Source organism: Nicotiana tomentosiformis, chromosome 2 (assembly GCF_000390325.3).
Source record: "Nicotiana tomentosiformis chromosome 2, ASM39032v3, whole genome shotgun sequence".
In the NCBI taxonomy this organism is placed as follows: domain Eukaryota; kingdom Viridiplantae; phylum Streptophyta; class Magnoliopsida; order Solanales; family Solanaceae; genus Nicotiana; species Nicotiana tomentosiformis.
This window is the reverse complement of record NC_090813.1, coordinates 88,818,330-88,883,873: the sequence shown is the minus strand read 5'-3', so window position 1 is coordinate 88,883,873 and position 65,544 is coordinate 88,818,330. Positions and strand designations below refer to the sequence as shown.

The window sequence follows — 65,544 nt, the reverse complement described above, 5'->3', positions numbered from 1 at the left end:
TTCCGGCTACTCCCAGACCTCAGGTTCCATATTATGCATCACCAGTGTCTACTGTACCTCCTGCACGGGGTGCTTTCAGCGGTTAGTCTAATCAATCAGGACCGAGCCAGTTCCAGCAGCCACGTTCTCTGAGGGTTTATTTTGAGTGTGGTGACACTCGTCATATAATGAGGGATTGCACCAGAGTTGGGAGGGGTGCACTTCCACAGATTTCTCAAGCCCCACCTATTCCACATGGCCCTCAGGCTTCTCAGGCCATGATTACTGCACCAGTTGCTACTCCACCTGCACCGCCAGCTAGAGGTGGAGGTCAGACAAGTAGAGGTCGCCCTAGAGGGGGAGGCCATGCCAGATATTATGCCCTTCCTGCTAGGACGGAGGCAGTTGCATCCGATTCTGTTATCATAGGTATTGTTCCGGTCTGTCATAGAGATGCATCAGTCTTATTTGATCCAGGCTCCACTTATTCTTATGTGTCATCTTATTTTGTCCCATATTTGGGCATAGCCCATAATTCTTTGAGTTCTTTTGTTTATGTATCTACACCCGTGGGTGATTCTATTATTGTTGACCGCGTGTATCGATCGTGTTTGATTGTTATCAGTGGTTTTGATACTAGAACTGATTTATTATTGCTCATTATGGTGGATTTTGATATTATTTTGGGCATGGACTGGTTTTTGCTCTATCACGTTATCCTTGATTAATACGCCAAGACGGTGACGTTGGTTATGCCAAGTCTACCACGGCTAGAGTAGAGAGGTACCTTAGATTATGTTCCTAGAGGGTTATTTCATTTCTTAAGGCTCAACGAATGATTGAGAAGGGGTGTGATGCGTATCTGGCCTATGTGAGAGATGCTAGTGTTGATACTCCTATCGTCGAGTCAGTTCCGGTAGTAAGGGATTTTCCAGATGTATTTCCAGCGGATCTTCTGGGTATGCCACCCGACATGGATATTAACTTTGGCATTGATTTGTTACCGGGCACTCAGCCCATTTCTATTCCACCATATCGTATGGCCCCAGTAGAATTGAAGAAATTAAAAGAGCAGTTACAGGAGCTGCTTGATAAGGGTTTTGTTCAGCCCGGTGTATCGCCTTGGGGTGCTCCTGTCTTATTTGTGAAGAAGAAGGATGGTTCTATGCGGATGTGTATTGATTACCGCCAGTTGAACAAGGTTACAGTGAAGAACAAGTATCTATTGCCATGTATTGATGACCTATTTGATCAACTTCAGGGTGCCAAGGTATTCTCTAAGATTGACTTGGGTTCAGGCTATCACCGGCTGAAAATTCGGGAGCTAGATATCCCGAAGACTGCTTTCAGGACTCGGTATGGTCATTACGAGTTCCTTGTGATGTCATTTGGGCTGACCAATGCCCCAACAACAGTCATGCACTTAATGAACAGTGTATTTCAACTCTATCTTGACTCTTTCGTCATTGTGTTTATTGAAGACATTCTGGTGTACTCACAGAGCTGGGAGAATTATGAGCAACACCTGAGGAATGTGCTTCAGACTTTGAGAGAAAAGAAGTTATATGCAAAATTTTCAAAGTGTGAATTTTGGCTAGATTCAGTGGCATTCTTGGGTCATATATTTTTGTGCGAAGGGATCAAGGTAGATCGGAAGAAGATTGAGGCAGTGCAGAGTTGGTCCAGACCGTCCTCAGCTACGGAGATCCGGAGTTTTCTTGGTTTGGCGGGGTATTATCGCCGATTTGTAGAGGGTTTCTCTTCTATTGCTGCGCCTATGACCAAATTGACCTAGAAGGGTACTCCGTTTAGGTGGACCGAGGAATGTGAGGAGAGCTTTCAAAAGCTCAAAACAGCTTTGACTACAGCCCCAGTATTGGTGTTGCCTACAGGTTCAGGGTCTTATACTGTGTATTGTGATGCGTCGCATATTGGTCTAGGCGCAGTGTTGATGTAAGACGGTTGGGTGATTTCCTACGCGCCCAGACAGTTAAAGGTACATGAGAATAATTATCCGGCCCATGACCTTGAGTTAGCAGCTATTGTTCATGCCTTGAAGATTTGGTGGCATTATTTGTACGGTGTCCATTGTGAGGTTTATACTGATCACCGGAGTGTACAACATCTGTTTAAACAGAAGGATCTTAATTTGCGGCAGCAGAGGTGGTTAGAGTTGCTTAAGGATTATTATATCACCATTCTCTATCATCCCGGGAAGGCCAATGTAGTGGCCGATGCCTTGAGTCGCAAGTCGGAGAGTTTGGGCAGCTTAGCATATCTACCGGTAGCAGAGAGGCCTTTAGCGTTGGATGTTTAGGCCTTGGCCAACCAGTTTGTTAGATTGGATATTTCCGATCCAAGCCGAGTTTTGGCTTGTGTGATTTCTCGGTCTTCTCTGTATGATTGTATCAGGGAGCGTCATGATGATGACCCCCATCTGCTTATCCTTAAGGACACGGTTCAACACGGTGATGCCAAGGAGGTCACTATTAGAGATGATGGTGCATTACGGATACAGGGCAGGCTATGTGTGCCCAATGTAGATGGATTACGTGAGTTGATTCTCCAGGAGGCTCACAGTTCACGGTACTCCATTCATCTAGGTGCTGCAAAGATGTATCAGGACTTGAGACAGTACTATTGGTGGAGGTGGATGAATAAAGACATAGTGGAGTATGTCGCCTGGTGCCTAAATTGTCAACAGGTGAAGTAAGAGCATCAACGACCGGGTGGATTGCTTCAAAAGTTAGCGATTCCAGAATGGAAATGGGAGTGGATCACTATGGATTGTGTTGTTGGGCTCCCACGGACTCAGAGGAAGTTCGATGCAGTTTGGGTGATTGTGGATAGATTGACCAAGTCAACTCATTTCATTCATGTGGTTACTACTTACTCTTCGGAGCAGCTGGCTCAGGTGTACATTTGCGAAATTTTCAGGCTTCATAGTGTACCGGTATCTATCATCTCTGACTGGGGTACGCAGTTTATATCACGGTTCTGGAGAGCCGTACAGTGAGAGTTGGGCACTCGGGTGGAGTTGAGTACATCATTTCACCCTCAGACGGACGGACAGTCCGAGCGCACTATTCAAATATAGGAAGATATGCTTCGTGCGTGTGTGATGGATTTTGGGGGTGCTTGGGATAAGTTCTTGCCACTTGCGGAGTTTGCTTACAACAATAGCTACCAGTCGAGCATTCAGATGGCTCCGTATGAGGCCTTGTATGGTAGGCGGTGCCGGTCTCTAATGGGTTGGTTCGAACCGGGCGAGGCTAGGCTATTGGATACAGACTTGGTTCAGGATGCTTTAAATAAGGTTAAATTAATTCAGGATCGACTTCGTACAGCCCAATTTAGACAGAAGAGTTATGTGGATCGGAAGGTTCGTGATGTTACATTCATGGTTGGTGAGCGGGTCTTGCTCCGGATTTCGCCTATGAAGGGTGTTATTAGATTCAGGAAGAAGGGTAAGTTGAGGCCTAGGTATATTGGGGGCCTTTTGAAATTCTTGAGAGGGTTGGAGAGGTGGCTTACATACTTGCACTACAACCTAGTCTCACTGCAGTTCATTCAATATTCCATGTTTCCATGCTCTGGAAGTATCACGACAATCCATCTCATGTGTTAGACTTCAGCTCAATCCAGTTGGACAGAGATCTATCTTATGTTGAGTAACCAGTGGCCATTTTGGACAGACAAGTTAGAAAGTTGAGATCGAAGAGCATTGCTTCAGTAAAAGTACAGTGGAGGGGTCATCCAGTTGAGGAGGCGACTTGGGAGACCGAGCATGATATGCGTAGCTTTTATCCTCATCTTTTCACCACTCAAAGTATAATTTTAAACTCGTTTGAGAACGAACATTTGTTTAAGAGGGGGAGGATGTAACGACCCGGTCAGTCGTTTTGAGAGTTGTAGCCTCGTTCCCCCATTTACTACTCATTTTGTACTTTATAGCTATTATAAGACTTGTCGGGGTAGTCAGTCCATGTCCGGTGAGGTTTCGGAATGAATTGAGATAATTAGTTTCAAGGAGGAAAAACTTAAGTTGAAAAGGTTGACCGGATATTGACTTATGTGTAAACGATCCCGAAATTGAATTCTGATAATTTCAATAGCTTTGTATGGTAATTTTGCATTTAGAAGAGTATACGAAAAATTATTCGGAGGTCCGTAGTTAAATTAGGCTTGAAATGGCTAAAATAGAAATTTAAACTTGGAAGTTTGACCAGGGAGTTGATTTTGTGATATCGGGGTCGTAATCCAATTCTGGAAATTTGAGTAGGTCCGTTATGTCATTTATGACTTGTGTGCAAAATTTGAGGTCAATCAGACTTGATTTGATAGGTTTCGGCATCGAATGTAAAAGTTAGAATTTTTTAGTTTCATTAGGCTTGAATTGGGGTATGATTCATGGTTTTAGCGTTGTTTGATGTGATTTGAGGTTTCTACTAAGTTCGTATGATGTTTTAGGACTTGTTGGTATGTTTGGTTGAGGTCCCGGGAGCCTCGGGTGAGTTTCGGATGGTTAACAGATTGAATTTTGGACTTTGAACTCTACTGGAATTTTTCTGATGCACTGTCTGATTTCCTTCTACACGATCACGTGAGAAGGTTCGCGATCGCGTAGGCTTAGCTGGGCAGAGGAGAATTTTGTTCTACGCGATCGTGAGAATGGGGCTGCGATTGCGTAGCTTTGGACGCCAGTACATCGCGTGAGGCGTGTCGCGCTCGTGAAGAGGAAAGGAGGAAGAAGTTGGGCCACGCGTTTTGTTCTTCGCGATCGCGTAGGTTTGCTTAGACTGTGCTTCGCGATCGCATAGGATTTTCCGCGATCGCGTAGGGTTATTTTTGGGCAGTGAAATATTTGTGCTTCGCGATCGCGTGAGTTGGTCCGCGATCGCGTAGAATAAATGTCTGGACAGAGAGTTTAAGTTTTGAAAATTGGACGAAGTATTTTCTATTTTTTGAAAAATTGGAGCTCGGGAAGCGATTTTCGGGAGATTTTCAAAAAAACATCAGGTGTTCTTAACTCAATTTTGATCAAATTACCCGAATCCATGGTTATTTTTAACATTTAATTGGTGATTTAAGTTGGAAAATTTAGAAAACCCTCTTGGTTTAAATTTGAAGATTTGAGGGCCGAATTGTTATTGGAATTTAGTAATTTTGGTATGGTTGGACTCGTGGTTGAATGTACGTTCATATTTTGTAACTTTTGTCGGGTTCCGAGACGTGCGAATTTTGAGTTAAATTTCGGATTTTGTTGGAAAATTAGTATTTTTCATATAGAATTAATTTTTAATAAATTGTATTGATTAAATCGAATTAATTGTGACTAAATAAGAGACTTTCGGAGGCTAATTCATGAGACAAAGGCATAGCGAAGTAAAGAATTACCCGGTTCGAGGTAAGTGACTTGTCTAACCTTGTGTGGGGAAAATTCCCCTTAGGATTTGTATTGATATGATAATCGTGATGTGTTGAAAGTCGTGTACGCGATGTGACGAGTGTGTATACGGGCTAAATATGAAAACTCTGATTTTACATTGTCTAGATCTTTGTTATACACTAATTAAATTATTTTATCCGGTTATATTCATCATCATTGATCTATTTTTATATTTTAAATTTGCCTGACTTTTTTCCTGCTAATTGTTTTACCTGTTTAGTTGAAACTTTGTTCCTTTTATTCTGTGCTCATTATTTGAAAGTTGAATTTTTTAATTGAATTATTAAAAATATGAAGTATCTGACATTGAAATTTGGTATTGAGGCAAGTGTTAAATTGTGAAATATTATTTCTGTTAAGTTATTCACTCCCGAATATTTTGTTGAGATTTTTTTGTATACATTGTGATTGAGCTGTGAGCTCCTTATTGTGGAAAATAATATTGTTGTTGATTTATTTTGGTAAGTTAAAATATTTGGGCACTTGAGGTGCAAATTGTGATATATTGTGATATTGATACGCATGCGGTGGTATAAGGTCTGGGTGTTGAAACGCATGCGGTGAGATAAGGGTGGCCTGATATGCGTGGCTAGTAGGGGAACTACTAGAAGTCATGTGGTGTGATAAGGGTGGCTAAAACGCGGGATGCTATTTTAAAAAAAAATATTTTCTTTAAAATTAAATATGAAGGCTCCCGCGGTGATATAAGAAAATGAGATATTGTGAATTTATTTATGATTTGGGACTACGATACAGTACCTTGGGAGTGCCCTTGTTGATATTTCTTTATGACTGCATTTGCCTTTGGTTATTTTTTTTGTGTTTTCCTTAAAGTTGTAAATTTCTGTTTTCCTTCCGCGAGGTATTATTTGCACTTATTCTGTGTAGTTAAATTGTGACATACTACTTACTTGATTCATTTCCATTGTCATTATTATTATGATATTGTTAAACTTTTCGCCCTGTCTTTTATTATTTTCAGTAGGGCTCTGACCTGACCTCGTCACTACTCTACCGAGGTTAGGCTTGGCATTTATTGGGTACCGCTGTGTTATACTCATACTACGCTTCTGTACATCTTTTTGTATAGATCCAGGTACTTCCTACCAGACCAGGTATCAGTGAGCTAGACTATACGCGGAGACTTCAAGGTATATCTGTTATCGTCCGCAGACCTCGGAGTCCCCCTCTATCCCTATTATGTTGTTTTTCCTTATTCTCTTTAGTCTCTGATGTATAGAGATACTTAGAATAAATTCTTAGAAAATTGTGACTTATTTCTATCGGGTTTTGGGAGTTGTAATTATTTGAATCGCGATTTCATTTTTTTTTATATGTTGAGATTTGAGTTTCAGTTTTGTATTTCGCATAATTGAGAGGCTTACCTAGTCTTAGAGACTAGGTGCCATCACGATATCATACGGAAGAAAATTGAAATCGTGACAATGTCAGTCGTGTGGTGGAAGATCTACTTATGAAAAATCATCGAAAGGACCACGACCCTGCATGCAATGGATTCACAACAAATTAATTTGTCTTCTCTACATCTGCTTGCAAGTTATTACGAGCTGTCCTAAACATCTTGGATGGCCGAACCCTCTCTTTTAATGAGTCCATTTTTGAGATTATTCTTGCAAAAGTTGTGGACGTGAAACATGGACTTCGAAGGGTTCTAAACAGTAGCGAACTGCTTTTCCTGTTTACCCTATATTGCTACCAACAGTTTTATTTTTAATGACCTTTCTTTCCCGTATGAACTAATAATAGTACCTCCATTAATTTTACTTTTCTCTACGTATAAGGTCATTAATCCGAAACAAACATAATATTAATTCCAACAGATACTTTTAAAGTTTAAACAACATCGTAACATACAAATATACAATTTCATCTATTACCTTTGAACTAACAATTCATATAGAAGTGCGCTTGTACAAACCAGCTATTAATCAACCCATCTCTTAGCCCTAAGATTCGAAAATGTATATTCTCACGCAATCTATTAAGAATGGTTGCTGCTATAATAGTTTTATAAAATAATAAGTCACATGCGGTTATTAATATTTTGGTTTGAGGTTTAATAAATTGGTTATAATACACATATAAAATTAAAAAATTACAAGATACAAATATTCAAAAATTTCCCATGATTAATTACGCAAGTAAAGCAATAATTAATCAGACGTCAAACTTAATGATTCATTCACTAAATTAAAAATAATTAAGGGACGAGCTTGTTATGTAAACTAGTTGATAAAAATAAATTTCGATGACTGATATTGACAGATGATAGATGATGCTAGTCCAGCAAAATGGCAACTTACTTCTAAGCACAACCTAAGGGTCTTGGGTTCTAATTTGGCATGCGTGTCACCACACCTTTTTTTATTCGTTACTTAGGTTTACTAGGTTTATATGCATTGTTAGCTTGTGTAACAAAAAATTAATCAAATTAACCCTTTGTAGCATTTTGTTTATATTATTATTTCAAATAATAAGTCACAAGCGCTTATTAACATTTTGGTTTGAGGTCTAATAAATTGGTTATAATAATACACATACAATATTAAAAAATTAAAAGATACAAATATTTTAATAATTTCCCACAAGTAATTACGCAAGTACTGCAATAATTAATCAGACATCAAACCTTATGGTTCATTCACTAAATTGAAAATAAATAAATAAAAAGAGGCAAGTTTGTTATGTAAACTTGTGGATAAAACAAATTTTGATGAATATTGTTCGCAGATGATGTTATTCCAGCAAAACTGCAACTTACCACTAAGCACAACCAAAAGTTCTTGGGTTTGAAATTGGTATGCGCGCCATCCAGGCCTTTTTTTTCGTTACTTAAGCTTAATAGGTTTATATGCACTTTTTGCTTGTGTAACACCAAATTAATTAAATTAAACCCTTTTTCTTATTATTCTAACCTCTCACATAGTGTTTCCCTCTTCGGCCATTAATTTTCTAACTTTCAAGACAATTTCATATTTTGTTTTATTATAATTTAATATTACAGACACAAACATCAAGAATAGCACATACTCAAAATGTAACTCTTCATTATCTACTGCAAAAAAATAAATATTAAAGGACGTTATTCTCACTAATTACCCGACAATTTCATCCCCATTATTACACCAGCCAAGAATACTGCTTCCAGAACAACTTCTCCTTTTTTCAGACCTTGTTTTTCTTCATTTTCTCTGCTAGAGTATGCTGGTTCTTCCTTAATTACACATTCGCCTTTAAAATCTATACAAGTTTTTCTTAAATCCCACAACTTGCTTTGCACATTCATGCCCTGTAAAATATATCTCAGGAATTCAACCACTAAAAATAACATTAGAACTTTATTTTACCACTTTGCTTGCAGTTGATTGAAAAATCAGAGAAGAATAGAAATGATGCTGCAAATTAAAATAGGAAGGGAGTGTTTGCTTTCAGTGAAGAAGAGAAAGAGAGAAAAAATATACTAAAGGTGAGACGAAGAGAAAGTGCAAACTAATTAGTAGTAGTACCTTTTGTCTACTTTTTGGGTTAAAGTAAATATAAAAAATGGAGTTACGCGACATGAGAGTTGATCAGTGAGCATGTGCTATTTACACGCCCACTCGCACCTCCATTAGTAGGAAGAGAAATCCCGGGATACCCGGGACTGATCGTCCGGTCGGTACGGTACGATACGATACGGTATTTAAATATTTCGGTTTGGTATTTTTAGTATTCAATTTCTTAAAATGCTATACTAATACCGTACCTAATTAAATTCAGTATGGTTCGGTTTTTCTCCTTTCGGTTTCGATTTATTCGGTTCGGTAACTTCGATTGATTCGGTCTGAATACTAACTAGTGCATATGGTCATAGACTGTAATATTTTTAATTAAAGTATTCAAAAATACAAAACTAAAAATATTTATTGATAAAAGTTTTGTCCAAAACCAGCAAATATCAACCTAGAGAGAAAACTACACATAAAGGAATAAATTTGATCATTAGAAATGTCTTGTTACTTGCTTAGATATATTGATAAACTTAGAGAATAAAGGAAAGTAAAATTTTATATTTTTTATATTTATGTTATAATTAATAATATGTGTATTGTGTAATATAATATATATTTCGGTACGGTATCGGTATTTCATTTTAAAATACCAAACATCATACCTGATACTATTTTTTTTTTTAAACTTAAACCAAATACCATACCGAATACCAAAATAACATATATCAAATACCAAAATTTTTGATTTCGGTACGGTAATTCGGTACTTACCAAATTATGCACAGCCCTAGGGATACCTATGTTTTAATACACTTGTTCTTGACATTCTTAACAATAAAATTCTTGTTTGATATTTTAAAAAATTATTTTTTGTTTGATATATTATATATGACCATAACAAAAGAAGAAAAGTCTTATATAGTATGATCCAATCCAAGTGAAATTCAAAAATAGCTAGATTTACAAGTGATAATTGAAAAATAGCCACAGTTTCAAAAGTAATCGAAATTTAGCAACTTTTCATGTAAAGAAAAATCTGAACGAAAACACTCCGGAAAATATTCCAGCATAATATACTGGAGTTCGAATTTTTTACATATGAGCTTCTAGCATAATATACTGGAGTTCTATCATAATATAATGAAGTTCCAGCATAATATACTAGAGTTTCAGCATAATATACTGGTCCAACATAATATGTTGGAAGTTCATACAGAGGTGTTCCAATCTCCAGTATATTATGCTGGAACTTTCCGTGTGCTGGAGTTCCAGCATAATATGCTGGAAGTTCATACACAGGTGCACCAATCTCCAGTATATTATGCTGGAACTTTTCGTGTTGCAGCAAAATAGTGGTTAATTTTCAATGACTTTGCAAACACTGGCTATTTTTCAATTATCAGTCCCAAAACTGGCTAGCCCGTGCTATTTTTATAATTTTTAGTTCATCTTGATCCAGCCCACCTCAGTCTAAGTAACTTTTGGACTGGGCGTGTCATTATTGGTGGAAATGACACCGGGTAGCCACTTTTAAGCATGATGTTTAAAATATATCTACAGTTTACAATATATTTAAAGATTAGTCAATTTCGCTCAAATTTCAGGACACGGCGTCCTAGAGTTTAAACCTCAAAGTTCAAACTTCACGACATCGTATCCTAAAGTTCGAAAATTGTGTCCAGAAGTTCGAATCTTATGTCCTGAAATTTAAATTAGTAGTTCAAAAATTCAGGACCCTTAGTCCTGAATATCAAATTAGCAGCTCAAAAATTCAAGACACTAAGTCCTGAATTTTCAAATTCAGGATACTTAGTCCTGAAATTTTGGTGAATTGGCTAATCTTTAAATACATTGTAAATTATTGATATATTTTAAATAGCGGTCTTAAAAGTGATTCAGTCCATTTTGACCCGCCCAAAATAAGCCCGACCTGCCCATTTGACACTCATACACGTGAGTAATATGGTTAGTAAGAATTATCCAAACTTATTTGAGAGTGTGGCATAATGATTTTTCTTTATGCATATTTTATACATATTTCTCACTGCAAACTATGGTTTGAGGAAATATTAATTTCTTACCTTTCACATACTTCATGATTATATGATCTATACCTCACAATTTTCTCAAGCGAGATTAAATCCAACTTAGAAAATTCTATTATTTCTTTGGACGAAGAGACAGTAATAAAGGGGAAAGTGCACAAATACCTGACTTTAGGCAACTGCTCTTCTGTACCCAAGTTATTTTATTTTTTTTCAATTTTACCCACTTAAGGACAACTTCAAATAATCCTCGTCTGGAATTATAAATGGTCAAGATAACTTGCTTCCTAGCCACTGTGCTAGGTGGGCATGTAGTCGTAATAGTCGGCCCAGAATGACAGCTATTTAGTGCATACATACATCAGACGCGTATGCTTAAGTACATCTTAAGTGCACTTAACATATTTTAGGCTGAGGGGCAGCCAATATTTTGCATGTACTTAACGTTTTAGTCTGAAGCGCAAAATGCCCAAAATCAAAAACATGTTCTTTGAATTTTAACAATTCAATACACGATCCAACGCTCAAATCTACTCTAAATGAGCTCAAATTTGAATCATAAGTTTGAAATATCATAAAGAACAAACTCCAAAAATCAATTTATCAAAACAACAAATCTAACAAACTCAGTTTGTCTGAATTTGGCAATTGAGAACTTTTCACATATGGAGATCCAAAGAAATTCAACGTCATAATGCCCAAAGCACAGAGGCAGTAGAAGAATGTTTCTTTGCTGACAAATCCATAGCATCCTCTTATCCAAAAGTGATTCGGAGAACATAGAAAAAAACCTAGCCGTCCTAATTTTACTTAATAACTCTCTATCTAGCCATCCTAATGCAACAAAATGCTTGGAGAACATCCAATTGCAATCCAACACAATGAAACTGCCAAAAAATTTTACAGTTCCAAGAAGTGTTTCCCAAAAGTCAATCAGGGGCAAAGCTGCTCACTACTTTATCTGCCACTCAACTAGCTGCAAATATCACCAAAAATATTACGGAAATAATAGCACTATTTTCTTCGAGTAAAACGATCAAATAAATCAGCACAATGTAATAAACTCAATCACCTCGAAAGTTAGCACAACTTGCTAAATTGCATGGAACAGTCCAATATAAGCTCCTCCCACCCCCCACCCCCACCCAAAAAAAAAAAAACACTTTCCCCCACACCAAACAAAAGGTACTTCAACACATAAATGCCATATAGACTGACAAATTAACCCCTGTTAAAAGTGTAACTTGCTCTTTGTTGTCCAAGAACAAAGTTGTCTCTCTATTCATTATCAGATGGTGTGTGTGCATGTGTGAAATGGCTACGATAGTTTCTTTTATTTGTATTACAGCTGCTCTAGGAAGATTATTTCCTCCTTTTATATGGAGTGCCAACAATTTACTTACTCTCTCTAGGCATATAACTTCTAAATCATGGAAAATTACTTGCATCTTCATAACATACTGATAGTATGACATTGAAGGACAACAACTGGACTAAAGGCAGGGAGGCTACAAAGTTTACGAAAAAGTCTGAGCAAAAACAAGACTTGTTGTATGCTGCCACTAGATGTAACAAGGTACTTAATGGGATGGGAAAATGGTAAAAGTCAATCCCACGGACATCTAACGCCTTTGAAATTTATATAAAATAAATCACCCTTCTTTGTCTAGTATGAGTATTGAGAATCAGGTTTAACAACAAACAAATTGTGATAATGATAGCAGAAGAGAAACATAAAAGTCAGCACAAATCAGCTTAACCCGCGATGCATGTTATGAAGTCCAAGCACCATTATATTATATTCCCATTACCTGCAACCCTTAGATGTTACTCTTCTCGAACGTCATCATACCTCCCAAAGTGGCCAGCTGAAAAAGTGAACGTTTAAGACATTGAGAATGAAGGTAAATCATCACGAAAAAGGGGAAAAAATGAAATGAGACGCATAGCAGCTCCATGAATAAAATGATGTTCCCGGTTTACATAAATAAACATCAGCATGTTAGAAGAAATGAGTAGAAGATGATACCTGTATAATTTATCTGATGTGGCCTCATCCACCACCATGGTAAGATGCAAAGGAACATCAGCACTCGCTCTTATCACAACTAACTCCACTGATTCTCCCACATGCTTCCACATGTCATGAAATAGCTAATGACAATTTGAATAAGAAAAGAAAAAGCTATTAATACCAATAGGATATTGCATTCTTTATTTTACGCATGCTTTCTTCTTGTTAGTGTTGATAGTATTTGTGTGTATGCATGTATATATCTCAGTACGTTTACTTGAATGGTAAGTTGTATTGATCAACTAGAAGAAAAGGAGGGTTCTCGGCAGAGTAGCACATAGGCTACCAATAAGGTCCAAAACGAAAACCCAAAAAACATCTAGTAATAGCATCAATTAGACCTGATCAAAAAGCCAGGCCAGGCAAGGCTGATCTCGGGTCTGACTTCCCTTAAGCCATAGCCTGGACTACCAATTAGGATACATTTTACATGTATATTTTCTCATAACCTTGAGGAAAATGTCTACCCAATCTGATCCAAATAATAAGAGGGATTGAGTGGGTGAACCTAGGCAGTCTCGTAGAAAAAAGAAAACCCAGTATTTTGCAGTTCCATCAAACTATGACTAAGACTGGCACCAATATAGTTATCAAAGCGGTCAAAAATTACCCTTTAACATGACCAAATGGCAACTATCTTAATGACCAAATTGCTAATGCAAGTGTAATGAAGTGACGTTTATGTCCTAGGGGCTCATATAAAAAAGACAAACGAAAACACATATTAGAACAAGTGTCTTCCAGAATTTATACATTTTCTATGTTCCTAAGATATATAGCTTACCTAGTAACGATGAGACACGGGCATATAAAAACACAGAATAGCTTGACCTGGTTTACCAACCAACTGGTAGAGCGGCCAGATGTCTAGTAGTTGAAAATTTTCAGCATATAGAAACTACTATAAGCGATTTTTAAAATTTTCGCCTAACTCTTTGCCTTTCTGACATTAGAGGCAAGAACTACTGCAAATGAAAAGAAGGGAAAAACGGTATACCTCTAAGAAACTTCGAACTTTTCTGCCACCGAATTGAATTATGACATCGTTGTGTTTTAGCCCAGCAAACTCAGCAGAACCACCAGGTATGACCTATTAGACAGTTCACCAAATTATCCAGCAATTAATAAAAATAATTTAGTTAATTCAAAACTAACCACATACATGGTTTTGAATAGTAACTAAACAGAAATTCATAACCTGTGCGAAAAAGTTGAACTATGTTGTTTACTTTAATTGGTAAATCAACCACTTGAAACGAATGAATTACATTAAGGCCACCAAACATATTAAAAAGCAAACAAGAGAAAAAAATAGATGCAATGCAGATGCTCATGAAATGTTTTTGCCTCAATGAACTTCAAATCCGGCCACTCATGGATTAAATCAAAGACAAATGACTTGTATCCCCATTTTCTCCAAGAACATCAAAATTATAGAATTAAAATATCCTAGTAATTAATGCATGTCTGCATCGACAAATTTTTGAATGTGGTAAACTAACTCTGAGATACATTAAGTCCACCAACGACAGGACAAACATGAATTTACCATGAAAGCAAAGTAAATGATGAACAGGCATATGCATTTAGCGGATGAAGATAAGTAGCAACCAAATAATGATAAAGTTACAATTTAATTCTGCCTTCAAATATCCTCAAGGAAATTCAGTTTTCACATTAAGTTTCTAATGAAACACTATTCGAATGAATGCAACTTGAAACAACACTCTGGGCACAGAACCTTAAAAGTCCGGTTCTCTTTCAACTGTTAGGTATCAGTGAACGACTAAAGAAAGTAGGTATATGTGAATAATTTTATTAAGTCTTAATGCCAATGTGGCAATGTCGGCCAATATGCTTAAAAACAAAACGAAAATTGAAATGAGGTTGACTTGGAAGTTGTCCAGTTAGAGGAGGACGCCGGAGCCAATGGTGACCGAAGAGCACCTTTAGATAATATTAAAATACAACACCGAAAAAAGAGGCTACAAGTAATTCTGTTTCTTTCATCGGATCTCTAAGAGAGATAATGACTCCTCAAGTTTGATGACTAACACTAAAAGTCTAAAACTACAGGCTCGATCATAACCAACCAAAAACTTCATAACCACTAATCCTGAGCTCATGGATTTAACAACTTGTTTTTTTTTTATAAGTAAAAGAACCAGATTCATGAGAATGTTGCCAAGGTCTAAGTGGCTGGTATCATACCACAAGTATTCATCAACCAAAAATTGATCCAAGCTTGTCACATTTTAGTATAGGCAACAGGGAAAAGAGGGCATCAACAATAACAATCACCTCGGCAAAGTTGCCCAAAACAACTTGTCAATTCACCATTTTTTCCAGTAGCCATCAGCCAAGGATAAGCGGTTGTGTCCCTATTAGTGTTAAACAACAACAACATACCCCGTGTAATCCCACAAGTGGGGTCTGGGGAAGGTAGTGTGTACGCAGACCTTACCCCTACTTTGTGCATGTAGAGAGGTGGTTTCTGATAGACCCTCGGCAAGCAAAAAATACGAATGCGTCTGCCGGGAGTTGACTACCATATATATTTTCACATTAATCTGGAGTTAAGCAATCAGATATCTTAACTGTGCATGCATTCAAATACAACTAAATCCTTTGTGTACTAACATGAGAACATCAAAAAGATAGTTCACAAAGGTGTACCTTTAGTTTACAAAGGTGTACCTTGGTCAGAAGGCACGGCAAGGCCCAATCATCTATGCTCAATCAGCTTAATGCTAGACACATCCTATTGACTGTTTGCCTAGGCTCTTAGAAAAAAACGTTAGGTAAGTCTTTAAGGCACTCTTCTTAAAGACCTCATGGATGTTTTTCAACATTATTATAAATAGTTAGTGGGTCGTTGGAAGTGCAGACATAAATGACATTTTCCCTGTGTTTGAACATCAAAACGAGATGCCATGAGAGATGGATAATTCAATAAACAGCACTTAATCAAGTTGACGAAGGAAATTTTGATGATAAATGCCTTAAAACACCCTGCTTTTCCCCCTCCCTTCACAAGAAGTATCATGCTTCTCCATTATAGTCGCTTGTCATAGGCCCAGCAAATAGCTTACTCTTTTCTCTTATCCTATTTTCTTCAACTCCGTTGTTAATTCCCTTTTTTCTTCATCATCATGTATTTCATTGCCTTAGTAATTAAAATACATAATTTTGTTTTTGTTGCTTTTTCATAATTAAAAATTCATTTTCAAACAGATCCTAACATGAGTTTAAGAATATACTAATTTATTCTGCATAACTACTCGTTTCATTGTTCCCTGCTTCACATCCATTTCATTTTGTAACTCCTGTTTGACTGTCAATAACTTGGAGGGTTCTGTGAGTCATGATGTTAATTAACAGTATTGCAAATAACATCACTTGATGTAGTCAATCTTGAAATATCAGACTTCAACGACCAACATTACTACGGTATTCCTAAAAAGTTTAGCAGAACAACTGAAATTCATAATTTAGAACATATTCAAATATGTAATACGCCAGTATGCTCAAAGTCTAGAATAACTTTTGACCAAGAAGTAATAATGCCACAAATGCAGTACTACGTTTATATGACACAGAAATTATTGTTTCATATGAGAGGTAGAATTGTTTCCCAACAAAAGGATGGCCTAAAAAGAGACAAGCTCCCGATCCAAATGCCACAAATCGAAATGTTTTGATATATTAATTGTAGCACTTCATATAAATTTGGCCGCCCATGAAAACACTAAATGCTACTTTATTGCTCTTCCCTAATATATACATGATATATGTGAAACTTTTCGAATGATCTTCTAGTAACGCTAAAGTAACTTCGTAAAATAGAAGCTGGAGATTGGTAAATGAATTGTAACTACTTACTATAGTTGATGGTGTTTGCCATTCTTTTACACGCCTCTTATATCCTATATGAAAATCGTGTTGATACTAATCTTTTTGCAAGCATTATGCCCTATCTTGCATTTGTTGCATCTTTAAAATTTCAGCAGTTACAAATTAAAATAAAGTGTTTTTCTTTATGTACATGCGTAACATGGTAGGATTCATATAATCGACTGCAACTTGCTTGGGACTGAGGCGTGCCGTTGTTGTTTTTCTTAATGCACATCTTATACGAACGGGCACCTCACATCCATCAGAATGCCTTGCACCCATGCCTGGCCTACTATTCTACCCTGGTGCTATAATGTGCCTACTTTCTTTGACAACTATGAAATAGTGGGACACAATACCATTCAAAGAACAACAGTTTTCCACAAACAAGAAAAACAAAACTGCAATAGAGAGCATACCTCTTCAACAACGATGCCTTCCATGACTTCAGGGAACTTTGAAATAATTCTTTCCAGAATTTCTAAGTCAGCTGCATAGAGATTAGTTACCTCCATCCCGAGCCACGGCCGACGTGGTTGCCTATGATAGAGCAAAAATTTAAGATTAGTACCAGGTATTTGGGTGATTAGATTTTTTATAAGCCTAAACTCCCTCAATAATTTTTCTTCATTATAGTTGACATGTACAAGCAGATTATCAAGTAGCAAGAATTCTTTGTTTAAGAGTGTACAACATTCAAAAGATAAATTTTAAGTGGAACAACTTAAAATTTTAGTAGAAAGACAAACACACCAAGAAACAGAGATCCACTATGGATATGAGAAAGGCACAACAAATCTCGAAAAAAATTACATAAATAAAGGTAATAATTAATTGCTTTTGCAAAATTTTCTAGTCACTTGCAGGTTTATTCTAGAAAATAAAAGCTAGGCTACAAAACATGTTTCTTTCTTTAATAAGGTAAATATTTTATTTTTTTATAAAGGATAAAATAAATAACTTTATTAATGTGAAAAAAATATCCGTGTATAAGCCGTATACAAAAAGTAGAGAACATACATAACTACAGAATACGTTCAATGTAAGATATCTCATAGAAATATTCGATATGTCAACTGGTCCATTATACAATTTGTGACATTGTGCATCCTTTAAAAAATATTGAAGAGATGAAATTCAAGCATAATACATGCAATTGCAGAAAGAAAATGGTACCACCACATATCAAGCATCGTGCAAAGGCAAAAACAAGGCAAAGATTCGGAGCTTACCTATATTTCTTATAATGTTCCCACCATATGGAAGCTATATTGATCGGCAAGAATGCAATAGAGGAGACATCATGAAAGCATATACCGATGATTTCTCCATAGCGATTGATAAGTGGGCCGCCAATACCACACTATAACAAAGAATGAAAACAAAAAGCCCTAAATTTGCAATCTTTCTACAAAAAATCTAACATACACTACAAGAAAGAATGAAAAGAAAAAGCCCTAAATTGGTGGTCTTTCTACAAAAAATCTGACATACAATAGATAGATAAAATATGCATATATTTGTCATTGATTAAGAATATATTTAGAAGCAAAAAGAACAAAGTGACAAAACCACCAAAGTAAGAGATAAGTGTGAAAGAGAGTTTTTCTAAAACAGAAAGTGTGAAGGAGTTACTCTTGTAATTCTGCAAGTTGCCATGAAAAGCTCTTTACACTCGAAGTAGTCGTAGTCGCAGCGATCAATGCTACAAGAATCAACCAGAAAAAGAATTGAGGTGGAAAGTCACAATAACCAACATGGTATTCATGTACGAAATAAGCAATGTGTATTTGTGAGTGCTTGCGTGTTCTAAAAATCAACACATTATGTTAACAAAACAGCTTGCTTAGGTATATGAGAAAAACATGTTCTTACCACCCATAATCCACCATACCCCCTTTGAATTTTAACTATAAGAAAATAAAGCAAGGCTTCAGGGACACCCTCTCAATAACCAGCTTAAACTTGTTTATCTACGAAAAAATTTCAAATTGCAGACTGGATGTATTGGGGATCCTCGGCTAAAATATACACCAGTAGAAAAACTGACCAAAATATTAATGCGTTGCATATTGAACCACGATGGCATAGTCCACAGTCAGGAACAGATCCCTTTCTCTAAGTTACTAAGTACATGCAATTGCAGAACCAAGACTCAAAAAGAACAGGTGCATAGCACATAAATCATTTACTGATGAACAAAATGCAAATATTGAATTTCTAGACACATAGGGAAGCAAGAATTACAATTTGAGAAACTCAACAGTATCAACTTAAGCCCTCCAAATGCATGATACTAGTTGATAGCAAGGCATATTCAAAGGCAAAAGAAATCGTTTAAGAACCAACAACCTACAAAACCTACAAAAATAGTTTAAGTCATAATTATTTTTAAGATAGTGAATACAATGAAAAATCAACATTCACGAGTATTTTGTGCTGAACAATTTTCATTAAAAGTTAAAAATCTCATAATGCATGTACCTACAATCAGAAGAACGCACTCAAAAAAGAAAACAATGGACAAGAAGTAGAATAAGGAATAATATCAAGGACAACTCCAAAGATAATTAAATTTCAAGTGCTAAAGCTAAAACAGAAATTCTAAAGAGCAAAAAAAAAAAAAAAGGGTCCAACTTGAAAAGAGGATAGAATGATCTAATAGTTAACTAAGTCTTGGTACAACTCACAGACTCCAATGAAAGCTAAACAAATCCTCCAGCAAGAAACAACTATCTTATCCAATTCATAGACAGGATCACAATGTTACGCCCATTCTGCAAATAATTGACCAAAAAGTGACAAAGTCATCTTAAACCCCTGATTTTCAGTCTAACCCATCTTAACAAACACATAAACCACTTATTATCCCAAAATATTTGTACTCAAAAAGAAAAGATATTTTGCCATTATCTAGTCGATTATTTACTAGCACGTGCATCAATCAGAAGCATTGTCAACATTGAAGTTGTTGACTTAATTTCTTAAATTGATCGCATTCATGTGAATAAAATTTTAATACAAAATTTGATACTAGACCTCACACTTAAAGATAAAAATCTATTACATCTCAAGGATTCATTAAGCAATTAAATATATGAGAACGTTTTCTTTTTCTTTTTTTATTATTGGTATTTTGTATATGGTTGGAGTTATTTCTAGATACACACTTCTTTCTTTGCCTAGGAAGAAAGGTGTATTAACCCAAAAACTAATACAATAAATGGATAAAGATAAGTTCTGCAAAGTGGTTGTTAGACCGACTAAATTGTATGGGAACGGAGTATTGGCAAGTCAAGACTTCTCATCTTCAAAAAATGAAAGTAGCATAAATGAGTATGCAGAGATGGATGTGTGGCATACTAGGAAATATATGATTAGGAATGAAATATTCGGGAAAAGGTTGGAGTGGCCTCCGTGGTGGACAAGATGCGGGAAGCAAGGCCGAGATAGTTCGGGCATGTGAAGAGGAGATGCACACATGCCTCAGTGAGGAGGTGTAAGAGGCTGGCTATGGTGGGGCCAAAGAGATGTAGAGGTAGGCGGAAGAATTATTGGGGAAAGGTGATTAGGCAGGACATGGCACATCTTCAGCTTGCCGAGGCATGACCCTTTTAATAAAAGGGTATGGAGGTCAAAGATTATGGTAATAGGCTAGTAAATAGTTGAGCGCAATTCTTTTTCGTACATGTATTGTTTTTCTATATCTATAGTACTAGTGTATTCTCGTATTTCCTATTCTTAGGTTTCCAATGCTACCTGTTATTTCTTTTGCTTCGGTTATCTTATTTTCCATATGTTGTATTGCTTCTCTTTACATGGATTCTTCTCTGTCGTATTTCCTTATTTAAACTGTTGTGATTATGCTTGTTTTGAGCCGAGGGTCTAACTTCACAAGGTAGGGGTAAGGTCTGCGTATACACTATCCTCCCCAGACCCCACTTGTGGGACTACAATGGGTATATTGTTTTTGTTGTTGAATAAATTAGAGGTAAAATTAAACCTATTTTATTACAATTTTAGGCTTCATTAACTTCCCCTCCTCCCATTCCTGTATTTTGAAGGAAGTGATTGTAGCAAATTAAAAGTCAAATAAAACACTGACCTGAATTCACCAGGGGCAGCCATGATATCATACGGCTTCTTATTGAAACGACCAAGTGCAATAACTGAATCTCCAGGAATAAGATCAAATGAGTTTGAATGCGGACGAAGTTGAAATGACTTCTCTTCCGTAACTCTGAGCTGACTCGGACGAATCATGATAGAATCATTTAAATGAGCTAGGGAAGCAATTGGAAGTGGGAATTCTGATTGAATCCTTATAGCAGCAACATTGTAGTGAAAGTCATACGCCTCAATATGACCATCAAATGCTCTTCCATCAAATAGGTGCACAATAACCTGAATAAATAGTTATAACTATCAACTAATTTGACATAAGTTGGCAATAGCTTTCAAAGGAGACTAAGATATCAAGGGATTAACAACATGAATTTGGTTAGGAAGTAGTGAGAAAAATCTGAGAACGTGATAAAAATAAGCTAACCTTAATGTCATCTGCTATAGAATTTCTAACTTTAGAGCACCTAAGGAGACTCGCAGTGGTCAATATTATACTAGAAGTGTCAACACTTTCTATAATGGTTCCAGAACATTGAAATATCTCCTCTTTTCCTAATAATGAACATAAAAGTAACAACAATACGTAAAATGATTACAAAAGAAGGTAGAACAACAAAAATAAAATTGAAACAACTAAATCTCCAAGCAATAAAACAAACAAACATCAAAGCAAGCAACAAATATGAGAAAACAAATAAAACTAATATGAACAAGTACCCGAATATGATTCAAGACTGACGATAGATGTGGAAGCTTTTAAAGCAGCCATCTTCGTATAAATATCTAAGTGCTTATTTTGAGCATGTAAATAGAACCTTTGTCGCTTCGGATTGAAACTCTCATAATCACTCGAAAAACCAGGGCCTACACAATTTTAAAATTAAAACAGCATAACCAATGAATTTTGGTACAATCGAAATTAGGGCAGAATTTTTAATGAAACTCACTGTTGTCGGGGTCTTCCTTTGGTTCCCTTTTCCAGGGAGTGAAAGCTTCCACCCACTCCCTTTTGTAACTATCATAATTCATAATTTACCTACAAATTAAGCCAATTCACTCTTATATATCCATCTCAAGGATTAAAAATCAAACAGATACAGTGAATTGTAGAGTAGTAGATTTCTTTTGCCATATTACCTATTTTTGTTATTCAAGTATGTATATTTGCTATAAAGATATAGACATCAAATCAATTATCTACTTTCTTAACACTACTTCTTCATCCATTGGTAAAGTGATATGCGATAATAATTGACCTCAGCTTGATCAAAACAAATTCTAACTACATTTAAGCGAAATCTGATTTTCAACGCCACTGAAAATTCAACTTAAATCGTGCCAAAGCATCTCAAGCCCTTTCCCGTACACCACATCAATAAAACAAATAAAACATACAACAAAAGAGCATAAGGAGAAGTCATTTAACATCGAAATTTCCACAAAGGTTTAACCAAAAAAAAAAATGTTTTCCATCAAAGGTGTTAACTTTGTATCTGTAAGTTGCTCTTTCTATTTCTTACTACATTTTTTTTCAGAGGATTTCTGTGAAGCATTCTGATTTATGCAGCAAAACAAATACTAATGTTCTGTTAATTTGGACTAATGGATTTTCTTAAAAAAGAGCCCGCGAGCTGAAAAGAAGAGGAAAACAGAAGGTTTCAGGGTTTAACCGTAGCTCCGTTAATCCCTAGCACTTTTCAGATTACAAACTTGGTTTGGACTAAAAGAGAGAAAATTAGGGAGAACGCAGAATATAAACTCACGAATAGAGAGAGAAAACACCACCGAACGAGAGTACGAGCTTTCACCCAAGCGTTGGAATGCGGAAGCTAACAAGCATATAATGACAAAAATATTGGAGTCTTCTGTTACATAGTGGGTTTTTTTGGGGAAGACATTAAAAAAATAAGGAAAAAAACAAGCATAATTACATAAATAAGAGATACAGTATAAGAAAAATATACAAAAATGTTATAATCTATATCTAATTATGATATGGATGGTTGTTACACATCGTTTCATAATATATCATATTGTAATATATTGTATTGTACTGTATCATTTGATAAATACAATATTTGGATAGATTGTATCGTTTGGTGTTGTTTCATGATATCAAGCACTAGCAATATAAAAAATAAACCCGCAATATTATAAAGAAAAAATATGATATGGGATAAATTTATTATATAAAAGGTAGGTAAATGATAAAATAAAATTATTTAATAATAATAAAGTGTGAGATAAGAGAAAAAGACAACATAACGACGCAACCATACCAAATCGGTCGTTGCATAAATTGGCACATTTCGTCGTTATGTAACGACGGATTTAACGATACGATACAATAAAATTTAAGTAACAACCAAAACAACATTGTATTTAAAGTAACAATACGATACAATACAATAGGTAACAACCATCCAAACAAGTTGTTAGCGAAATGTCATTCGACTTTTTTACTATTTTAAAATAGAGTTAATATTAGATAAAATAGTCATTTAATTATTTTTCTAATATTTAAGACTTTGAAATCAACTAAAACTTGTACTTATTAAATCTTTTTTTGTTTGAACCATATAAAAAATCCTAATACGATTTCTAAATCAATTAAAATATAACATTACATTAATTCTTTCCATATTTGAACATGTAAAATAACAAGACTTCTTACAAATTATATATCATGGTATTTAATTTTTATTAGAAACAAAAGTCCATAATCAAAAGCTTAAGCTCTCTCTCATGCTCTCAGCGCACGTTAGCTAACGTACGTTGGCGCGTCTGCCATGGGAAGGGGGCGAGGTCGAGGACGAGGAAGACAGAAGAAAACGTCGATTCTTAAATCTGGAAGTTCAGTAAGCAATAGTGCAAAAGTTAGAAAGGTAATTCAAGCTCAAACACAAGAATTGAAGACACCGGAACAACAAGGGATAGTGATGACTGGGAACGATGAAGCATCTTCTTCGATCAACTCTGAGGTGAGCAGGAAATTGACTCTAAGTACGCCATTACTAATTGAGCAAAACTGGTAAAAAGGTCACTCATAGGGCTGATGAGAAAACCAATGAACAGTAACTCTGCCTAACCCTAATGATTTACAAAAGAAAGGGGAAATGAGTAAGGAACAAGCCAAAGATAAAATTGAGACCCCTGTAGCCCCTACTGTGATTGAGAACCCTAAACCGATGAACCCTGCAAATCGCAGAGCTGAACCACGAGCATGGGCCAATTTATTTCAGCAGAACCGTGCAACCACTCATGGAATGACACTCAGATACATCCCACTTCATATTGGGAATGGCCAAACAGTGGTAAAATTATATCCTCAAGATGTGGAAAAGGCAGAGGAGAAATGGAGTGTTGCGATAATAGCCTACATCCCTGGATATAACCTTGGATATAATGTTATGAAGAGTTATATTGCTTAACATTGGCTTGATGTTGCTAAACCAGACCTATTCCTTCATGATTAAGGGTATTATGTGATCAAGTTTCAGTCATTAGTAGGCATGCACAAAATATTCTATGTTGGTCCTCACACTATCAAAAATAGGCCAATAATTTTCAAACCATGGACACTAGAGTTTGACTTAAGCAAAGAGTTCCTCATTGAAATACCTCTATGGGTGATCTTCCCTAAACTACCTATGAGATGATAGGGTAGTGAAGCACTAAGCAAAATTGCTAGTGCAATTAGGAAACCTCTATTTGCTGATGAGTGAACCGCCAAACAAATAAGAATCTCCTATGCAGGGATGCTGATCGAAGTCAATGTTACAAAAACTTTGCCTGCAGAGATTACTATGTGGGATCCTAGAGGTAGGAAATTTCAGCAAGAACTGGTATATGAATCGAAGCCAAATTATTGTGATAAATGTCAGACCATTGGCCATGTATGCCACAATCAACAAGGCCCTAGAGAGCAGCAGGGAGAGCAACCAAATAGAAGAAGAGAAACCAAAAAAGTTACATATGTATGGAGAACTAAGGGGCCTGTGATACCTGAAGTTGGTCACAAAGAAGTTATGATGAATGAAGTTGGCAACAGAACAAACCAGACCCAAACTGATGCAATACAGGAGAAAGTCCAACCGTGCTTACCAGTGGTGACTCAGGAGCATACTCAGAGGCAACTTGCAATGGGAGCAGGGAATGCAATATCAAACACAGTGAACAAAGGCAAAAAGCAAGCTAGCCCAAAATTGAGCCTAGAGAACTTTCCTATGTTAACACCTACTACTAGCAGGGGTGGATCCAAAAGTGTAACAACTAGTACCAGTGGAAGCTCTTCCCTACCTCATGACAGAGGTGGGAGCACTAAATCCAACCAATAATCTGGTTATTGTGGAATGTCAGGGGTATTAATAAGTATTACAAGCGGAAAGAACTCAAAAATTATCTGAAGATCAAAAATATTAAGCTTGCATATATCATTGAAACTAGAGTTAAAGAGAGTAAGCTTCCACATTGCCCTTGGCTAGGAGATACTTACTAACTATAATGATGCAGTGAATGGAAGAATTTGGGTGATATGGGATTCAAACTACTACTCAGTTACTTTACTTAAAGCAGAAACACAAGTTATACATTGCTCTGTTAAAGGTATTATGGGGTATCAAGATTGTATTTTATCAATAGTCTATGATTTCAATACTATAGAGAGAAGGAAGCAATTATGGAAAAGTTTGACAGAGATATGGCAAAAGATCTCCACAGTGTGTCTAATTGGAGCAGATTTTAACTCTGTACTACAACTACGAGACATAATGCATGGAAATCCAATCAGCATGTATGAAATCCAAGACTTCAATAAGTGTGTCCAGGATTTGGGCCTTAGTGAACTGGCATGGGAGGGTGAATATTATACGTGGTCTAATAAACAAGATGGGAGTGACAGAATATGGAGCAAACTTGATAGAATGTTTGGCAATTATGAGTGGATGATGTAATGGGGTCATGTAGCTACTATATATGATGTTCCTTTCATCTCTGACCATGCTCTTATGAGCCTAAGTTTAACTGTTAGCCAAGGAAATAGGAAAACTCCTTTTAAATTCTCCAATGTGTGGACTGAGCATGAGAGCTTCTTAAGCATTGTTCAACAAGTATGGCAGCAGAGATTACATAGTAAGATTATGCAGAATATCTGAATGAAACTGAAAACACTTAGGTTGGTGCTTAGGAAACTAAATGTTGAAGAGTTCAAATTCATAAAAAGGAAAATTGAGAAAGCTAGAATTGATCTTGCTAGGGTCCAAAGGAGCATAACTACTAATTGCTCTGATGAACTACTGTTAGAGGAGAAGGTACTAATACAAAATCTGGAGAAGTGGGACTTGTTAGAAAAAGGAGCATTGAAACAAAAGGCTAGAGCAAGATGGATAAAACTAGGAGATTCTAATACAAAGTACTTTACAGCTGTTATGAAAGTAAGGAATCGGAGAAAGAAAATTCTGAAACTTACTTCTATTACTGGAAATAGACTAACAGATTCTGAAGCCATCAAAAAGGAGATTGTGGCTTTTTATAAGTCATTGATGGGGTCTGCTACACATTCACTTCCTGATATAGATAAACTGGTGATGCAAAAAGGTTCAAATCTTACACAGCAACAAAAATTTCCCTATGTAAAGATGTGACTGAAGAAGAGATCTATGAAGGGCTATGCTCCATTGGAGAAGATAAGGCTCCTGGTGTTGATGGGTATAATGCATGCTTTTACAAGAAGGCTTGGCCTGTTATCAACAACAACAACCCAGTAAAATCCTACTAATGGGGTCTGGGGAGGGTAGTGTGTACGCAGACCTTACCCCTACCCCGAAGGAGTAGAGAGGCTATTTCCGAAAGACCCTAGGCTCAAAAAAACAAAAAGACAAAAGGGCAAAAAAGAAGACAATATTAGTATCACAACAACAATCATAGGATAAATAGGAACACTATGAAATCCAGAAGAAAGATGCAAAGTAAAGGAAGACAATATTAGTAAATATTAGTATCACCACAACAGTCATAAGAAAAATAGGAACACCATGAAATCTAGAAGAAAGATGTAAAGCAAAAACGATAGCTAGTAAATAGGACCTGCACTGAAAAGCGAAATAGTAAGCCACAACATTCCCATTAGTTATCTTAGACAAAAACCCTACATGGCTAGTTCCACCAAGTTACGAAGTAAGGCACGACTCAACTACCTCCTAACCTACAACCCTAATACTCGACCTCCACATCTTCCTATCAAGTGTCATGTCCTCGGAAATCTGGAGCCTCGCCATATCCTGCCTGATCACCTCTCCCCAATACTTCTTAGGCCGCCCTCTACCCCTTCTCGTGCCCTCCGTAACCAACTGCTCACACCTCCGTACCGGAGCATCTAGGCTTCTCCTCTGAACATGTCCGAACCATCTAAGCCTCGCTTCCCGCATCTTGTCATCAATGGGAGCCACATGCACCTTCTCCCGAATATCATCATTCCTAATCTTATCTAATCCTAGTGTGCCCGCACATCCATCGCAACATCCTCATTTCTGCTACTTTCATCTTCTGGATATGTGAGTTCTTAATGGGCCAACACTCAGCCCCATACATCATGGCCGGTCTAACCACCGCTTTATAAAACTTACCTTTGAGTATCGGTGGCACTCTCTTGTCACACAGGACTCCAGATGTTAACTTTCACTTCATCCATCCTACCCTAATACGGTGTGTGACATCCTCGTCGATCTCCCCTCCCCCCTGGATAACCGAACCGAGGTACTTAAAGCTGCCTCAACTCGGGATGCCCTGCGAATCAAGCCTCACAGCCACGCCCACTTCCCCTGGCTCAGCGCTGAACTTACACTCCAGGTATTCCATCTTTGTCCTGCTCAGCTTGAAACCCTTAAACTCAAGAGCCTGTCTCCAAACCTCCAGCCTCTCGTTAACACCGGCTTGCGACTCATGAGATTATTGAAGTTGTCTTGGATTTCTTTGCTACTGGAAAACTATACAGGGCTATCAATTGCACTTCTATTACATTGGTTCCTAAGACTAACAAGCCAAAACTGTTAAGGAATTCTGGCCAATTGCCTGTTGCACTGTGCTATACAAACTAGTTTCCAAGATCCTTGCATCAAGAATGCAAGGAGTCATTACAACAGTTATCAATGAAGCTCAAGCAGGGTTTATACCTGGGAGAAGGATTGTTGATAATATAATCTTAGCACATGAGTTGGTGAAGGCCTATTCTAGAAAGAACATCTCTCATCGATGTATGATCAAGATTAACTTGCAAAAAGCTTATGACTTTGTGGAATGGCCATTTTAAGGCAAGTTATAGAAGAATTGGGATTTCCTCAGGTATTCATCTCTTGGGTAATGGAGTGCATACAAACAATCATTTATTTCATCATAGTTAATGGAGAACCAACAATACCCTTCAATGCTGCCAAGGGACTAAGGCAAGATGACCCAATGTCACCCATCCTGTTTGCCATAGCAATGGAATATCTGAGTAGGAACCCGGCTAGTCTCAAGATGGATAAAGAGTTCAAATACCACCCTCGATGTGTCAAGCTAGGGATTTGTGATGACCCGATAGGTCATCTTATATTTTAGAACCTAATTCTGCATTTCGAGATCTCTAAAACCTCATCTTATCCTTCATCGATTCGCATGCGCAGTTCGAGTGTTCTTCTGGAAGGCTTATAAGTTAAAATTTGATAAAATTGAGAATTTTTGCCTTAAAAATTAATTTGAGTTGACTTCGATCAACGTTTTGAGTAAACAGACTCGGATCCATGTTTTGACGGTCCCGGTAGATCCGTACCGTAATTTGGGACCTAGGCGTTGCCCAGAATCGAATTCTGAGGTCCCTATCTCGAGATATGGAATTTTGATAAAAAATTAAAAGTTTGAAAGTTTAATGATTTTAAGAATTGACCGATGTTTGATCTTATTGATACCGTATCCATATTTTAGTTTCGGAGCCCGGTATAGGTCCAATATTATATTTATGACTTGCCTGTGAAATTTGGTAAAAAACAAAATTGGTTTGACGTGATTCAGACGTCCGGTTGTGAAAATAGAAGATTCAAAGTATTCTTGAAAAATTCATTTGATTTGGTGTTTAATCCGTAGTTCTAGGTGTTATTTTGGAAATTCGATCGCGCAAACAAGTTCATATGATATTTTAGGACTTGTGTGCATGTTTGGTTTGGAGCCCCGAGGGCTCAGGTGAGTTTCGGATAGGCTACGGAGTGAATTGAACTTAGAAAAGCATAGCTGGTGCATCAAACCTGCAGATTTTGCATTTGTGAGATCTGGCTCGCAAATGCGAGCCTCGCACTTGCGAGCCTCGCACTTGCGAAGGAATCATCGCATTTGCGAGCAGTGGGCTAGGGGTGGACCTTCGCATCTGCGAAGTTTTGGGTCGCACCTGCGATCCTCTCTTATCCGCATCTGCGAATACTTGTTCGCATTTGCGATGACAGCAGGCCTAGGGCAGTTTCGCATTTGCGAACCTCAGGTCGCAAATGCGATGGCAGAACTGTTCAAATAATTAGAAAAACTGAATTTTCACTCATTCTTCAAATTTTCAATACAAGAAAACCCTATGGGCGATTGTTTCAAGACTCTTTCCTCCCCAAATCAGTGGTAAGTGGTTCTAACCTATTTTCTTTCAATCTTTCATTACATTTCACAAGTTTTTAACCTAAAATCTAGTGTTTTCATGGTGGAAATCTGGGGGTTTGGGTAGATTTAGGGATTTTTGAGAAATTAGGATTTAGACCTCAAATTGGGGTCGGATTCCAAAATAAATTACATAACCGAGCTCTGGGGTAAATGGGTAATCGGGTTTTGGTCCGAATTTCGGGTTTGGACTAAGCGGGCCCGGGAGTTCCTTTGGCCCGTCATGCTCTTCTTCTGCTTCCTATCGAGAGAGGGAGGGTAAGGAGGTTTATTGACGGACTTGCTCAACCTATCATATTGCAGATGGCTAAGGAGACTGGGAGTGAGATTTATTTTCAGGCGGCTACCAATGTCACCAGGCAAGTCGAGATGGTTCTTGCTCAGGGAGGTCAGGGGTCTGACAAGAGACTACATCATTCCGGGGGTTTCAGCGGTGCCTCATCTGGAGGCAGGGGTACTTTTGGTAGAGGCCATCCTTCCAGGCCATTTTATTCAGCACTCCAGGCATCCCGCGGTGCCTCAGGTTGTCGTGGCCCTCATATGCCTTATTCTGACCAAATAGCCTACAGTGCACCACCAACTCCTATTAGTGCACCTCTGCTTAAGAGTTTTCAGGGTGGTTACTCAGGTCGACAGGGTCAGCAGTCACAACAATCGAGGTCATGTTATACATGTGGTGATCCGAGGCACATTGCTAGATTTTGCCCTCACGCATCAAGTAACTCACAGCATCAGGGTTCTCGTGCCATGGTTCCGGTACCAGTTGTTGCACCACCTGCTCAGCCAGCCAGAGGCAGGGGTCAGGAAGCCAGAGGTAGAGGCTAGACTGTTAGAGGTGGAGGTCAGGCTGTTAAAGGTGGAGGTCAGCCAGCTAGAGGCTGAGTCATCTGGCGTTGTTATCACATGTATTATTTCAGTTTGTAGTAGAGATGCTTCAGTTCTATTTGATCCGGGTTCTACTTACTCCTATGTGTCATACTATTTTGCTTCATATTTGGTTGTACCTCGTGATTCTTTGAGTGCTCCAGTGTATGTGTCCATACCTGTGGAAGATGCCATTATTGTAGATCATGTTTTTCGCTCATGTGTGGTTACCATTGGGAGTCTTGAGACTAGTGTAGATCTTTCACTTCTCGATATGGTCGATTTTGATGTTATCTTGGGTATGGATTGGCTGTCACCTTATCACGCTATATTGGATTGTCACGCCAATACGGTGACCTTAGCCTTGCCGGGTTGCCTTGATTAGAGTGGAGATGGACTCATGGCCATTCTACCAGTAGGGTTGTCTCTTATATGAAGGCTTGGCGCATGGTCGAGAAGGGGTGTCTAGCTTATTTGGCTTATGTCTGCGATTCTAGTGCGGAGGTTCCTTCCATGGATTCAGTGCCAGTTGTTCGTGAGTTTCCAGAGATGTTTCCTGCAGACCTATTGGGAATGCCACCCGACATGGATATTGATTTCTGTATTAATTTGGCTCCGGGCACTCAACTCATCTCTATTCCGCCATATCGTATGGCCCGCCAGAGTTGAAAGAATTGAAGGAATAGTTATAAGATTTGCTTGGCTTCATTAGACCTAGTGTCTCGCCCTGGGATGCACCTGTGTTATTTGTGAAGAAGAAAGATGGATCGATGAGGATGTGTATAGATTATCGGCAGTTGAACAAAGTCACCATCAAGAACAAGTATCCATTGTCGAAGATTAATTTGAGATCTAGCTACCATCAGTTGACGATTAGGGCATCAGATGTCCCTAAGATAGCTTTTCGGACTCGGTACGGGCATTATGAGTTTTTGGTGATGTCCTTTGGGTTGACAAATGCCCCATCAACATCCATGAATTTGATAAACCGAGTGTTCAAGCCTTATTTGGACTTCTTTGTGATCGTGTTTATTGATGATATCTTGATCTACTCCCGCAGTCGAGAGGAGCATGAGCAACATCTTAGGATTGTACTTAAAACTCTGAGAGCCAGCCAGTTGTATGCTAAATTTTCAAAGTGCGAGTTTTGGTTGGATTCAGTCGCTTTCTTGGGGAACGTTGTATCGGCAGAGGGCATTCAGGTAGATCCTAAGAAGATTGAGGCAGTTTAGAACTGGCCTAGACCCACTTCAGCTACGGAGATCAGGAGTTTTTTGGGTTTGGCGGGCTATTACCGTCGATTTGTGGAGGGGTTTTCATCTATAGTATCCTCGTTGACTAGGTTGACTCAGAAGGGTGCCCCGTTCAGATAGTCAGACGAGTGTGAGGCGAGCTTTCAGAAGCTCAAGACTGCTTTGACTACATCGCCGGTGTTGGTGTTTCCCACATGTTCAGGATCTTATATGGTATATTGTGATGCATCCCGTATTGGGCTCAATGCGGTATTGATGCATGAGGGTAGGGTGATTGCGTATGTGTCGCGGCAGTTAAAGGTTCATGAGAAGAATTACCCTGTCCATGACTTAGAGTTGGCAGCCATTATTCATGCGCTGAAGATTTGGAGGCACTATCTTTACGGTGTGTCGTGTGAGGTTTTCACAGATCATCGGAGCCTTAAGTATTTGTTCAAGCAAAATGATCTCAATTTGAGGCAGAAGAGGTAGTTGGAGCTATTGAAAGACTATGACATCACCATCTTGTATCATCTCGGGAAGGCCAATGTGGTGGCCAACGCATTGAGTAGAAAGGTAGCGAGTATGGGTAGCCTTGCGTTCATTCCAGTCGGTGAGAGGCTGATTGCATAAGATGTTCAGACTTTAGCCAACCAGTTTGTGAGGTTGGATATTTCAGAGCCTAGCCGTGTTCTAGCCTGTACACTCGCTTGGTCTTCTTTGTTTGAGCGTATCAGAGATCGGTAGTATGACGACCCCCATTTGTTGGTCCTTAGGGACACAGTGCGGCATGGTGGTGCCAAGCAGGTTACTGTTGGATATGACGGAGTCTTGAGGATGCATGGTCGTGTTTGTGTGCCTAATATGGATGGATTTCGTGAGTTGATTCTAGAGGAGGCCCATAGTTCCTGGTATTCTATTCATCCGGGCACCGCCAAGATGTATCAGGACTTGCGGTAACATTATTGGTGAAGGAGGATAAAGAAGGATATAGTTACATATGTAGCTCGATGTCTAAATTGTCAGCAAGTAAAGTACGAGCATTAGAGGCATGGTGGTTTGCTTCAAAAGATAGAGATTCCTGAGTGGAAGTGGGAGCGTATAACTATGGATTTCATTGTTGGACTCCCACAGACTCAGAGGAAGTTCGACGCAGTTTGGGTCATTGTGGACAGGCTGACTAAGTTAGCGCGTTTTATTCTTGTGGCAGTTACTTATTCTTCGAAACAATTGACAGAGATTTATATCCGTGAGATCATCCATCTTCACGGTGTTCCAGTGTCTATCATTTATGATTGAGGTACGCAGTTCACCTCGCACTTCTGGAGGGCAGTACAATGTGAGTTGGGCACGCGGGTTGAGTTGAGCACAACGTTTCATCCTCAGACCGACGGACAGTCCGAGCGCACTATTTAGATCTTGGAGGATATGCTCCGCGCATGTGTTATAGACTTCGGAGGATCGTGGGATCAGTTCTTGTCCATGGCAGAGTTCGCCTACAACAACAACTACCAGTCGAGCATCCAGATGGCTCCCTATGAGGCATTATATGGTAGACGGTGTCGATCGCCGGTTGGATGGTTTGAGCCGGGGGAGGCTTGGTTGTTGGGTACAGACCTAGTATAGGATGCCTTGGATAAGGTCAAGATTATTCAGGATCGACTTCGCACAGCTCAGTCCCGACAGAAGAGTTATGCCGACCGTAGAGTTCGTGATGTTGAATTCATGTTCGGGGAGAGAGTGTTGCTCCTGGTATTACCCATGAAGGGTGTCATGAGGTTCGGAAAGAAGGGCAAGTTGAGCCCTAAGTATATCGGGCCTTTTGAGATTCTGGAGAGAGTGGGAGAGGTGGCTTACAGGCTTGCATTGCCATCGGGGGGTTATCGGCAGTTCATCTGGTGTTCCATGTGTCCATGCTCCGGAAGTATCACGGCGATCCATCTCATGTATTAGACTTCAGCTCTGTCCAGTTGGACAAGGATTTGACTTACGAGGAGGAGCCGGTGGCTATTCTAGCCTGGCAGGTTCGCCAGTTGAGATCAAAAAGTTACCCTTCAGTTCGAGTGCAATGGAAAGGTCAGCCCGTTGAGGCAACTACTTGGGAGTTCAAGTCGGACATGCAGAGTAGATATCCACATCTTTTCACCAGCCCATATACTTTTCTATATCCGTTCGAGGACGAACGGTTATTTTAGAAGTGGAGAATGTGATGACCCGATAGGTCATCTTATATTTTAGAACCTAATTCTGTGTTTCGAAGTCTAAAAAACCTCATCTTAGCCTTTTTTGATTTGCGTGCGCAGTTCGGGTGTTCTTCTAGAAGGCTTATATGTTAAAAACTGATAAAAATGAGAATTTTGCCTTAAAAATTAATTTGAGTTGACTTCGGTCACCGTTTTGAGTAAACGGACCCGGATCCGTATTTTGACGGTCCCGGTAGGTCTGTACCGTAATTTGGGACCTGAGCGTATGCCCGGAATCGAATTCTGATGTCCCTAGCTCGAGATATAAAATTTTGATAAAAAATTAAAAGTTTAAAAGTTTAATGATTTTAAGAATTGACTGATATTTGGTCTTGTTGATACCGGGTCCGTACCAGGTCCATTATTATATTTATGAATTGTCTGTGAAATTTGGTGAAAAACGGAGTTGGTTTGACGTGATTCGGACGTCAGGTTGTGAAAATAGAAGTTTCAAAGTATTCTTGAAAATTTCATTTAATTTGATGTTTAATTCGCAGTTCTAGATGTTATTTTGGCGATTCGATCGTGCGCGAGTTCGTATGATATTTTAGGACTTGTGTACATGTTTAGTTTGGAGCCCCGAGGGCTCGGGTGAGTTTCGGATAGGCTACAGAGTGAATTGAACTTAGAAAATCATAGCTGGTGCATCAGACCTGCAGATTTCGCATTTGAGAGATCTGGCTCTCAAATGCGAGCCTCGCACTTGCGAAGGAACCATAGCATTTGCAAGCAACAGGCTAGGGATGGACCTTCGCATCTGCGAAGTTTTGGATCACACCTGTGATCCTCTCTTATCCGCATCTGCGAACACTTTCGTATTTGCGATGACAGCGGGCCTAGGGCAGTTTCGCATTTGCGAAACAATTGTCGCATTTGCGGGGCTCGCATTTGCGAACCCCAGGTCGCAAATGCGATGGCAGAACTATTCAAATAATTAGAAAAATTGGATTTTCACACATTCTTCAAATTTTCAATACAAGAAAACCCTAGGGGCGATTCTTTCAAGACTCTTTCTTCCCCAAATCAGTGGTAAGTGATTCTAACTCATTTTCTTTCTATCTTTCATTACATTTCACAAGTTTTTAACCTAAAATCTAGCGTTTTCATGGTGGAAATTTGGGTGTTTGGGTAGAGTTAGGGATTTTTGCAAAATTGGGATTTAAACCTCAAGTTGGGGTCGGATTCCAAAATAAATTACGTAACCGGGCTCGAGGGTGAATAGGTAATCGGGTTTTGGTCCGAATTTCGGGTTTGGACCAAGCGAGTTCGAGAGTTGACCTTTTCAATAATGACCTAAATTGAATCCTTTGCAATAATGGGTAGTTCCTAAGGCTTAAATTGAATCATTTGGTTGGTAAAGTGCTAGATTCTATTGGTTCGGAGGCTCGTTTGAAAGGCAAAAGCTATGATTGAGCATTGATTGGACTTTGGAGCGAGGTAAGTATTGTGGTTAACCCTGACTTGAGAGATTAGGAATTGTTTGTCTATTTGCTATATGTTTAGATGTTGAGTACAATGTATATGTGAGGTGACAAGTACTTATGCGTTGTTGTCGGGTTAAAGCATGCGGGTAGAACTTGTTCCTTGTAGTTTATTGCTTACTTGATCTTGTTATCCATGCTTAGACTAGTTACTTAATGAATTGGTCGTACTTATCGTGTTTACGGGTTTTGTGATAATTGAGTATTGATTCCAAAGTTGAGGTTTGTATTGTGGAACTATTATTGAAGTAAGGCTTTTTCTTATTGATTCTACCTCCCTGCTATTACTTGTTCATTGATATGTGGTAAGGGAGAATATTAATGCATGAAGGGTGATGCTGTGCCATATTGTGAGTGTTAATGCATGAAGGGTGATGCCGTGCCATATTGTGAGTGTTAATGCACGAAGGGTGATGCCGTGCCACGTTATGAGAGTTTATGCACGAAGTGTGATGCTGTGCCGTATCTACTGATATATATGGTGAGGCTGAGAGTAAAAATACGAAGGGTGATGCCGTATAATTTTCTTCATTGTGTTTAGTGGTTTTCACTGGTTAAAAGCATGTTGATTGTTCTGGTTATCATTTCTGTTGTATCTCCTATATCATGTGCCCCTTTAGTATGTCCCCCTCCCAATAGTACATGTGTTAGTTGTTATTATTGTTTTTCTTGTACATCTATTATTATCTGCATAGGTTTATTATGTGGGTGTCTTGTCATAGCCTCGTCACTACTTCGTCGAGGTTAGGCTCGACACTTACCAGTACATGGGATCGGTTGTACTGATACTGCACTTCTTATGCAGATTTTGGTACCGGTCCTAGCTGATTGTGAGGCTTAGCAACTTGGATTTGCTATCAGGAGACTATGGCTGCTTATCGGGCGGATCAGACGGTTATTTACTCTTAACTGTTTGGCTTATCGGTTATCGGCTTTTAAATGTATTAATCCGCTAGCCACCCGATAAGATATCGGATGGATTGGTATCGGTTTAGCTATTATCGGGCGGTTATCGATTTAGTTTCAGTTGATTGAAACTTAACATACTTCAGCACAGTCAACATTTCTCATACATTCAACATTTTTCATACATATATATCAACTACATTCAAGTGGATGGTTATCGTCTCATACATAAGAATGTGGACTGCTTGGGGGAAGATGGGGACTGCTTGAGCATAAGAATGCATAGTGTTGTTAGCACAGCAGCCATAAAACTTTTACCAACAAAATTGCTCTTCTTCTTTGGATCTGCATAATCCAGGCCTACAATTAACAAAGAAAGTTGATGTTTTAGACCCTAAAAACAAGTATTGCTCGCAATACTGAAAGAAAATAAAAGACAGCTGACCACATTTACCCATCACCTTATGACTTTATATATTTTCAGCCATGCTACAAATTAAGGAACTATCTGCAGAAAGACACAAGATCAAATTAAGACAGAACAATAGTTAGTTTGAGGAAATTCAATTAAAGATTCTGCTAATAAGCAATGGAAAAGCTATCCCTATTTATCAACTCATATAGAAAAACTTCATTCTTTAAGTGAATATCAACCAAATATTTATCAACTCAAATATTATCTAGGCTTGTGTTATAACATTTTTTAACTGAATATCAACCTGATTTTCAATTGAAGTGAAGAAAAGAATGATTAGAATTGATTATGAATCTTTAACTTGCAAAGCATGGTCATACATTTTTTGACTTCCTCTTTCCTTCTTCCTTGCTCTGCTGGCTATGCGTGTGCGCGACTATGCGTGGTTGTTGTTTGAGAATTTCTTGCTAGAGGGAGAGGCGAGAGGGGCCAGAAGGCTGGCTGCTGGTTTAGATGCTAGGATTTCTAAATGGGACTATTGTAAATGTTAAATGTTAATTAAGTGGGGAAGGGATTAGGATTTAGGAGAACGAAAAATCAGAAAATAAAGCTAAAGGGAAAGCTAGGTGTCCCACTGACCCATTCAAACTAAAAAGATAAAAAATAAATATAGTAGTAATATATATATATATTCTTAACGGTTTAACGGATTATCCGTTAAGAAAATTATATAATCCGTCCCCAAACCGATAAGCCGTTAATATAAAAATTTTAATTTGTTCCCCGTCCGTTAAACCGTTAACCCGATATCAATAAGCCATTAAGCCACTTTTGCGGTTCGGTTTTTGATTTCGGTTCGGCTTTGAACACCCCTACAGGAGACCCAAGGTAGATCTGTTGGCGTTCGCAGACCTTGGAGTCTCTTCCTAGTTTTATCCTTTAATGTTTCCTTACTTCAAAATAATATATTTTTCCTTTTCAGACTCTGTTTGTAGTAAATCATAGTAGCTCGTAAATTGTGACTCCAAATCCGGGTAGTAGTGTATATATTGAGGCTGTTATAAATTTCCGCACTTATTTTAACTCGTTATAGCTTAGTTGCTGTTATTTACTGAAATGTATAAGAATTGACTTGATGATTCTCTAACATTGGCTTGCCTAGCAAGTGAAATGTTAGGCGTCACCACGGTCTCGACGATGGGAATCCTGAGTCGTGACAGGATTACACACCTTAGTTTTGCTAATGATTTGATGCTTTTTTCTAGAGGGGATCTGAAGTTAGTGCAGGCAATTCAGCAGAAGTACTACCAATTAACTCAAGCTTCCGGGCTACAAGCAAATCTAAATAAGAATGAAGCCTACTTTGGAGGGATTTTCTCAGACCATAGACAACAATTACTACAATATTTGTGTTTCTTTGCTGGTGAATTGCCCTTCAAATATCTTGGTGTACCATTGTCTACCAAGAAGTTCAGTATTCTTTAATGGCAACCTCTCATTGAAAAATGACTGCCAGAATTACTTCTTGAATTGCTAAGACTTTGTCTTATGCTGGGAGAATTCAATTAGTGCAGAGTGTTTTGTTTGTCATACAAGCTTTCTTGGCACAATTATTTGTAATACCTACAAAAGTGATCAAGCTTATTGAAGGATTGTGTAGGTTCTACATATGGCCGAGGGTCGATGAAATTACAAAGAAATCATTGGTTGCTTGGGATAAAGTCTGCATGCCCAAAACTGATGTGGCCTTAACATCACTAACTTAAAGCTTTGGAACTAAGCAGCAATAGCAAAGACTTGCTGGGAATTAGCACACAAGCAGGACAAGCTATGGATTCAATGGATACACACATATTACATCAAAGGGTAGCAAATCACTAACATGTCAATACCACAAACAAGCTTGTTGGATGGTGAAGAAAGTTATCGAGGCTAAAGAAGTACTGAAGAACAGACACTTTGAGCAACCACACAAAAGAAGTTTGATCAGACAAATCTATCTGTCTTTTCTTGGTGACAATAGTCGAGTTAAATGGAAGAGCTTAATGTTCAACAATGCAGCACGACCAAAAGCAAGATTCACAATGTAGCTAATGTTGCATGGAATGCTGCTGGCCTGTGATAGACTAAGCAAGTGGGGGATTGCTGTAGATACTTAATGTGTACTCTGCAGAATGCAAGAGGAAACGAGAGAACAATTATTTATGCAATGTGAATACACAAAGAATATCTGGAACAAACTATTTCAATGACTGCAGGTACAGTACTTGGGAGCACTGGATTGGCAGTAGTTCACACAATGGACAATCAAATACTCTAAAGGGAAATTTCAACTGGCATAAGTGCTCAAAATTGTGTATGTAGAAGCAGTTCATCAATTATGGATTAAAAGGAACATTCGAATCTTTGAACAAAAAACCAGAGTATAGGAGCATATTGCAAAGGAAATTGCCTATGTTTGTAGTATCCGAGTAACACCTAGGAACATGTCTTTCTTGCATAGCCTGTGTTTTTAAGGAGTATAGTGTGCCCTTTTATCATGAGATCTGATAGCAAGCTGTGTTAGCTTTGCTATGGTTTTGTAATTGATTTCCTAGTGATTAATAAAATAAGTTAGTTACCTATATATATATATATATATATATATATATATATATATATATATATATATATATATATTTCGTGGTATTTTGTTTCAAAACAAACTTAAATGTCGTAATGAGTTTGGTTTTGGTGTTTCTTCATCAGTTTGGTTTTGGTTTTTACCTAATTTGATTTTATCCTCTCTTTTTTTAAATTAAGTTCTCGCATTTTAAAATCTTTTTTCTAAAAGCATTGTTATTAGAGTTTAGATTCTTCATCAACAACCCCCACCCCCCTTTTTTTTCCTTTTCCCGTTTCAGCCCCTTTTTTGAACTAAAAGTTTATATCTTTTCTATTCTATTCATATGGTCAATAGCTTAAAAGCTACCAATTTCTTTGTGCTTTTCAATTATTTAAAAGTTAGTTGTAAATAAAGACGTCTATATTTGGTACAACTTAATAACATATGCACACTTAATAAGTAATAATATTTTAATTAAAAATCATATGAACTGTCACGACCCAAAAATTCTACCACAAGCGTCGTGATGGCACTTAGTCTCTAGGACTAAGTAAGCCGATTATAATTATAATTCAAGCTTTTTTTTAATAAAGATATAATTTAATACACGTGTCGAAACCAAAAGTTGAAATAATTTTTAAAAACCTCCCAAGACTGGTAGTACTGAGTCACGAACTCTAACTGAATACATAAAATGATCGCAAGGATCGAATACTCAATACTGTTTGAATAATAAATAACAGTACAATAAAATGGAAAGACTCCAAGGAACTGCGACGACCAAGCAGCTCTACCTTGAATCCTTGCGATCCCACTCTAACTCTGTCCGAGTCCGATATCTCCAATACCTGGATCTGCACAAAAATATGCAGAAGTGTAGTATGAGTACACCACGGTCGGTACCCAGTAAGTATCAAGACGAACCTCAGTGGAGTAGAGACGAGGTACAGTCAAGACACTCACTAATCTAATAACCTGTGCAATATGATATACAAAATAATAAAAAATAAATAGCAGTGATAGCAACACAAATCAACTAGTGATTTAAACAGCAAGGCAACAGGAATACCGTAAAATATTACTCAAACGAATAATAAACACATGTACAACCAATTAATCAAGTCCTTTCAATATACATCTTTTATCTATAAGTTTTTCAATAAAAGTCTCTAGAATATAATCCTTTTCAATAAATATATTTCGAATATACTTCTTTCAAATAAATATCTTTCTAATATAATTCTTTCAAGTAAATATCCTTCCAATATAATTCTTTCAAGTAAATATCTTTCAAATATACTTCTTTCAAGTAAATATCTTTCTAATATAATTCTTTCAAATAAATATCCTTCTAATATAATCCTTTCAAGTAAATATCCTTCAAATATAATTCTTTCAAGTAAATATCCTTCAAATATAATTCTTTCAAATAAAAGTCACCTTGTGACACCTCATTTAACTTTCCTGGCGTGAGAAATATATTCAGCGTATCACATCAAATGGCACGGCAATACCTTCGTGCACTTGTCTCATTCTCATTCAATACATATATGTAGATCAAATCAATTGGCACGGTAACACCCTTCGTGCATTTATATCTTTCTCACCGTGCATACATATAACAGTACCAACTAGGTGGGAGAAATGCCAATAACAATAAAAGAAATAAAGTGGAGGCACACAGGAAGCAACAACGACTACAAGTCACATAGAAAACAAAGATGCACAATAACATCTCAAGATAAAGGCATGAATGTATACACAACAAAACGATATCACAATATAATGTATGTCTCTCGTCCTCGCCTGTACGGAAACACCCTCCGTGCCATGAATATATGATAATATAAAAATAATTGCACGGCATCACCCTTCGTGCTTTACACTCTCCCTCACATGATAATATGGTTCAAATGGCACGGCATCACCCTTCGTGCATTACACTCTTCCTTACCAAGCACATGTATATCATTAACAAGCAAGGTAGGAAGTATAAATAATATCAAGAAGAGTGTTTAAACCACAACACAATACAACAATTCATATCACAATTTGCCACTGACCAAAACCAAATTCTAAATATGTAGCAGAATCAATAAAGTCTTCAACAAATAGCCCAAGGCTCCACAAAACGTATATAAAATCTCAAAACAATCAACAGAGGTGAAAAATACTCAGTATAGGGCAACACCTTCATCAATCCAAATTCTTGATAATTATATTAACTCCTCAATTTAAACTTATTTAATAAATATTTGTAGATAAAGATTCCATCATGAATTTAATTCCAATAAAAATATCACATCAACAAATACACGTAATTCACATAAAATCCAAATGAAAATAACACCAAGTTATTATATAAAATACAAAGTTGACAAATAAGGAATGAGGCGTGATAATTCAAAGATTTACTAATACCAACAATTATCTAATTTAATACATAAGAATGCCTAAAATTTTAAACCAATAAAATTTGCACATATAAGCCTTAGTACGTACTCGTCACCTCGCGTACACGGCTTTCAAATCACACAATCTCCACATAAAACTCAATGCCTAAGGGGTAATTCCCCCACTAGAGGTTAGGCAAGATACTTACCTTATTGAAGTTATGTCGATATTCCAAAATCTTCTTCTTGCTTGAATTGACCTCCGGACAGCTCAAATATATCCAAATTAATTGTACCACTTCATTAAAATTCATCGAAAATAATTCTGGATAATAAAATACCAACTTAAAATTTTATTCTAAAAAGTCAGCGCGGGACCCGCCCCTCGGAATCTGACAAAATTTTTACGAAATCCGAACACCCATTCCGATACGAGTTCAACCATACCAAAATTATCAAATTTCGATGACGGATCACTCTTCAAATCTTAAATTAAAGTCTAGAGGATTTCTACCATTTTCAACCAAATCCACTAATTTAATGATAAAAACAACACTAGATTCATATAATTTAACCAAAATCAAGTTAGAAATTCTTACCCCAATGTTTTCCTTGAAAAACTCTCGAAAGATCGCCTCACCCGAGCTTTTTTGGTCCAAAAATAGAAGAATGAGACGAATTTGGACTTTATTCTGCTGCCCAGGGATTTGTTCTTCGCATTACCGACCCTTCTCTCGCGTTCGTGATGAACAAATTCTCCAACAACTATTTTCAAACTCTTCTCAGATAGCCTCTAGTATAATGGTCATAACTTTTTGTACAAAATTCTAAATGATAAATGGTTTAACTTTATGGAAATTAGACTCGAAGGGCTATAACTTTCATTTGTTGCTCTTTTTCTTATTCCTTATATATTGCAAGATATAAGCTTCCAAAGTCTGCCCTATGCAACAGAGATTTTCAAACTCTTCCCAGACAGCTTATAGTGTATCTACCATAACTTTTGATACACAACTCCAAATAACAAATTATTTACTTTTCTGAAAACTAGACACAAATGACTACAACTTTTATTTTTGGATTATCTCCAAATTCTTTATAGATTACGAGATATAAGCCTCCAAAGTTAGACTATTACAACAGAGATTTCCTTCTTCGCGAACGCGAAGAACAAAATCCCAGAAGTCAAATCCTTCTTCGCGAACGCGAAGAACAACACCAGATATCAGCAAATCAGCATCCAAAGTAGCCCAAAATGATCCGAAACATACCCGAAATACACTCGAGGTCCTCGGAACCTCAACCAAACATACCAAAGCGTCCCATAACATCATACGAACTTAATCGAACCTTCAAATCACTTTCAACAACACCAAAAACACTAATTACACACGGATTCAAGCCTAATAAACTTAGAAATTTCTGAATTCCACAAATGATGCCAAAACCTCCCATACCACGTCCGAATGACCTTAAATTTTGCACACAAGTCAGAAATGGCACAACGAAGCTATTCCAATTTCCAGAATCGGATTCCGACCCCGATATCAAAAAGTCAACCCCCGGTCAAACTTCCCAAAAATTCATCTTTCGCCATTTCAAGCCTAATTCCACTACAGACCTCCAAATAATTTTTCGGACACGCTCCTAAGTCCATAATCGCCATACGGAGCTATTGACATCATCAAAATTCCATTCCGGAGCAGTTTGCTCAAAAGTCAACTCTCTGGTCCACTCTTTATATTTAAACTTCTAAATAAGGATTGTTCTTTTAATTTAATTCCGAATCTTCAGTAATTCAACTCGACCACACCCGCGGGTCATAATACATATTGCGAAACTGCTCGAGACCTTAAGTCACTGAACGAGGCGTTAATTCTTAAAATGACAAGTCGGGTCGTTACATGAACTAACTTATTTTATTATCATCGTTGCATATTGATCCAATTAAATATCAAGTAAAATAACAACATCATTCATAACTTATTCTAAATTCAAAAATGTCTAGCTATAACTTTAATGTTATATTATAACTCCAAATAAATTTTCAAGAATATGCATACATTTAGTTTATTATTTTCTTAGGTGTCGTTGGTTGAAGTACCAATGTAAATTTAGTTTGATTTGCTTTTTTACATTTTCATTAATATTTACAATCCATAAACATTGAATAATTCTATGAGACATGTTTCCTTCCTTCGGTGAATTAGCTAAATAGGATCAACAATTTAATATTTACCATTTTCATAAATTTACGATTTATTTTCTTAGATTCTATTTTATAACTCAAATGTATTTTTTCAATATTATTTACGTGAATTTTAAAAGTTTGGGCACATTGGTACAAGGTACATGCGCATCGCGCGTACACTAAAACTAGTAAATTTTAAAAAAAAATAAAAAAAATAAAACATGGCCTAAGACAGGTGACTTGGCACTCTATATAATTAGAGAAACCATTTATTTTTTCCACATTAAAATGTTTCTTGAGTAAATTTTCATTTAAAGGGTACGACGTTTAACAAACGTTTCTTTTTTCTTTCGTTTCTTTCATTTTCAAGAGTTAATAAGAATGGGAAAAGAGATTTGATCATTGGTTCTATGTCAAATTGGGAGTTTTATAGCTTTACCCTTAAAAATTAAATTAATTATCCTTGTCTACCCATGTATTTTTTTACCCACTAAACTAATTACCTTTTATACTCTTTGTAGATTTTGTGGGTAATTGTCTATTTTTTTTATCCTTTTCTTTTTTCTCCTTTTTCTTTATTTTTTCCTTTTTTCTCCTTTTCTGTTCTTTTTTAAATCATATTATTCTTTATTTTATTTTTTTGAAGTAATTTGATTCCATACTCAGTTTGGCTCCTTTCTTTTATTTTATTTTTTCTCTTGTTTCTATCTTTTTGTTCATTTTCTTTATTTCTTCTTCCTTTTCTAAATTAATTTAGCTCTTTTTTCTTTTATTTTTTTCCTACATAATCTAATTACATTCACTCTTTTTGCTCCTTTCCTTTATTCTTCTTCTTTATACAATAATAAAAGGATATATGAAGAGGTAGAGGGCGACCTAAGAAGTATTGGGGTGAGGTGATCAGGCAAGACATTGCGCAACTTCAGGTTTCCGAGGACATGGCTCTAGATAGCAAGGTGTGGAGGTCGAGCATTAGGGTTAATGGTTAGGAGGGAGTCAAGCGTTTTTCTTCCTTCGTATCGGGGTGGGGCTAGCCTGTTAGGGTGTTGTCTTTGGCTTATTAGTGGTGTAAGTTTGTGTCCACACTATTTTTTTCTATTTTTTTCATAGTACGGTGGCTCTATTACTGATTGTTGTTCTTGCTTTTCCATCCATTTTCTGTTTCCTACGATACTTATATTATCTTTCTGATTTATGTTGTTGTCACATATTCCATTGTCTATTTTCGTCTTCTTGAGCTGAGGGTCTCTCGAAAATAGCCTCTCTATCCCTCCGGGGTAGGGTTAAGGTCTGCGTACATTCTACCCTCCCCAAATTCCACTTGTGAAATTTTACTGAGTTGTTGTTGTTGTTGTTGTTGTTGTTGTAATAAAAGATAATTGATATAGTAAATATTTATTTATTTTTATAATTGATAGTATAATATACTATTTGTCTTCTTTTTTTCCTTCTTTAAATCAATTATTAGAATAACTTATACATTATACTTGTTTTCTCTTCTCCTTTTTTCATTGCATTTTCTTCCTTTTTTAAATATATGTATTACTGTAAATATTTCTAGCACACATGATCCAAAATTATATATTATTATAATAAAATGGCATATTAGTATTTAATGTTATTACAATAGTATACCAAAACAACATATAAATATACCAAATAGGTATATTACTAATTTATGTCTTCCGACACGTACTTCTTATACAATGAATATTATTTTCATGGAACTCCATCAAAAAATTCATTTAAGAAAATATTTTCAAGGACCTAGTTGGAAAAATTAAAATTTAAAAAAACTTTTTTATTATGATATACTGTTATATTGTATTGTATACTATAATAGTATAATTTTACTATAACCATGAATTTAGCTTTACACAATAGCACCTGGATGATTTAACAAATCAGTTGAAGTATACTATTATGGTATATTGTGTACTATTACACCATATTGTTGCAGTATATTGCATATTATTATAGTATACTATTATAGTATATTGTATACCGTATCAGTATACTGTTAGGTTACTGTGCTCATGGATTATTACAGTATACCATTGCAGTATATTGTATACTGTAGCTGTATATTATTGGGTAACTGTGTTCTTCGATTTTCAATTGAAAAATTCGATCTCAATCACCTCAAATCAGATCCAAATGCGATCAAATTTCAGTATGAACTTCCAGAAGGTACTATAAGCAATATTTAATAGCACCCACTTTGAATCAATATCAGAAACCTTTCACCAAAGAAAATTACAAACCATTGGGTGATCGAAGACACAAAACTTCAAATACAAAAATTGGAGAGAGGACATATGAAAGGAAGAGTATCTATAACTACATATCGGTTTGACCAGTTGGAAGTGCAGAAAGGCCGACAACAACAATTCTAAACAAGTTGGGGTCGGTTATATGAACCATACCCTTTTTGCTTCATTTAAGCTTACATGAGGACAATATTATACAAAATAAAAATAAAGATAATAAGTACTAGAAGTTCTCTACACAGTCCTTGTGTTGTTGTGCTAAGCTATCCTTCAACCCAGGATTCTTGTTATACAAGAATAGAAGGAGAGAGAGAGAGACAGAGAGGGGTTTTCTCCAGAAGCTGAGCCATTATTCACACACACACACACACACACACACACACACACACACACACACACACATATATATATATATATATATATATATATATATATATATATATATATATATATATATATATATATATTCAATATTGAATTGAACACGTATCTTCCTCCTTGAATGGTGTAACGACCCGACCGTTCGTTTTGAGCTCTAGCGCGTCGTACGGTGGTTTGAGGCCTTGGGTAGCTTCACTTCAGGTATTATGACTTGTACGTTTGGTCGAAATTCAATTTCGGGAAGTTCGGAGTTGGTTTGGAAAGAAAATTCTAATTTCGAAAGCTTTAAGTTGGAAAAATTAACTAAGGTTTGACTTTTGAGCAAAAGATATCGGAATCGGGATTTGAGGTTACAATAGGTTCGTATGATGATTTTGGACTTGGGCGTATATTCAGGTTGAGTATCGGATCACCCGGGAGCATTTCGACACCTATTATGGAAAGTTGGCATTTTGGAAGTGTAAGAAATTCTTAAGTTTGATTTGAAATAAATTTTGATGTTATCAATGTCCGTTCGAAGTTCTGGGCCTTAGAATAGGTTCGTATGGTGATTTGTGACTTGCACGTAAAGTTTGGCGTCATTTCGGAATGTTTTGATATGGTTCGGACGTGTTCGTCGAAGTTTGAAAGTTTAAAGAAGGAATTCTATCGTTGATTCATGATTTTGATGTTGTTTGGTGTGATTTGAGACCCTAGTGGTCTATTTATGTTATGGAACTTGTTGGTAAGTTTGGACAGGGTCTCGGGGACCTCGGGTGTGTTCCCGATGAGTCACAGATCAATTTGGAGCTTTGTTGTATTGCTGAAGGGCCTGAGTACTGGTGCAATTGTACCTGCGGAAAATGGGCCGCAGGTGCGACGCCGCAAAAGCGGCCTGGCAAGTGCAGAAGCGGATCTTGGTTGGGCAGTGCTGGGACCGCACATGCGGTCGTTCCGCCACAGAAGCGGGACCGCACCTGCGGAGTGGGGAAACACAGAAATGGAGGTTGGACAAAAGGCCTATGCCACAGAAGCGGGCATGGACACGCAGGTGCGCGAGCGCAGAAGTGCTTGAGGCCCGTAGAAGCGGAAGCGCAGATGCGCTACTTGGGCTCAGATGTGAGGACTGTTGGGTTGAGCTGGAGCCGCACTTGCAATGGAGTATCCGCATATGCGGAGCCGTAGAAGCGGTTAATGGACCACATGTGCGAAGGTCGAGTTGGGCGGTGTGTTCTTTTAAAACGGGGGTTTGGCTCAATTCCACTTTATTTCGTCCATGGGAGCCGATTTTGGAGCAATTTTGGAGTGCCATCTTCATCATCTATTATGGGGTAAGTAATTTCTTCACATTATGAGTTAAATACATGGTTTGTATATGGATTTAAGTATGAAAATTTGTAGAAATTTGGAATTTTGGTGGAAAATCTAGAAATTGGTATTTTTGGATTTTGACCATGATTTTGAAAATGGAATTACGAATAAATTATATATTTGAGTTCGTGGTATTATGGATAAAGTTTATCTTCAAAAATTTTCAGAATCCGGGCACGTGGGCCCGAGGGTTGATTTTATTGACTTTTAGAGCGGAGTTGGAGATTTTTATGAATTGGTTAATTATAAGCACTGGAGTATATTTTGATTGAGTTGCATATTGTTTGACTAGTTACGGATCGTTTGGCTTTGAGTTGAGGTATTAGGGAGGCGTTGGAGCCGGTCGTGGAACTTCAGAGCGAGGTAAATCTCTTGGTTAACCTTGTGAGGGAAAAACTACCCCTAGATAATTTTTATTATTATGTACAACTAGTTGTGAGTGCTACGTACGCATGAGGTGACAAGAGTCCGTACGTAGCTAAAACATGTTTATGTCCGGGTAGACTTAGGACTTTATCATGTAATAATTGAATTATTTGAACTCGTTCTGCTGGCTTAATTAATTAAAGTTATAACTGAATTTGATTTAGAAATAAATATATGTATAATAGGCCGAGCCTTAACACTTTAAGTTGTGGGCGAGTTATCTGAGAAACGGTAAAGATTATATTCGTTATGTGCTCATGTACTTTATTGTAAACACGTGTCTCGTAATTCGGTAAGTCCCTTCCTTTCTTGTGGAGCGGGCCGAACGCCTCGGCAGTATAATAGATGCATCTATGGTTCGTGCCGCTCGACCTTCGGCAGTGTACACATTATTGTGAATCGTGCCGAACAACCTCGGCAGAATCATGCGTTATATCGCTAGTAGTCCGAATATTCACGAGATAAACCTTCCACTGATGCCCGGCATTTTTATGGTATTCCTTATTTATTTGATATTGACACTTAGCATTTCCTGATCTATTAAGGTAGAATACAAGATCGAGAAATTTATACTTTAAAAGAAATATTTGAAAGATTATAAAATTTATAGATTTACTCCACTATCGTTGTGCACTTCATATCTGTTGTGAATTATTATATTATTTTGTTGGACCCCTAGTTAGTGTCGATGTCGACCCCTCGTCACTTCTTCTCCGCGATTAGGCTAGATACTTACTGGGTACATGTTGATTTACGTATTCATGCTGCATTTCTGCACTAAATGTGCAGGATCTAACATGTTCATTTGGTGATAATCTTGGCGCGTAGGTGCATCTGTTGAGGAGACTTTGTGTGAGCTACAATTCAGACTACGCATCGCACTCCAGAGTCTTCATCGTACTATTTATTTTATCCTTTCTTGTTTTCATTCTGGATAGATATTATATTATTATTGTACTCCTTAGAAAATACGCATGCACTTGTGACACCGAATTTTGGGGTTATACCAGTTGATGCTTAGGGTTTCATACACTATTATCGCTTTTTATTTCTTTTATAAATTACAAATGTTGTACGTTCCCGCGACTTGGAAGTGTAAATCTCCTTTTCTTATTAAAATTTGTGATTTCGAAAGTAATAAAATGAGCAATCAAATTGGTAAATCACCGTTGACTTGCCTGACGGCGGCGTTAGGCGCCATCACGACCTATAATGAATTTTGGGTCGTGACAAAAGTGGTGACACTCAATCCAAAAAAATACTTTTCTTTTCCTTTAAATCAATTTCTATGGCCAGAAAGAAAAGAAAAACAATTTCTATGATATCAACTTATTTTATAATTCTATTTCTTTTTTGTGTTATGTGTTAGTAGGGGAATGAAGTCTTGGCTCCAAGCAAAGAAAAAATTCTCTCTTCTATCTCAACTTATGCTATTAAAAAATCATTTTCAAACTCACTAATATACCGCGCACTTTTTGAACTAATATTGAAGAAAAATGGAAACTTTATCTCCACTAACTTCAAAAGGTAAAGTATCGCCATTCACCAGAGTGTGCACCCGTAAAAATGTGTTGCTCCAATATATATCTTAATTCTTCATCTTGATTTTTAATGCTTGTCACTTTGTATTTCTTCTGTTAACAAATTTAATAGTCGAAGTGATATTTTGTGGATCAAGATGAGTATGCTATTGGATAATTTAATAACATCACAGGACTGAGCTTCAAGATTATGCCAAAGACTCTCGTAAAGATTTACAATCAAATCACACATCATACAACATTCAAAAAGAACGTGTTTTAGACTCCGGGGAATCTAACGCCTTTTAAACCTGAAATTACAAAACTGCTTCTTTTCATCAAACTAACCTTCTGTAAACTTTCAACTACGTTTTCCCTATTCAATTTCCCTTCTTCCCGCACCGCTTCTTTTTATCAAACAAACATTCTGTAAACTTTCAACACCGTTTTCCTATATCAATTTCCCCCCAGACCTCTAACTTTATGAATTAATTCATATAGCCTCAACTACATTTTTTTTGGTCTATTTCTTATCTGGGGGAAGCGAAAAAATAAAAACGTTCTCTCTATGATTACACAAATTCTGTTTCCTTCGATGCCAATGAAGACATCCGAAGAATACCATCCCCGCCCACTATTTCAGAACAATTGATATTTGCTCCATAATTGTCGGTATGTAATGCTTTTAAACTTTAATATTTATCATTTACGCCTTATTCTTACATATTTGACTTTTACTAACTTCTAGAAATCCTAATCTAATTATATAGGTATGGGCAAACAAGGATGCCAAAACACAGTCAAAAAATTGAGTTAGAGTCCAAGCCTTCTTCACTATTATGTTTCCCTCAAAATCAGAACTTATAATGTCAATATTCTTGGATAGTATAATTTTTCTAAAGAACTTTCGAAAATCCAAAGATTCTTCACTACTATGATTTTTTCACAATTAATACTAAATGTGTCGCTGATATGGAGTACAAGAATTTTTTATTATTGATAGTTTTTTCCCGAGCAAAGTTCAAGAATAATGTCTTTAAATATTCTAGAATACTATATTTTTTTCCCTAATCAATAACTAAGGAGCAAAATATTCTAATTAACTTGCAAAAATACAAAAATTCAATGCGAGTATGATTTTATCGCAATACATAATTAAATCTATAAATATTTTTTCCAAAAATCATAATTAGATCTGTTAATATTCTGAAATACTATAATTATTTACCTATTAACTAATTATTTACTTCTACTAAGTGTCCCCATTGTATGGAGTACAACTATGATGTAGTAATATTTTTTTGATCCTTCCAAAGTTCGACAACAATGTCTTTAAATGTCGATTATATATAGATTATTGAAAGGTTAGTATTATTATATTTGTACTGCTTAATTCTTTTGTGTTTCGGTAGATTAGCATTATTAAATATAGATTGTTGCTATATTACCGCTATTATACTTATACGGCTCTACTTTTTTGTGTTATGCTTGAAGATCGATATATGAATTTAACACACGAGTTGTAGTTAAGGAAATAGGTGAAGGAACCGTAATAGAAAACCATTCTCTGGGTAACTAGATCACTATGGGACTATTTTAAGGAGGCTGCTCCTTAATCAATTAATTATCAGACCGTGAATTAACTGTATTTGCCTTTTGTCATTTTAATTGTTGGGAGGAGATCTGTGCATACGACACTGTATATGGCCTTTCACTGTTACGTTGAAGTGAACTATATATATATGGTTAGTCTTCTTTCTGAGGTACAACACCAATGTATTCTTCAAATCATTGTAGGAGCTGATTCAGTTTGTGTTCGAGCTGCCTGATGGTTTTTTCTAGATTTTTCATATCTTGCCTTTTCGCTGTATCTAAGTGTTATTTCTTTTCCTTCAAAAGATATACTCTTTTTCACTCTTTTAAAAGTCATGTCGCTTACTCTTCATCTTAATTATAACCATTCATTGTTTACTCTTCCTCCTATTTCATTCACACCACATCAAATCCCAACTTTTACTCCTAAGTGTTCTGATGTATTTCTACTTTTATTTTTGGATGCAAGCAATAACGAAAACCCAAGAGTTAAGACAGATTTGGCTATCTTAGTGGTTGATGTGAGGTTCTTTATTAAATTTACTCACCATATTATTTAACCAATAAACTTTATATCATATTCATTGTGCTCTTTATGTGAAATATGGTGGTTCTGTTTTTATACCTTTTCTTTGCGATATGATACCACTGAATGTCATATTGAGCTCTTTCTCATCATTGGGAACTGGACGAAAAATGATAGATTATTTTTGTACTTACTACTAAATCTCATGATATAATTCAGAGGCATATGATAATATTATTTTTTCACTTGGTAATATATATAGTTTCATGGATTGTATTGACTCATCAGTCCAGGTTTGTCCTTTTCAAAATCCATAACTTTTATTTTTATGCATTCTTATGCCTTTAGGTCACATATATTTTTAGGGTATGCTGAAATTCATACATAAAATAGTATGGAACCTGCAATTATTTTTTGTTCATCAACCGGAAGAATCCTGATATCTATAGACAAAATCTATATCTATAAATGTTGTTTATATATAATTTAGTGTTATGGAATTTTTAAATATCTTAACATTCTCTGGCATCCCTAATCATGAGATACACTTAAAAGTAGGCACCCCAGTTATTCTTCTTAGAAATCTAAACCAAACCGAAGGCCTAAGCAATGGAACACGAATAATTGTCACGCATCTTGAAAATTGGTTTGTCAGCGCAAACTGTTAAATTGAGGATTAATTCTGTGAATCTTAGTCAATTTACAGAGATGAGAAGCTAGGGCTCATCTATGGCGAAAGAATATTCTGGAATCTAGAGAGGGAATAATGAAGAAGAAAATTTGTTTTCTCTCTCTTGCATTACAAAGATACAAGTCTACAAACTTTATACAAATACCTTGGTGGAGTCACGTGCACATCATATGCTGCTCACTAACCAACTCACTAACAGCCTTAACTAACTACACTAACAGTAATTAGCTAATATAACCGACTAACTAATCTTCACTCTGTTTTAATACTCCCCCTCAAGCTGGAGGGTGAAAGATATCGAACACTCCAAGCTTGGATAGAAGTGACTGGTGCTGTGTAGTTCCCGGAGCTTTGGTCAGCAAATCAGCAAGCTGGTCTTTTGTGTTGACATGTTCTAGCAATATCAGTCCACCTTTAATGGTGCCTCTCACAAAGTGACAATCAATTTCAATGTGCTTTGTCCGCTCATGATAGATGGGATTGGATACAATTTGTATGGCTGCTTTACTATTGCACATCAACTTCACAGGTTGAGAGACAATTACCCCTAATTCCTCCAGCAAACCTGTCAACCAAATCATCTCAAAAACTGCTCTTGTCATGCTTCTATACTCAGCTTCTGCTAAACTTCTACTCACAGTGTGTTATTTTTTTGATTTCCAAGAAATAAGTGAATCTCCCAGATTCACAACATATCCAGCGACAGATCTCCTAGTGTTTGGACATGATGCCCAATCACTATCACAAAATACAGTCAATTCTGTACATGGGCTGTTTCTTAGCAGAATCCCTTGCGCTGGTGAGCCTTTGAGATACCTTACTAATCTGAGGGCTGCCTCCCAGTGCGAGGTCTTAGATTTCTGCATAAATTGGCTAAGAACTTGCACAACAAAGCTAATATTCAGCCTGGTGATAGTAAGATATAGCATCTTCCCAACTAGTTTTTGATAGGAAGTAATGTTTGTAAGCAAAGGATCATTGACACCTCCCACATGTTCATCATAGTCTACAGTAGTGAGCTTTGTGTTCACCTCTAGCGGTGTGTTAACTGGTTTAGCACCACTTAAACCAACATCTGAGATCAATTCAAGTGTGTACTTCTTTTGATTGAGAAGTATACCATCCTTAGATCTCAACACCTCAATTCCCAGGAAATACCTTAGCTCACCTAGGTCCTTTGCTTTGAAATTTCTATGCAGTGTAAATTTGGCTTGCTCAATTAATCTTCCATTGTTACTAGTGATTAGAAGATCATCCACATATACCCAGATAATGATGATTTTATCATTTTCTTTTCTGGTGAATAGAGAATGATCATAAGGACTTTGAAGATAACCTACTTCTTGGAGAGCATCTGTGAGTTTTATATTCCATTGCCTTGAAGCCTGCTTCAATCCATACAATGATTTGAGTAGTTTGCAGACTTTATACTCCCCCTGCCTTTGAAAACCTTGAGGCAGTTCCATATAAATATCCTCTTGCAAATCCCCTTGTAGAAATGCATTATTGACATCCATCTGGAATAAAGGCCAATATTTCGAAGCTGCAACACTGATCACTATTCTTACTGTCACCATCTTAGCAATAAGTGAGAAGGTTTCATGGTAGTCTAATCCTTCCTGTTGAGTGTAACCTTTTGTAACAAGCCTGACTTTGTATTTGTCCACTTCTCCATTTGGCTTATACTTGACCTTATATACCCATTTTGAGCATACAGTCTGCTTCCCTTCAGGTAAGTCAACAAGCTTCCAAGTATGGTTTTGCTCTAAAGCATCAACCTCTTGTTGCATGGCTTCAATCCATCTTTGATTTTGAGATGCCTCCTTGAAGTTTCTTGGCTCTGTTGGGCTTAAAAACAAGCTCAAATATTTCTGATAGTCAGCAGATAAGTGATAATATTCCACATAATTTGCAATGTAGTATGAGCACTTAGCAGACCCTCTTTTGGTAGTGACATAATCTTTTAACCAAATGGGTGGTTTAGTAGCTTGTTTGCCTCTGTCAATCTCTGCCATTTGTTTAGCCGAATGTTGTCTTTCTACTAGTTCCTCAGTAGGCATCTCTTCATTAGACACCGTTGGTTGACATTCATCTATTGTCTCTAATAAAAAATCTGGTACAATGTCCTGTGTATCTGTCTGGTGATCTGCAATGTCGTGTGTGTGTAGTTTCTGTAGAACCACTTCCATCTTGGTGTATTGGATCTGCTGACTACTGTGGTGTAGGTGAAGTATGAGAACTCTCTTCATTGTGTGTATGTGTCCCTCCTAAATTTATTATTGGCATGAATAATACATCATCTTCATTTTCAATTGGCATGGCTCTGAAAGGAAAAATTCTTTACCTAAAAAATTCATTTTTAATTCTTTACCTAAAACTGACATCCCTACTGATAAAAAAGGTTTTAGTGTCCAAGTTAAACAGCTTGTACCTCTTTTGAGTCTCAGAATAGCCCATCAATACCGCCTTCCTTGTTCTAGGAGCTAGTTTATCAGATCTAGGTAAGCTGCTTGCATAGCATAGACAACCAAACACTCTCGAATGATCCATCAGGGTTCCTTCCCATATAGTGCCTCATATGGTGTTTTACCTTCTAGTACTGGTGTAGGCAATTTATTTATTAGATAGACTATTTTTTAACACATTCACCCCAGAATCTGACTGGAATAGCACCTTGAATTTTCAGTGCTCTTGCTACTTCTAAAATATGTCTATGTTTTCTTTCTACTGTCCTATTTTGCTGTGGTGTATAAGCACAACTGCTTTGGTGAATGATTCCAAGAGAAGTGAAGAGTTCATTACATTGAGAATTAAAGAATTCTGTGCCATTATCCGACCTTAATATTTTCACACATGCACCAAACTAATTTTTTATCATAGTCAAGAAATCCTTAAGTACAACTGACACTTCACATTTAGATTGAAGTAAATAGACCCAAGTGTATCTACTATAGTCATCCACCACAGTAACAAAGAATTGCTTTCTATCAAAAGTAGGCCTTCTGTAAGGTCCCCACATGTCTACATGTATCAATTGGAAAATACCACTAGTGCTACTCTTACTAACATGAAATTTTAATCTCACTTGCTTTGCCATTGGACATACTTGTGCATTACTCTTGCATTGTGTTATTTAGCTTGTTCTTCAGTCTTGGTATGTGTTGCATTGCTATAGCTGAAGGATGCCCTAGCCTTAAGTGCCACAACTCAGCTTCATCTGCACCTTTTATTACAGCTGCTCCTACTGTAGGCTTTACTTCTCTTTGCAATATGTAGAGTCCATTATTTTCTCTACCAATCCTCATTACCTTGCCATTGTAAAGTCCCTGAAATACACAAAAGTTAGGGAAGAAATTGACCTTGCACAACAATTCCTTGGTTAACTTTGACACTGAAAGCAAATTAAATTTGAAGCCTGGCACGTGCAACCCATTGGTGATTTTATGACTTCCTAGTACCACTGTACTTTCTGCACTAGATATAGATGACTTATTTCCAGTTGGTACTTGTACTCTAATGCTGTGACTCTTTTCTAAGCTTCTTATGTATTCTAGCAATTCCTTGCAAGGTGTAATGTGGTGTGATACCCCTGAGTCTATTATCCGTTCATAATTATAAGTCTCAGAAAGCAATGTAACAGTACCTGCCAGCATGTTCGAGCTGCAATCACCTGGTGGAGGTTTGTTAAGCAAGCTCATGAGTTGTGAATACTCTTCCTCAGTAAAAAAAATATCCCTGCACCTGATCCTCTGCTGCTGCACTGTTGATACTTGGCTTATAGCCTCCTCCAGTCTGTGTTCTGCTGCTAGACTGCCCAAGAGCTCCACCAGATTGACCACCTTTCTTCTTACTTTTAAAGTCTGGGGGGTACCCTACGATCTTATAGCAATTTTCCTTCAAGTGGCCTTTATAGCCACAATATTCATATATCATCCCAGGCCCTCTTACTCTGAAGCCTTGCATTTTTCTGCTAGCATAGTTAATGGATCTTTATGAGTAACCACAACACCAAGCGATCTCTGGCTCTCTTCCTGTGTGACAATAACATAAGCTTCATTTACTGTCACCACTGGTCTCCTAGCAAGTATATTGCTTCTTACGTTGCTGTAACTTTCATTCAATCCCATAAGAAATTGCAGCAAACGTTGTGACTTCAAGAGTTCAATAGATGGCCTCGCTTCCTCACAATCACAGCACGATAAAGGAGCCAACACATCCAATTCGTCCCACAGATCCTTCATTTTTGTGTACTAACTCGTTACTAAGTCTGTTCCTTGCCTCATTGTTGCTATCTCAGTCCAGAGATGATAAATTCTCGTCAGATTTGAGCGATCAAATCTCTCCTGAAAATCATTCCACACTTTTCTTGCATCTGATGCATAGACAATACTTGGCATTAATTCATTCGAAACTGTGCTTCCTATCCATGATAACACTATTGCGTTGCATTTTTCCCATTGTTCAACTAATTCCCCTTTGTACCTAGCTTTTACACACGATGCATTCACAAAACCTAGTTTGCTCTTTCCTCGCAAGGCCAATTTCATTGCTTTGCTCCATAGGGCATAATTTTCTGGCCCCGTGAGCTTGATTGGAATTAAAACCAGCCCTGGAGTGTCTCTATCTTGAAGGTATAATGGATGATTGTGATCAAGTGAACTTACTTCATTTTCCGCCATGTCCGCCTCTTCCAGCTTGAAATCGTTCTAATTCAGTCGGAGCTTTACTCCGGAGTTCACGCCTCACGATCGCCGCTCTGATACCATGTTAAATTGAGGATTAATTCTGTGAATCTTAGTCAATTTACAGAGATGAGAAGCTAGGGCTCATCTATGGCGAAAGAATATTCTGGAATCTAGAGAGGGAATAATGAAGAAGAAGATCTGTTTTCTCTCTCTTGCATTACAAAGATACAAGTCTGCAGACTTTATACAAATACCTTGGTGGAGTCACGTGCACATCGTGTGTTGCTCACTAACCAACTCACTAACAGCCTTAACTAACTACACTAACATTAATTAGCTAATATAACCGACTAACTAGTCTTCACTCTGTTTTAATACAAATATTATGTCTAGAAAGAACATCGGTTCTAGAGTGATAATTTCAAGAATCATTATGTCTCCTAACGATTCAAAGTGGCCATTCAAGCTTAAGAGAAGGCAGCTCCCTTTGGTGCCATGTTTCGCCATGACAATCAATAAAAGTCAAGGACAATCTCTTAACCAAGTCAGATCAGGGGTGTATATAGTATATACGTGACGGGTTCACAACTGAATCCATAACTTTTTTTGATGCAGAGCATAAATTTATGTGCAAAATCTACTAAAATTATAACAAATAGTAGATTTGAACCCATAGTGTTAAAAATGTGATGAGTTCACTGCTAAAAATCTTAAAAGCTGAACCCATAGAGTTTAAATACTGGATCTGCTTCTGTGTCGAATTGTATCTTTCGAAACAAGTATTCGCCCATGGTAAGTTATATGTGGTTGTCTCCCGAGTACCAACAAGAGAAGAAACAAGTATTCACCCATGGTCAATTATATGTAGTTGTCTCCCGAATAACAACAAGAGAAGGACTAACCATAATGTGCCGACGAGGACGTAGAAGATCCTACATTCATTAAAAATATTATTTACAAAGAGATATTTCAAAATATATGTCATATGGTTGCTAAGACATGCGAGGTATTTCTCTCTTTTCCAAACTGTGACATGCACTTTATACAATTTTACAAATAATTACTTCATTATAATTATTTCAAAATGTTTGTGCTTCAGGATAACTAGGTATACCATTTATGATTCATCATGGAATGAGCTCTCAATCCTGCTGACAATCTTAAGCGTGCTGGTTCAGTTGGGCTTAAGCCATCCAAAAATGCAGATTATTAATTTTTCCCATAAGGTTGTACTATAATTAATACAAAACTGATGTTTGTCAAATTCATATATTTTTGTATTTACTGTAATAAATCAGAAAAAATTACAAAAACTACAATTGGTGTATAATTATCTAATAGGTTCACTTATTAAATGCTCAGGTAGTAACAAACTTCTTATTTATTATTCTGTTTTTCATGCGCGATCATGCTTCTAAAGTATTTATATTGAAATAATTTTGTGATGTTCAATGTCTGAGAGTAGTCTCTACATTTTGGTGAGATTGTATGACAATGTAGTGAAAGGAGTGAGATTGAATGACGTTATTCATAACTGCGCGAAACGCGAGCAAATTAGCTAGTGTAGAAATATATTGGCTCCTTCCGTTCCTTGCAAAGGTAGTTAGGGCATTATGTCCCTTTCCATGTGCAAATTAGTAGTATTATATTTTGGTTGACGGTATTAAGTAAATAAAAAGAGGGGAAAGAAATGGTGACTGATATAATCTCTTGTTTCGAAATAGTAATATTGCATGCATTCTCATCTCCATTAATTCAAACAAGAGGAGTGTGTGTGTGAATAGATGATTGATCCAAGTAACAAGAATCATGCCTGTGCATGTCAGTAGGTTAAAAAAAATTCACTTGATTGGAAGCATCCAGTAAATTTGCTGTCCATGCTACAGTCATGAAACATGTCCAGAAAAAGGAAATTTCACTATTTCTGTCTGCAGAATACATTGTTGTCAGGCATATTTCCCTTTCGATGATTATTTAAATGACACCAGCTTCAAATTTTTAGGAGATTGGCAGTATAGGGAGAGGAAGAAGGACTTGTATATGGTATTCATTGACTTAGAAAATACGTACGATAAAGTTTTGAGGGAAGTTTCGTGGAGATGTTTGGAGGCTAGAGGTGTACATTACAAGAAATCTGACATTTAGTGGCGACTATTTGTGGCGACTAATATTATCGCCACAAAAGATAAGTGTTTAGTGGCGACAATTATAATCGCGGCTGAAAGCATAATATTAGTGGCGACTAAGAAGGAGTCGCTACAAAATATAATGTATCTGGCCGCAGGCGCGGTGGATGCCACAGAACACAAGGGCTTTTGTGGCGACTCTTGGTGTCGCCACTAAATGTTATATATATATATATTATATATATATTAAGTCGCCCCAGATAGTCCTATTTTTATATAAAGACGAAAAAAAAGAAAAAACAGACTCTAAAGTAACAAATCTAATCCTCATAAAGTAGCTAACACTCTAGCTTCTTAACCCCAAATCACCTTTCTCCTACACACTATAACATGCTTCTCACTGAAGAGGACCACACACCGTCGGTGGTGAACATGCTCCTTCTTGTCTCATTATCTGGCAAATGGAGCGCTGACTTCCTTCCTCATTTCTTCCTCTCTTTATATTTTTTGCTCTCTGTTTTCACAAGGCGAAAAAACCTAATCTCTTTTATTGTGATGGTTTCAGGGGCGGATCCACCCTTTAGGGTGGGGTGATCCGACATCCGCTAGATTGATAAAATTTTCATATATTTATGTAGAATTTTTTTTTAAACTAGGTTAAAGATTTGATCTTGACACCCCCAATTGCAAACTAGACAAAGGTGCTATGACCGGTAGACTTTTGTGAAAGCGTTTCTCATGTGCAAAATTCAAGTTCGAATTTATCTTGAACCTTGTCCAACTTTCCTTTTTTGTTGTGCTTTTTATTTCCTTTGTCCTAGTCATTTTCCTTTTTGGCTACCTTCCAATTTCTTATTTGTCGTTTATTATTTTTTATATGTTTTCCTCTATCCTATTATTTTATCTCTGATCTTTAGTAAAGACACTCAAAAAAGAGCCTCCTATATTTAAAATACTGTAAAATAACAATTTCTCTTAATTCAAATCTTTTAAATTTTTTTTTTGCAAAATCAAAAAACTTGGGTCTTGATAGAAATTTTGGATTGAGATCAAATTTAATTTTTATAATTTATTTTTTTATTATAACATAAAATTTTGTGTTATTCTATGATTGTTAAATACAATTTAACTATCTTTACTATTAAATTATGGTGAATATTTCGTAAGTATTGCTTAGAAAAATATGAGATTTTTTATTTTAATTTTTGGGATCTTGTAGTTTATCTAATTCTGCATTTACTTATGGTGTATAATTTATCTATTGAAGATAATTTTTTTATTTTTCTTATTCTGATCGGTGGAATTCCCTTATTAAAGATGTTATTTTACTTGCGCAAATTTACTTTTAGCATACAAAAAAAAGATGCAATTCCCTTGTAAAAAATATTGATTTTTCTTGTTTTGTTAATAATAAAGGCGTGATTCCTTCTTTAAAATGCTAATTATATTTGCTTCTTGATGTCTGAGATGTAATTTTTGTACAACAATAACAATATACCCAGTGAAATGTCACAAGTATATTGTGGGAAAGAGATGTAATTTTCTAATTTTAAATAAAAAATGCCTATTAATTGCCTGAATAAACTAAAAAATAAATAAATCGGACAAACATTCCGAGCAAACTCTATATTAGTTATTTCAAGATGTACATTAAAAAAAATTATGGTATCTGTCACCTTCAAATCCTAGATCCGCCTCTGGATGGTTTACGAATTATCATCATATTCAGAAGAAGCTATTATACCTGGCTGCGACTAGTATGTTTGTGCAGCGCAAGGCTCATGTAAGCACGATCTTTAGGAATTTTTTGGTTATTTAGTGTTGTTTCCTTTCTCTAGAAGTGTAAAATTAAGGCATGATTATGTGGATTTTTAACTCTTTTTTTAAGGACATGTATGATGGAGCAAAGATCCGAGTGAGGACGGTGGGTGGGGACTCGGACCATTTTCCGGTTATGATGGGGTTGCATCACGGGTCGGCACTCAACCCTTTTTTGTCTTCCCTGGCGATGGACGTACTGACGTGCCACATCCAAGGGGAGGTGCCGTGGTGCATGCTATTTGCAGATGATATTGTATTGATTGACGAGACGCGAGGCGGTGTGAACGCGCAGTTAGAGGTATGGAGGCAGACCATGGAGCCTAAAGGTTTCAAGTTGAGCAGGACCAAGACAAAATACTTGGAGTGTAAGTTCAGTGGTGAAACTCATGAAGGGGGGAAGGGGAGGTGAGGCTGGACTCGCAGGTCATCCCTAAGAGAGGAAGTTTTAAATACCTTGAGTCTATTATTTAGGGGATGGGGAGATTGATGAAGATGTCGCACATCGTATTGGGGCGGGATGGATGAAATGGAGACTCGCTTCCGGTGTTTTATGTGACAAGACAGAGTGGTGGTCATACCGACGATGTTGTATGGGGTTGAGTATTGGCCAGTCAAGATCGCTCAGTCCAGAAGATGAAGGTAGCAGAGATGAGGATGTTGAGATGGATGTACGGGCACACCAGGTTAGATAAGATTAGAAATGAGGTTATTCGCTATAAGGTGGGTGCGGCCCCTATTGAGGACAAGATGCGGGAAGCACAACTTAGGTGATTTGGTCATGTGAGGAGGAGGAGCACAGACGCCCCGGTGAGAAGGTGTGAGAGGTTGACATTGAAGGGCCTACAGAGAGGTAGAGGTAGGCCAAAGAAGAAGTGGGGGAGAGGTGATTAGGCAAGACATGACGTAGCTTCAGTTGACCGAGGACATGACCCTTGATAGGAAGGTATGGAGGTCGAGGATTAGGGTAGTAGAATATGTAGTCTAGAGTGTTCATAACAGTAGTATTTACACGCAGTCTCGCTTTCCGTTGGTAGTAGGTTTTTATGACTAACCGTTGTTTTCTTTCATTATTGATCACCTTACTATCTTGTTATTTTTATTGTGCTTTTATATGGCTTTTTGGTGTTGTCCCTTCTTGTCTATATTTTCAATAATGTGGTGCTTATGCTTTCCTCAGCCGAAGGTCTATTCGAAACAACCTCTCTATCCTCACAAGGTAGGGGTAAGGTCTGCGTGCACACTACCCTTCCCAAACCCCACGACGTGGGATAATACTGAGTATGTTGTTATTGTTGTACACCAGCTTCAAAATTTTCAATCCATTTGAAGAGTTCCTAAAATGTATTCCTAGTGAGTAGCTAAAAGATCATCCACTGCCCTTCAGATATTTCAGCTTCTTTCTTACCAAGCTCCTAATTCCATCCGTTGGTAAAAGAAAAGTCTAAAAGCAGAATAAGAACCACTATTACTGCACCTCTATTGTAATTAAGTTTGTGTTATCTTTATAATGCTCGTCGCTCCATTTAAGCTCATATCTTATTAATAAGTATTATGAGCTGACAAATTAACCTTGCTTGAAATGTAACATGGTATCCATTGTCCAAAAACAAAGCTCTGCCTCTCTATCGCCTCTCGGATCACAACTATATGTGTATGTGTGTGTGTGAAAAATGGCTATGACAGTTTATTTGTACTACTGCTACTCTAAGAAGAATATATGCGGTGCCAACAATTTATTTACGTACTATATCTCGAGTTATATCTTTTATAACTTTTCAATCATGGAAAATTAGTTGCATCTTCTTAACATACCGAGTCTATGACACTGAAGGACCAAATAACTGGACATAAGGCATAGGAGGCTACAAAGTTTACAAACAGTTGAACAAAGCTAAGCCAAGAATTGTTGTGTGCATGCCATTAGATGTAACAGGGTACTTGGGGATAGAAAAATAGTCAATACTATTCCACCTAAAGCATTTGAAATTTATATAAAATAAATCATATTTCTTTGTCTAGTATGAGTAGGAGAAGGTTTAACAGCAAAACAATTGTGATTATGATAGCAGAAGAGACGCATACAAGTCAGCACAAGTCCAAGCATCATTATATTACATTCCCATTACCTGCAACCCTCGATGTTACTATTCTCGAACCTCATCATACCTCCCAAAGTGGCCAGCTGAAATAGTGAAAGTTTAAGACACTGAGAACGAAGGTAAATCATCTTGAAAAAGGAAAAAAATCATATCAGTATGTTAAGAAGAAATGAGTTGAAGATGGATACCTGTATAATTTATCTGATGTTGCCTGATCCACCACCACGCTAAGATATAAAGGAACATCATGACTTGATCTTATCACAGCCAACTCAACAGATTCTCCAACATGACTAAACATGTTTTCAAATAGCTAATGACAATTTGAATAAAAAATGAAGAATAATTATTAATACCAATAGGAAATTGCACTTTTTATTGCATGCATGTTTTAGATCTCCTTGTTTGTGTTGATAGTTTTTTGTGGGTATGCATGTATATATCTCAGTACATTTACTTTAATGCTAAGTTGTATTGATCAACTAGAAGAAAAGGAGGTTTTCTGACTTTTTGGCAGAGTAGCACATAGTCTACCAGAAAGGTCATATACCTCCAAGAAACTCCGAATTCTTTTTCCACCAAATTGAATTATAACATCATTGTGTTTTAACCCAGCAGATTTAGCAGAAGAACCAGGTAAGACCTATCCACAATTTATCAAATTATTCAGCAATTAGTAAAAATAATATAATTAATTATACTAACCACATACACGGGTGAACAGTAACTTTTAGAAACAGAAGTTCGTAACATGTGCGAAAAAGTTGAACTATGTTGTTTACTTTTATTGGTAAATTAATCACTTTTTTTTAAACCCCTCCCAAATTATGAGTATCTATACTGTTTCCACTACACTTTTTCTCTAGCGTGACTCGAACCCAGGACCAAGCATTAGGGACGGATCTATTAAGTAGGTATGGGGTGGTACGCCACCCACAATATAGCATGTGTATATGTATAAGAAAATGCATAAATCAAGCTTTTGGCACCCGGATGAACAAAAGGCCGTAAGGTGCGCGCTAGTGGAGTTTTATCTGATGTTTCACCCAAGAGACCGCGTTCGAGTCCATTCTGACACTCTTTTTATAAAAGTATTTTAGGTTGCTGCATTTATTATGAATCCTAGAGAGACGTATGCTTAGGCTGAACTTTGAAGTTCCAAATATTGTTAAAAGATTAACAATATGTTGTGCAATTGTCAGTTTACTTCCTTGGAAAAAGCACGAGGTTAAATTTATTATCAATTTACATGTTTTTAGAAAAATGACTTGGTGACCAAAAACATTAATCATATCGAATCCCATTAGATTCAATGTTTTGAACTCTAAGCCCCCTAACTAATGGCCTAAGTAATATATAATCTTTGATTAATAATTATTTCGTTTTTTTATTTCTAGGACATTGATGGGTAGTTTTTTCATTAATTCGTTCATTTTTTTTTTTACTTTTTTGATATCACTATTTAGTCTCTTTTTTTTTTTGGATCTAGCTAGTTCTTTTGCTAATGTGTTGGACTGAACTTTTTTCTTTTTAGGAAAGTGTTCTTAATTCTTGTGAAATGAGATAGGAAAAAATTTTGACAACAAAAATTCGTAGAATGTCATTCTTTTCCATCTTAAAGATGATGTCGATTTGGAATCATTTAAAGCCAATTCAGGAAAATATCCATTTTTTTCAAGACGAAAAATTCGAACCAAAATACCAAAATACACCAGACCAGCAGAATGATACCTATTAGGATTGTGTTAATTATAATATTTCTACGTTTAAATCAGTGTGGCACCCGGTATCGTCAAATCCTGAATCCGTCTCTGCCTAGCGGTCGTAGGTGAAGGTGCTCGTCTGGTAAATCAACCGGTTGAAAAGAATGAATTACATTAAGGCCCACCAGACATAAAAAAAAAAGAATAGATGCACTGCAGATGGTTGCCTATCATAGAACAAAAATTTAAGATTAGTACCAGGTATTTGTGTGATT

The 65,544-nt window shown here is 36.9% G+C and overlaps 1 protein-coding gene and 1 long non-coding RNA gene across 11 annotated transcripts; both read right to left on the bottom strand.

Annotated features, from left to right (window-relative positions):
* Positions 1-11,603: 11,603 nt before the first annotated feature.
* Positions 11,604-22,966, bottom strand: LOC104113028 (putative protease Do-like 14). Of its 9 annotated transcripts, none has more exons than XM_009623103.4 (12): positions 22,842-22,966; positions 22,026-22,114; positions 21,796-21,942; positions 21,503-21,630; positions 21,059-21,357; positions 18,589-18,658; positions 18,186-18,316; positions 17,373-17,493; positions 14,057-14,149; positions 13,015-13,139; positions 12,797-12,853; positions 11,604-11,961 (listed from the first exon to the last, which is right to left on the bottom strand). In XM_009623103.4, the coding sequence occupies exons 2-11, from the start codon at positions 22,105-22,107 to the stop codon at positions 12,832-12,834; spliced, it is 1,218 nt and encodes a 405-aa protein (XP_009621398.1). In that variant the 5' UTR covers positions 22,108-22,114; positions 22,842-22,966; the 3' UTR covers positions 11,604-11,961; positions 12,797-12,831. The 9 variants fall into 9 exon arrangements, with proteins under 9 accessions (XP_009621398.1, XP_009621399.1, XP_070051815.1 ...); XM_009623104.4 differs by having other exon boundaries at positions 22,749-22,867; XM_070195714.1 differs by lacking the exon at positions 22,842-22,966 and adding an exon at positions 22,365-22,385.
* A 17,140-nt stretch (positions 22,967-40,106) lies between these two features.
* LOC117278195 (uncharacterized) lies at positions 40,107-64,133 on the bottom strand. Of its 2 annotated transcripts, XR_011413499.1 has the most exons (3): positions 63,755-64,133; positions 63,594-63,649; positions 40,107-40,348 (listed from the first exon to the last, which is right to left on the bottom strand). It is a non-coding gene; the product is annotated as an uncharacterized lncRNA (long non-coding RNA). The 2 variants fall into 2 exon arrangements; XR_004508518.2 differs by lacking the exon at positions 40,107-40,348 and having other exon boundaries at positions 63,431-63,649.
* Positions 64,134-65,544: the final 1,411 nt, after the last annotated feature.

Coding starts and splice junctions, on each gene's coding strand:
- LOC104113028 (XM_009623103.4), bottom strand. CDS start 22,107: ATGAATTATGATAGTTACAAAAGGGAGTGGGTGGAAGCTTTCACTCCC. Junction 21,943..22,025: donor AAAGGAAGACCCCGACAACA/GTGAGTTTCATT, acceptor AAAATTGTGTAG/GCCCTGGTTTTTCGAGTGAT. Junction 21,358..21,502: donor CTATAGCAGATGACATTAAG/GTTAGCTTATTT, acceptor CTATTTATTCAG/GTTATTGTGCACCTATTTGA.